The sequence below is a fragment of the Miniopterus natalensis genome, chromosome 8, assembly GCF_054644295.1.
Source record: "Miniopterus natalensis isolate mMinNat1 chromosome 8, mMinNat1.hap1, whole genome shotgun sequence".
Lineage (NCBI taxonomy): Eukaryota > Metazoa > Chordata > Mammalia > Chiroptera > Miniopteridae > Miniopterus > Miniopterus natalensis.
In genome coordinates, this window is record NC_142088.1 from 52,586,227 (window position 1) to 52,658,315 (window position 72,089).

Consider the following 72,089-nt stretch of genomic DNA (forward strand, 5'->3'; position numbering starts at 1 on the left):
GATTTTTGATTACTGCTTCAATTTCACTGGTTGTAATCTGTCTACTCAGATGCTCTGATTTTTCCTGATTTAGTTTTGGAAGATTATATCTTTCTAGGAATTTATCCATTTCATTCAGATTGTCCAATTTGCTGGCATATAGTTGTTTGTAATATTTTCTTACAACCCTTTGTATTTCTTTAGTGTCAGTTGTTAATTCCCCTTTTTCATTTCTGATTTTCTTTATTTGGGTCCTCTCTCTTTTTTTCTTGATGAGTCTGGTTAAAGATTTGTCAATCCTGTTTATCTTTTCAAAGAATCCACTCTTGGTTTCACTGATCTTTTGCATTATACTTTTATACTCTATTTTATTTATTTCTTCTTTGATCTTTAGTATTTCCTTCCTTCTCACTTTGAGCTATTTTTGTTATCTTTTTTCAAGTTCCTTTGAGTGTAAAATTAGGTTGCTTATTTGAGCTTATTCTTCTTTCTTGACATACACCTGTAATGCTATGAATTTTACTCTTAAGACTGCTTTCCTGTGTCTCACAGATTTTGGGTTGTTGTGTTCTTATTTTCATTTGTTTCAAAGTACATTTTGATTTCCTTCTGGGTCTCATTGTTAACCCGTTCATTGTTTAGTAACATGCTATTTAACCTCCATCTCTTTTTGTGTTTTGCACTTTTCTTCCTGTGGTTGTTTTCTAATTTCATAGCATTATGATCAGAGAAGAAGCTTGATATGATTTCAGTCTTCTTAAGTTCGTTGAGACTTGTCTTGTGTCCTAACATGTAGTATATCTTAGAAAACATTCCATGTGCACTTGAAAATAATGTATATTCTACTGCTTTGGGGTGAAATGCTCTGAAGATATCAATTAAATCCATTTGATCGGGTATGTCATTTAAGGCCACCATTTCCTTGTTGATTTTTTGTCTGGAAGATCTATGATGGATGTCAATGGGGTGTTAAAATTCCGTTCTACGACTGTATGATTGTCAATCTCTCCTTTTATGTCCATCAAGATTTTCTTTACATATTTAGGTGCTCCTATGTTGGATGCATAAATGTTTACAAGGGTTATATCCTCTTGTTGGATCACTCCCTTTATCATTATGTAGTGTCCTCCTCTCTCTCTTACTATAGCCTTGGTTTTAAAGTCTATTTTGTCAGATATAAGTATTGCTACCCTAGCTTTTTATTCCTTTCCATTTTCATAAAATATTTTTTTTTCTATTCTTTTAGACTTTGTGTGTCTTTTATTCTGAGGTAGGTCTCTTGAAGACAGCATATACATGGGTCTTGTTTTCTTATTCATTCAGCTACCTTATGTCTTTTGATTGGAGCATTTAAGCCATTTGCCATTTTATTTTTTTAAACCATGTTCCTTTGTTTGTTGTTGTTGTTGTCATCCTCCTCCTCATCTTCCTCCTCCTCCTCTTCTCCTCTTCTTCTTCTAGCAGGCCCTTTAACATTTCTTGTAATACTGGTTTGGTTGTAACAAACTCCTTTAGATTTGTCTGGAAAGCTCTTTATGCCTCCTTCAATTTTAAATCATAGCCTTGCTGGGTAAAGTAGCCTTGGTTCTAGGTCCTTGCTTTTCATCGCTTTGAATATTTCATGCCAATCCCTTCTGCCTGAAATATTCCTGTTGAGAAATCAGCTGACAGTCTTATGTAGGGCCCCTTGTAGATAACTAACTTCTTTTCTCTTATGGCTTTAAGATTCTCTCTTTGTCTTTAACCTTTGTCACTTAAATTATGATGTGTCCTCATGTGGGTCTCTTTGGGCCCATTTTGTTTGGGACTCTCTGTGCTTCCTGGACTTGTGTGTCTTTTTCCTTCACCAGGTTATGGAAGTTTTCAGTCATTACTTCTTGAAATAGGTTCTCTATTCCTTGCTCTCTTTTTTTCCTTCTGGTACCCCAATGATGTGAATGCTCTTACACTGCATGTAGTCCCAAAGTCCCTTAAATTATCCTCATTTTTAAAAATTCTTTTTTCTTTTTGCTGCTCTGATTGGGTCTTTTTTCATACATTGTCTTACAAATATCCAATTCCATCCTCTGCTTCATCCAACCTTTCATTTATTCCTTCCAGTGTATTCTTCATTTCAGATATTGCATTCTTAATTTCTGACTGGTACTTTTTTATGGTTTCTATGTCCTTTTTCATGCTCTTGAGCTACCTTATTATTATTTTGAGCTCTAGATCTGATAAATTGCCTCTGCTTCATTTAGCTCTTCTTCTGGAGAATTCTCTTGTTCTTTCATTTAGAGTCTGTCATTTGTCTCCCCACTTGGCTGTCTTTGTATTTGTTTCTATATATTAGGTCAATCTTCTATGCTTCCCAGTCTTGGTAGGGCATCCTTATGAAGTAGGAGTTCTCTGCGACCCAGTGGCACAGTCTCCCTGGTCACCTGAGCTGGGTGCTGTAGGAGTGTGACTTTTGTGCATTATGTGGGCCCTCCTCTTGTAATTGAGTCTTGATTGCTATTTGCCCTTTTGTGCATGGGATTGACCCTCAGGCTGGCTGACTGTGAGACTCAACCCCCAACACAGCATATAAGCTGCCATGCAGGTGAAAATCACATGAAATAAAATTCGCTTGGGCAGGGTTTGGTGCCTACCGATATCTCCCTGTGGATATACTGCTTGTGAAGCTTATTGAATCCTGCTCTGTTGTCTGAAGTGGCCACTGAGTGTATTCATTCTGGGCCTCTTCAGAGGGACTCCAGTGTAGACTTATGTCTGATGCTGCCTGTGACTGGTCCTGGACAACCTGTTTGGTGCTATTAGCTATCCACAGCTTTTGGCTCCCTCTTCTGAGCCTAGGTGTGTGCAGAAAGCACCAAGCTGTGCACCAAGGCTGACTTTTCCAGCACTGAGCAGGTCAGCAAAAGTCTCAAAATGCCCAGAGATCTGCTTTAGCCTGCAGGCTGTCTGTTAGTCTTAGTCACTGAAAAAGCCCCTGGCTATCCTCCTCAGCAGGGCATAAACTCCACAGGGTGTGGTGAGAGGTATTCTAGTGGGAGGGGCTATTGCTTTCCCCCAGACTGATGTCACATGGAGGACAATGCTCTGCCTGAGGAAGATCACTTCTGCAGGATAGGAGAATGACTCAGCGCAGGTATGCTGGTGGCTGACCCTTCAGCTCTCTTTCCATAGCCAACAACCCCAGACTTTCCTCATGAAGCTCTAATCCATTCTGCCCTCCCTCTGCCAGAGCACAGGGTGACTGTCTGTGAATGAAATTTTGTGTGTTGGCCTTTAAGATGGTACCTGGGTCTCTATGCCATCTCTCCCTGGTGGACAGAAATCCTGTAGCTTTTCAAAGCCAGGTGTTATGTGGGCTCCATTCCTGGTTCTTGTCCTCTAGGTTTGGGAACCTGGATTGGGCTATAGACCCCATACTTCTCATGGGGAATGCCCTTGCAGCTGAGATATCCCTCCAGAACTTCAGCTGCTCCGTGTGGGAGCCTTGCTGGCCTTCTGGTGCCTCCAAACTCCCAACCAGTCTCAATGTACATTCTTCTGTAAGTCAGTGGCCATAAGGCTACTCTCCAGCTAGTGTTCAATTGGTTATTCAGGAAGATATTTTTATAATTTAGTTATAATTCCAGTTTGGGCCTGGGAGGAGGTAATGTAATTTTTACTGCCCTTTTGCCACAAGCTCAGACCCACACTGGCTATCTGATGTGGTCTGTCTCACCGCTTCCTCTATGTCTTTTTTAACGCTTACTATCTGTTTAAGTTCTCACTGGTATCATCTATTCTTCCCTGAAGGGTCCTTGAGCATCTTTATGACCATTATTTTAAGCTCTGCATCTGGTATCTTGGTGGCTTCTATTTCATCCATTTAATTTAAATTTTTTTTTTTTCTGGGGATTTCTTTTGATCCTTTGGGACATTTTTCTTTGACTCCTCATTTTGTCTCTGTGTATTAGGTAGATCTTTTATGACCCCTAAACTTGTGATGGCTTTATGATGAAGGTGGCTTGTTAGGCTCAGTGGCACAATCTTCCAGATCACCTGAGCTCTGTGCTCTCGCAATGTTTCTTGTGGGTTATGTGCACCTCCTGGGAAATTGTTATTTCTGGATCCTCCTTCTTTTCTCTTTTTCTAGGCTTCTTTCTCAGGTAAGGTCAGTCTTGATAAGTCCATCCCTGGGACAGAAGGCAAAGATAGTAATTTTAACGTTCAGAGGGACCCCAGGGCATCAAGTGTGGAGAACAGGGGGATGTGGGTTTGTGAAGCCAGATGTTATACTTTCTTTATGCACATTTATTTATATTGCTTTGGAAAATATTTAGTGCTTCCCATGATTATTAATTATAGAAATTAGAACTTTGTGAAGCTTTTGAAAACAAAATATTTTATATTTATTCTAAGGAAGCTGCTGGACATTCAGAGCCTGGATTCTATTAGTCAAAGTTTGGTCAGGAAAATAGTGCTCTAGGTGTTTCAAACAGGTAGGGCTTATTTGATTATTTACTAAAATACTTTTTAGTATGGGTTTCAGGAGCTTAAAATAAGTTGAAAAAGCTGAGGATTTGGTGGAAGTCATGGAAAGCTACTGATAGGTTTCAGGACATCAGAAGTTTGTAGGAATTTCAGATACCCACTGTTATTGGACTTAGTTGCCTCCAGCATGAAAGAGGGTGAGATACAGGAGAAATCTTGGAAGCAAGTACCAAATCCCCTGTGCCTGCTGGAAGAATAATAATGGCTTGAATTCTCTTTCATCTTCCAAATTTCATGTGAGTGCCCTTCATAAAGAAAGGGTGTTTTAGTTTCCTGTGGCTGCTGTAACAAATTATTGAACATGTGGTGATTTAAAACAGCATATATTATTTTCTCATAGTTCTGGAGACCAGAAGTCTGAAATGGGTTTCAATGGGCCATAATCTCCTTGTTGGCAGGGTCACAATTCTTGTAGAGATTCTAGGGGCAAATCCAATTCTGTGATTTCCAGTTTCTGGAGAATATTCTTATTCCTTGTTTTAAGACCCTGCATCACATTATCTTTTACCTCTTCCTGTTTCCTTTTGTTAAGCTGCCCTTTTCTCCTTGTGTTTCTAATTTTCCTCTGCCTTCCTTTTATAAGGGTGCATACAATTACATTTAGGGTCAACCTGAATCATTCAGGATATATCAGTATTCTTAATTTAATAACACCTGCAAAATTTCTGTTTCCATATAAGGTAATACAAGTACCATGTATTAGGAGCTGGATATTTAGGGGGTGGGGGTAGGATAATGGTAAGGGTTAGGGGGTATTTTTCAGAAGTATAGGGGAGAACATACGAAGAAAGGAAAATGAATGCTGGTTCTCAAACAATTAATATCCAGCTCAGAGCTCAATAACAGTAAGTTGTCAATAAAGTTAATGGATTTTGATCTTTGGGCATTAATAGAAGATATGTCTCCTAAATGAAGAAGGCCATTTTGTGTTCTAGTCTGTATTGATTTGATCACATAGAAAATAGTGGGTTTAAATGTAAGTATAACTTTTTAAAAAGATTTTTTTTTCCTGAGTGGTTCTAAGGTAGGATGAAAGTAACCAGTAGTTTTAGTTTAAATGAAAGAAGGTCTTTCAATCATAGCAGTTGTTCTAAAATGGAATATGCTGCACTGTGAAATAATGACAAAAACATTAATGAAAATGAAGTTATAGGACATTTTTTACTGTCTATGAAATCCTTAATGTTCTGTCAATGCCAGTTTCACTTAATGGTCTATAATTCATAATTTAAAAACATATTTGGAATCATTTAGATTTTCAGATTTACCACTCTTGAACTTCTAATGGTTTCATTATATTTATTATTTACTAAGGTAAATGTAATTTCTTTTTAGTTTGCTTGAAATTTAATGGGCTTCAATTTCAATGGATATCTCATGCCCTATTAGTTCTAAAGTGTGCAAAGGTTGTTACTATTAAATAATCTCTCATATTAGAGTTCTTCTTTACTTCTTCCTTATGTTATAGCACACTATTTTTCAACAAAGCCTATGGTTTCTACTTATTAAATCTATATTCACTCTCTATATTTTATGAGTTAATAGATGTTATTAGTCTATTCTTTCAGCCATCACTTATTCAAGCAAAAGTGTATAATTCTTTAAGTTTTATTTTGCTAGAGACTGAATATTTGTATCCCCCTACAATTTCTTGTGCTGAAATTCTATATCTTATGTGATGGTATTTTTAAGTGGGGCCTTTGGGAGGTGATTAGGTTGAGGGGGTGGAACCCTCATGAATAAAATTGGTGACTATAAAAAGACCCCAGCGAGCTCGATTGTCCCTTCTGCCATGTGAGGACACAACAAGAAGATGGCTACCTATGAACCAGAAAGTGGGCCTCTCAATACACCTAATCTGCTAGTACCTTGATTTTGGAATTTTCAGTCTCTAAATCTGTGAGAAAAAAACTTCTGTTGTATATAAGCTACCCAGCCTATGGTATTCTGTTATAGCAGCCTGAGCAGACTAAGTCAAATTTCTTTCCTCACTTCAGTCTGTGCTTTAATTAATCTTTGAATCTATTCTGGTTTCACTACATCATTCTTAAAGTGAAAAGATAGTATTCCAGAAGAATCTTCAATATGACTTATGTTAAGTGTTTGTTTTTGTTTCAGTGCCTCTTGCTGCACACTGACCTGTTGAGGAAGGTGTACCAAAGTGAGTGTATTTCAAATTGTAGCTGCTGAGGAAGGCTTTGTCATTAGGACGTCTTTTTGCTAAAATGTCTTTCATACAAAAGAAAGCTGAAGTCCTGATTTGAATGTAAATCTGTGAAATTTTGTGGGTTGCATTGTGCATTACCATTCTAGAACTTTTCAGATAAGGGACATTCACCCTCTCCCCCCAAATCTTTTCCCCTTTCTAATACTTCCTATTTCAGTATATGTTAAAATTGATCTGATCACAGTGATTGCTTTAGTTAAGTACATAGCACCTAAGCAGAGCCAGGGAGACAATAAATCATTTTTTTGAAAATCCTAGGAAAAAGTCTGTTAGTTTTTCCCATTAAAATTAAACATCTTGTGACACTAAAAGCACAGACAACATAAGAAAAATTAGATAATTGAACCCATGACATACTTGAAATATGGGCAATGGCTTTGTTTATTGTTGACAGCAATCAGAATAAGGTTTCCAAAGACAATTTTCATTTCTACTCATTGTACAGAAACCAGCCCAAGACAGGTATCTAGAAAAGCTATGAGTAGAAAAAAATCCAAGACTTTAATAGCATTTTTGTACATTGCTGGTATTGTTTTCTATTGGTTTCCCTTCTACTCTTGCCCTCCTCTAAACTCTTTCTGGTGTGATGGTTTCATATCATAAATTTGAAAATGTGACTCATCTGATTAAAACAATTGGCTGCAAGTAGCTGCATGAGGTGGCTCTTACTTTCCTGTCCATGTTCTTTTGGAATTGTTCCCCCCACTTCTCTCTAAGCTTCGACTACTGACCTTTTAGTTCCATACATAAGCCAATCTCCCAGACACCTTCACATTTACTTTTGTCTCCTAATTTGCTAAAAAACTTCTCATTATTTTTGTGTCATCTTCAAACACTCTTCCACCTATAGACTTTTTATGACCACACAATCTGAAGTGGGCCTCCTCCCTCATGGCTCATTATAGTTTTTATTGCATCTATCAGAATTTGTAATGTGATATTTATTAGTGTATTTACTTTCCACCCTATAATACTTCAAGCTACATGAAGGTAAGGCTCACATGTGTTTAATACACTGTTATATGAACAATCATGTCTAGCATATGATATGTTCAATAATATTTTAATGAAGGAATATATATAGGGTGTCCCCAAAAATGTAGACACACATTTTGAATAATTATAAAATCAGTGTTTATTAAAATGCATTTTATTTCAAAACTGAGCTATCAAATGTTAAAGTGTGTATATATTTTTGGGGACACACATCATATTATATGGACATATAAATTTGGAATTCACAAACACTAAACTTTGCATGATTTTTGGTTTGAGTTGCTAATAAGTACAAATAATTCTTAAAATACTGAGTATATAGTACAAAAGACACTTGTTTTAAAAAGTGGAATAAACAAATGCATGTTGAACTAGCTTCCATTTGAGGCAGTAGGATGTACTGAGTCACAGCATACTATTTTCCAGATGACTACAGTTCTGTATTTCTCCATTTTTCAAATAGGAAATGTAATCCCACTTAGGAAAATATTACGAGTATATAAGCATGTGAATAATCACAGTCTGGTTGTGCTCAAAAATAATTTTCAGTTTAGCAAATAGGTAGACACCCTTTTCTCTCTCATAGAACTGAAATTTGCTTTCCAAGGAAAGCAGATTTGATTAAGGAAAGCTATGCACTGATATTTTGTAGTCTTCATTTTGCTATGGTGATGGAATTATGAAACGACTTGGCTGGGCTAGAGTTTTACTGGTGGGTTTGCTGCTTAGCATTGTTCCTTGAATCCTGTGAAATTACATCACTGGCATGTAGAATCAGTTTTTCAAGGATAGCTGCCATGGTCAAAGAGTACAATATGTATATATTTCTTGGGGGAAAACCTTATATAGGCATGTATTTGTGCTTAGGCTTAAGGTTCTAATGTCAATTGCAAAATATTTATCTTGATTAAAATTTTCCATTGATACTTGAATGCATTTAAGTGTCTTTATTTCTCAAGAAGTGGAAATTTGGAATTAGAGGATTTAAATTTAAATCTTAAATAAAAGAAAAATTAAATAAAAGGCAAGTTCTTTCACTTTGTCGCTGGTGGGTGCCATTTCATTTAATACACGCTAATGACCCTATATTTTCTCACTCATACATACACAAATATACACAGTCATACATGTAATAGTCTTTTCTTGATTGTATAACATGAAGCATTTTCAATAGAAACAAGTAATTTAAGACATTCTTTTGGGGAAGACTGTCAGAAAACTGTTTAGTGCTTCTTCCTGGTGTTTCCCATGATGACAGCATTTAAAACTAAGAATAGTACGGGGAAAATCAACCTACTTGGTGACCTCGGTTTTTGACTGCTATATTGTGGGGTTTTACTATAATAAGCCTGGTCAATAAAATACATATGTACACCATGCGAACAGTGGCTTGACTTTGTTCACTACTGCATTCTCATTGCATAGGAGAATATTTGGAACATAGATAACACTCAACATGTATTTATTAAATGGACGCATTTTTCTTCTGTTGCCCAGGCTGCCCGTATTTGTTGGTGATACTGTGCGGTGGCGATAGCGGCACAGCTGAGGAAATAGGTTCCTGTAGTGGACTCACCAGACTTTCCATAGATAATAAGATCAGGTTGAACTGGACTGAGGAACAACCCTGGGAATCTTTGGGAACATCTGGAGGGAGAGGGCTAATCTTAGCTAATGTTTGTATAGCAATTTACTATTTTTTTTAAAAAAAACTTATCTTTATTGTTCAAAGTCTCAACCTACTTGGTGACCTCGGTTTTTGACTGCTATATTGTGGGGTTTTACAGATGTCCCCTTTTCTTTCCCCATTGATCCCCTTCATATTTTGGGGTTAATGTTGCCCTTAAAACTTTTTAGTAAAAATATTTATGTAGCATATATACATTTCAACTTATATATATATAATAAACTCCCTTTTATATGAATAAAGAAATTCCAGATAATCTATTATTTAATATTAATTCTGGGAATTTTTATTGCTGTAGCACATCAACTTTTTGAATTCCACTGGGATCTGGTGGTTAACCCCCCTTTTTTGGTTATTTTAAATGGTGTATTTTGGCCTGGCCAGTGTGGTTCAGTGGTTGATTGTTGATATATGAACCAAGAGGTCACTGGTTCAATTCCTGGTCAGGGCACATGCCCAGATTGTGGGCTCGATCCCCAGGGCTGGGCACTCAGAAGGTAGCCGATCGATGTCTCCTCTCATTGATGTTTCTATCTCTCTATCCCTTTTCCTTCCTCTCCCCCTAAAAATCAATAAAAAAATATTTAAATGGTGTTTTTGAAATACTTTAGTTGTTTTCATAAATTATGAAGCCTACCATAATATTAATTTTATCTTTCTTAATTTCATGCTAGAAAGTATTTATTCTCTCAGTGTCCATGCTGTCATTGGCAGTCTTAATTTTAAGACATCAAATTAATTTTTAAAAATTGGATCTTTTGGCCTGTTGTCAATCCAAATGTATATTTTATACAGAGGCAACTAATTGGTTCTAAATAATCAAAATTATTGTAGTCCTGAAATTCTGTAATCTATTATTTACTTTCTAGGCATTTCTAAATTTTACCATAATTTCAGATTTTTCATGACATCAAATAATTTCTGTATATATTTTTCTTTTCAAATTTTTTAGTTAGAACTGAAATTTTTGACTAAAATGTTATACAATTTTAAATATTGAAAAATTTATTTGAAAAATTAAGTCAAAAATTTTCTGAAAACATTTAATGTTCAGTCAACATTTATATTTAGAAAATTAATATGAAGAAATACTTTTTTTCATATTCTATTTGGAAAAAATTATTTTAATATTATAAGATTTTAGTCATATAATTCAAATGTAATAATTAGAATCTTTATTTCTTCTCATATTAAAACACTAACAGCATGCATATTTTAAAAATACCAAAGCTACAGGACAGCTTTTTTTCACTTACAAATTAAAAAATATATGAACTAAAAGTTAAAAACTTTGTGTTACATTGTCTAGATTATTTACTGAGTGCCTACCATTGCTAATTACATTTTGATTTTTAAAAATGGTATTAAGGAACTCATATTTACAGTATTATTAAAATAAGGAAGTGAATTCTTTTGTATAAATCTACATAATTGAACTAATGACCAGTCTCATTACAGAACATCATATATATATGATTTCAGAGAGAGGAAAGGAGAGGAAGAGAGAAATAGAAACATCAATGATGAGAGTCATCGATCGGCTGCCTCCTGCACGCCCCCGACTGGGGATGGAGCACGCAACCGGGGCATGTGCCCTGACTGGGAATCGAACCCCGATCCCCTGGATCCTAGGCCAACACCGCCGAGCCACGCCTGGCCGGGCCAAAACATATTTTAAATGAACCACTGATTGTCTCATTCACTCTTTCCACAGAGATTTGCTTGTTTATCTAGTGGTTACTAAACACATGCTATATACAAGACATTGGGAATATTGACAGGGAAAAAATATTTCTTATGGAAGAAAAAAGAAATACAAATGCTTAAGATAACAATATAGTTGAGTTCAATGATAAAAGCATCCATGGGGGCCATGGAAACCAAGGACATATACAATCCAGCCTTGTGAAGAATAGTAAATATTATATGCAGACAATTGAGGGGAGAGGCATGACAGCAGATGTAATGATGTTTTGAGCCTGGAAAGATCTCTGTGGGTCCTGGAATATAGAAGGCAACTGACAAGTGTGAGGAGGAAAAAAGAAAGACACAAAGATATAGCAAAATTATCAAGTGCAAATTAAAACACTGTTTTAAAGATGGGGAAAATGCCATTCATAATTTTGGGAGCATTACCTCATATACCCTGTCATTGTTAAAAGTTTTTGCTTACATAATTGGGAGAATATTTTTTCCCTAAGAGACTAAATCTGTAGTTCTTTAATCAGCTTAGGGAAGAGATATTAGTAAGGAATGTAGGTGGCCATTTCAGTTTTGGGACTTCAGAGATCAGAAATTTTCACCTTAAATAAATTAAATGCCAAAATGTGCAGTGAGAGTTAATTAAGTTAAAGTGGGAGTGTTAGATCCAGGTAGCTTGGCCATGACGTCAAAGTTCTCAAGCTTTGAGTACACAAAATCCTGGCGCTCAGCTCTTTGTAATGTTAATTTGTTTTCAAATAAAATATTTTTTTTAATGCTTCAAGCTCCCAACTAATTCTTTTGACACCTGGGAAAACCAAAGTATTTGTAAAGATACATCTCACCTGCTGACTTTCCCCAGTAATACCCAACTACTCAGTCTAGGTGTTTGTTTGTTAGTTTGTTTTTTAATTGTCTTCCTTCAGTCAAAAGCTGACACAACTGTCGAAATACAGTCACTGTTACACTAGTCAGTCTCACTCCGATAATGTGTCTGTCATCATGTTAAAACAGTCATTTGCTGACATATTTTATGGCCATGAACATGTTTCAGAAACCAGCAAAAAGGATTGGCCTTTAAAAAATAAGCTAGAGTAGCATTTCCTTCCAGTGAAACGACATATAATTTGAAAAAATAGTGTGTCAATAGGGGCTGTAGGAAATTGCTAGAAAGTGGACATTTCCAAGTCCACTTTTATCCGGGAAAAAGTAGTTCTTTTAAAACCAGCAAATACTTTATTAAATTAACAGCATTTTGTCAGAATCTGAAAATGTTTATTGCACAAGGTTTGGAGTTCTGAAGTTCTCTAAATATGTAGAATAGCTATTTTGTAAAGAATAAATGTTAATGCTGTACAAGAGAGCATTCTATTTTCAATACCTCTTCATTTATATTAGAGCATGTCCAAATTGACTTTTGCATTTAATAACCTCTATTGGAAAATGTAAGAATAGCCAGGGAAAATGTATGAATAGAAACATAAACATCCACATAGATCATCTTGTGTCCCATGGTTTATTCTGAAAGCTCAAAATATGTCATGGATAAACTATTATTTAATAGGTAGGAAATAGTTTTGAAAAAAATAAAGCATAGACAAATCCAACAAGATTATATACAAATGCACACTAATTTTTTACATGCCATTGAAATTGGAAAAGTGAATGTTTTAGTGGATTCCTAAGTAGCTATAAGAATAGTATCTCTTTAGAGTGAAGTGTTTATTTGTTAAAAATACCTGCTAGTTCTCACTCTTCATTCAACTTTATACAAAGAAGAGCTCACATTCTCTTCATAATAACACTGTATTTTGATTCATCAGAATATTTCTAGATAATCCTAAAATCTTATTGTTGAAATATGAAAATCATTAAATAGGAAACTATGAAAATGATTTACTTACTTTCTAAATTGCTTGCTAAATTAGGAAAAAGATCTCTATCCTGAAAACTACTTAATCAGCATTGGCACACTATTGAAGTTGTGGGTAGAAAGATCATATACTTTTATGTTAAACGTGCTTGAAATTATAGTGAATTTTGTTTACAACAAGACTTGTTAGTTCTTTTTAAGCAATTTTCAAATAGCTTTTCAGTGTTTCCTATGAACACAAACATATAAATCTAGTATCATCAGCTCCCTAGAAGCATGGAAAGTCAAACTGTTTTATAGAAGCTTATGTCCAGTTTATACAGAAGAAACGTTATTTCACTTACTTGGCTTCTTTGTTCATTAAGCTAATTACTCTAGTCTACATTCATGCCTTCCATCTACCTTGTTTCTTGGGCTTGATCCTTTCCCAACCCTGAATCGACTGTTACTGAACAGTTGAAGCTGAACAGGAAGGAATTGCAGGTGTCAACTCACAGTTTACAAATATGACATCTCCTCTGGCATAGCTGGAAATATGAAATATTGATTTATGTGCAGTAAAAGGTCTTATAAAAATGATCACATACACATGAGAGATTAATGCGCAGGAGATCAATAGAAATTTCATTCTTGACGCTAGACTGTCACCTATGGTGAAATGCTAAAATACAGAAATCAATATTATCTATGAAATGTCAAATTTATTATAATTATGAGGATGAAAGCTGGCCAAGTGGCTCCCAGGAGAGAGGGAAGGATAGGTTACTGTGCTGAAGCATCCTTCATGTCCCTTGTTCACTTGCTGCCAATTTGAGAGCAATATTGGTGCAGGGGGTTTTCAGGCATTATGTACCGCTGTGTAGTAACAAATTCCTGTTGGAATATTTAACTCTTGAAACTGACAATAATGCAAGTGTCCACATAGTCAAAAAGTGCAGAACTTTCAGCTCCAAAATATGAAGAAAATTTTAACATAGATTTTAATGTGGTATGTGTACCACAGCCCGTTGCTTAGGAAAATTGAGCTTTTACAGACAGAAGATTAATAAGATCTTGGTGCAATTTTATTCAAGCTCATGCTCTGTTCTCTCCAGTGGTAGGGGGGAGAGGGGGAAATCCTAAATTATCTATTAGTAGGCTTCACATTTTCTATAGTTTAAGCCATTAGCTTGATTCTTAGAAATTGCCATTCAATTTCCACTGCTAGGCAGCAATTCTTCGAAAAGATTTTTATGAGTTTGTGGCAGCCTACCAGTCTCATGTATCAAGTTTAATAGAGTCTTTGAAAAAGTAACACAAAGCTAAAATTTTATGAGCCTATAAGAAAACAATAAAATGAGACTATTTTGCTTTTCCTTTTAAGTGGGGAGGGAGAATTTAGAAGTTGAAGGTAGAAGAGCAAAATAAAAATACTTCTTTTCACATATTCTCCATGTCTACAGAAAAGCAAAGTATTAAACCCTTATTAATAGTATTATTGTTTCTTCTACTAAGCATAGGTTTTACTAATGAATGTTAATGATATTACACTGTGATTCTTGGAGTGATTGGGACTTCATGTAGGTATAAGGGAGAATGGTTGCACCTATTAGTGAGTTAGGAATCTTGAAGGAAAATCAGCTTTTACTGTCGGTGGCATAGGAGAGGAAGAGACTGTTATTTTCTGTCAATGAAAACTATTCATAAAGCTCTTTTTAAACAAATTTTAATGAATCACAGTTTTAAATATAAGCAGTGTGCTCTGCCAGCCACACCCAGAGGACATCATGAAAAGCTTGTTCATTTTGCTACTCAGGCTCCTCCATATAGGAACTCATCAGAAATTCTTCAAATGAATGAATGAGTGAATGAAACATTAATTCACTCTGTACCACATGTGCCCTGGCATCACATGAGTTGTAGAGGATAGAATTTCTTCTCGTTTGGACTTAGTGTTCTATTGTCTTCTCGTATGATTCTCTTTTCTCTTCCTTCCCTTTTCAGATCTAGGTAGCTCTTTGGTAACCAACACTTCTGATTGGGACATGGACTTGAGGACCAATTGCTACCAATCAAAATCTCAAAACATAAAATATGCCTAGTGTAGATGCCTTTCATTATGCATCCCTCACTAAATTTTTAACTAGAATTACACAGAATGTGGGAAATTTACTTTCATTGCTAGTCACATTAATTTGTTTTATAACTATTATAAATTTGTTAGCAGTCATATTTGTTATTCTACATTTTCTCAACTCTCACTAGCTCTAAATTATTTTAGAGCTTTGTTTTTAATTCTTAGGGAGATGTATTTTGTCTAGAACTTAGATTTAGTTGAAGACATTTTGACTGAAGATATATCTAAACACTAATATCTAGCATTTATTCTAAATTTTTAGGTGTTAGTATAAAAATTGAGCAGCACCATTGAATTAATGACAATCAGGTCCCCTTCCCAGTAGTAAATTACCATTTTAGTAGAGTTTCAGTGCTATTGTGTAAAGCTATTATTCTGTTCATGGCATCTATTTTCTAAGTATTACTTCTTTATGATTTATGAAGGAGCACCTACCATAGGTGTCACAGTGCTGGTAAAATTAGTCATTGCTCAGAGAGGAACACAAAGAGAAGTTATAGGAAGGGCTTGTAAATACTGGGCAAGACTCCATGTGAAAGTCATTTAAGTCAATGAACTTTAGTTGAATGTCTACTATATGCAGGAAACTGGGATAAAAAAATAAAAAGAGCAAAGAAAGAGGTCTCCAAAATGTGCACAAAATAGTATAAATGGGATGACATTTAGTAATGGGAAATATTTAGGAAAGAAAATTTCAAGATTTGGAACCTGCACAAACTATCCTGAATTGTTGGATTGATGCATTCTCTGCTCAACTAAAAACCCATGTCCATACCCTTTAGAAAAGTCAGTCTATAGACATTCCAGAGACATAAAATATAAAGTTCTTTCTCATCTATTATTACTGAATTATTTACTCTCTCTAAATATTATCTCTTTTGACCAGAATTATAGGATTATTTACCACCATGATAGAGGATTCATAAACTTTCCTCCAGTTGGTAATAAAAACACTTTTTTTTTTTTAAATCTGGAAAAGAGATAAAGATTTATTTACTTTTTTAAAAACGCTGTAGCATTTACACAATTTATAAATACAGATTTGGGAAGATTTTCCACTCTACACAGCTTCTTAAGGCTTTTTTCCCCCTCTTCTGTACCTCAAGTACCCAAAGCAGTTAAAGTTAATACTTAATGCAACCCAGTTGAAGAGATAGGCATTTCTTGCAGTCAGGTCTCAATTAAGAGATAAAAGACAAAAAGTGCAAAGCGCTTGATAAAGCTAAGAATACAAGGCCAGGCATGGATGTGCTTGAAGCTGTCCATAGCGATAACTGGATAGTCAGCTGGAATCTTCTTGAATTGAAGTGGGTGCTCTAACTTATCAAATTCCACATATGGGGAAATTATTGGTGCCTACAGTGGTGATTAACACTAACCCACTGGGTCAGAAACAAGCTGGGATAAAGGTGAAAACTGTATCTGACTATCAACACCAAATACATCCATTTAGAGAAAGATAGCAGAGCGTTTTTTTCTTTTTTTATATCTTCAGTTGTGCAGGTTGTCAGGCCGGTCACACAGTTAACGCTGCATATAGAGTGCTCTCTATAATGTGCAAATTGCAATGCACATTAAAATGTAATCTACTTTAATAAGTCACATGAAGATTACATTTTAAGATAATTATTTGTGTGTTTATACTACACACCAAAAATATTTTCCTGCTTTGTTTACAGTATTTTCTCTTTGCCTTTAAAACATAATGATTGCAACTATTAGCACTAAAAAACTCCCTCCTTCAAATGGTTGGGGGTGAAGTTATGGAGATTCAAATTTTGGATTTCTGGAATCATGGTTTATAATATAACGTTTGAACTGCTTGATCGTATTGAATTTCCCAAGTTAAACTTGGTATGATGTTATGATCATCAAAAACCTCACTCTGCATCAATAATTAGGACACTTTACTTGAATTATGCAGAAAGTTTTTCAAAGTTGTTCACTTTCCAATTTCTGGGTAGTCAAAAATATTTGAGAGGTGACAATTTTTGAAATATAACAAACATCATAACCTGGGCTTTCTGACAAATCTATTCTCTTGGAATATGGCCAATTATCAATGCTTTATTAAAATGGGTGAGAAGGAAATTAGAGGAAAACGGAAATGACAATCTAAACATTTCACATTGTTCATTCATTTAAAAGTGCCTTTCCACTCAGCCACCAGTAAAATCATTTACAAGTGATGACATTTAATTGAAAATATTTTCATCTGTTTTCTTCCCCTCTTATCCACTTTATAAAGGAAGTACCAATAAATACTAAAATAACTGGCTGGGGTCAAGAGTCCTTATTAGTCTATGTAGATATTGTGCACTCAGCAAGAAGCAAAATAGTAACCAAAATATATGTCTTAAATGAATGAGTGAATGAACAGAGAATTGAAAATATAACTAAATAATCAGTCTACAGAACAATGCATTTTTGAAATCTGGAAATTATAATGCTCAAAACTTGCTGCATTATCTTGGTTTGTTTTGTGGAGAGCCTATTCTTGAAGAACAGGTACATAGCTTAATCATATATGACTACTTATTTAATTATATTAAAGTCACTAATATTTGTCATGTTACCCAGAAAGAGTGTAATAGCCTTCCTCTGGAGCCATGGGACACTAGGTTAATGTATTTGTTTCCTCAGTAATCTCTGGATTAACAGGTAAAGTTTCCAAAGTACTTTCTATTGAAATAACTCAGTGATCTTCATTTTTATCCACTTGAATATTATGACATGAGATTCTGACATTTCGAAAAATAAGGAAGCAATATATTGAGAGAAATCTTTCAGTTTTAAGTGACATAAAAACCAACTGAAATAGGCTGCAGAAAAAGAAATATTAGTTTAAATATGTAACAGAAAATTTGGCAAGAGGTCTTCAGGCATAAGTAGATACAGTAGCTCAAATAACATGATCGTAATTCAGATTCTCTTTATCTCTTGGCTATGGTTTCCTCTGTGTTGGCTTCCTATTTAGGTAATCCCTCCCACAGGAAGGTTAGATGCCCTCAGCAGCTCAAGGCTGCATTGTTACCAATCTCAATCCAATGGAAAGAGAATCTTCATTCCAAAACTCCTACTAAAAGCTTGCAAGTTGACCTTCATTCACTTTCTTGGGCCCTTGCCCATCCTTGACTCAAATACACTGGCCAGACACATGGACTATGCCATTTGTAATGTCCAGATCACATGCACTAACCTAATTCAATTTGTGTTTTTGACATTGAGCTGCTAGATTCTGTCTTGGGTCCTATATCTAATGCTTGGATTCAGGAGTAGGATTAGTATGAACTTAATCACAAGAACTAGATGTGAAGGAAGATGGTTCTCTAGGAAACATGAAGTTACATTTTCAGAAGAAAGAATAGATCTTAAAGTGACAGGAACCATGGATGTACATTGCAAAAAGTGTAGGTGAGAAAAAGCAAAACAAAACCGAAATATTAGAAAAAGAATTATGAAGATTAGAAGCGTATGGAAACTCTGAAATCATATCTACCAAATGACAAGTTTTTTTCAAGGCTCTATCCAGTTATTGTGTCAAACACTGTAGGGCATTACTCAAAAATCCAGATTCATCAAAATATTTTGGAATATATTGAATTCTGTAGGTGAGAAATATGGTCAATACATTATTTTTAATGGTGGTCAAACTTGGAGAAGACCCAGCATATACAGACTTTCTTGTTTTTATTTAATCTGGATTTTGGTTTTGAAAGCAACTGGGAGTCAAAGTTGGAGATGAGCAGAGTGGCACATTTCCCCATATAGGAGACTCATGAGCTGGGGGCATATACTGACTATTCACACCACATTGAATTCTGCTGCCCCTAGAGGACATTATTTTTAATGTCAGAAATAAAATTGAATCAGAATGGAAAGAGGAGAAAAATGATTGCCTTGATGAGTTTCAGTAGATTAGCTAAAATAATATTCAACTATAAGATCCATTAATAACATTAAGCAGCATTTTACTCTAGACTCCTAACATAACTTACTAGGTTAAGTAAAAGCATCAGAAAGATTTGAAGTCTAGAATAATTTAAACTTAATATAATTTGTGAATAAAATGTTTTATACTTTGTACTTCGTTCAGAACCTTATCTTATTCAACTTTGTTCTGTCCTTTGGCAACTAACTACTTCCAAAAGACAAAATTATCCTTCATATTTATTTTCTATTGTTTCCAGCAAAAGAAAATGTTCTTTTCATAACAATTTTAAACACTATTTTATGAGAATTTCTAAATTCTAGATTTTAGAACAATCGTAAAGCCTCTGTGATCTTGGTATGATTGAACAGACTCAGGATTATAAATCCATTTTGTAAATTATTCTCCACAATTTCTTCTCAATCTATTATTACAAATATGCAATATTTCTCCTCAGCAAATCATCAGATTGTACTAAATTGTGTCCATTCTGGTAGCCTATAGCATTTTAAAATCACTTTCTAAATGATCTCAGATTAAAATCTGGATGCTTTTGGAATATTTTGTATATGAAATTAAGATGATATTACAAGATTTGTGTTGAGTTTTAGATAAGGCATTACATTTTAGTTTATCATAAGCTCTTTTCACATTTTCCAAGCAGTCTAGCCTGGATTGACTTTATGAGCAGGCATCTTTGTGCTGTATTTGAGGGGCAGCCAAAAGGCCCTCTGGACAAACTAAAACTTCCTTCATCACAGAATCTCATGAAACAAGTACTGTAATTCCTATCAAGTAAGTCACCTTATCATTAACTCTATTCCTAGAAAGGCCTGTGAGGATAACATATAGGGTCATTAACAGAACCATTAACATTTGAAGCCAGCAAAGGTATGGCGGCTGGAAAGGGAATGGGTGAAGGATAGGGTCTCAAGCCCTGTGGTTTGCAGAGGAAGATTTTATTTAATTGCAGGAGCAGAAATAATTTCACAATTTTGCCTTCTTCATCATTTTGTATAGACTAGACTCTAGGCTGAGATAGTATAAAAAAGAGCAGTTGGCTTGAGATATAAAGATTTTATACAGTATTTACTACATATAATTTTGGAAGATATGGTTCTTTGTTAATAATAGGTTTCTGCTCATTCAACTGTTCATTCTTTTACGTAACAATAGGTGTTTTTCAAGTTTACTATGTGCCAGATATTGTCTTAATTGTATTACCTGTGTTATCTCATTTAAGCTTTCTAAACAACCCTCTGAAATAGGTACCATTATGATCTACAATTTACAGAATGAAACAACCAGCATAGACAAATTAGCGAGGGCATAGCTGGTAAATGTGTGTGTAAGAGTTGAGGAAGATTAAAACACAGCAAACAAGTAACATGTACATGAAAATCTGGTACATGTAAAAAAATAAAAATGGGTGCTATGATAGAGCTGTGAAGTTTGGGTGTGAGAAGGTAGGAATTATATTGCCTCAGGTGGTTAGGGAAGGCTTTGGGAGGAGGTGAAACTGAGAGAAAACCTGTAAGATGACTAACAATGAGCTATGTAAAAGCAGTGTAAACTTTCTAATGAAAAGAAGCTTGGTAAGTTTGGTGGAAAGAAAAAGGATTTCCCATTAGCTATGGCTCAAGTACAATTTTTTTTTTCCTGCAAAAGCCAGGTCTACTTAGAGATCTAGCAAAATCAGAGGAAGAGCAAATCATTGTTTTTTAAGTTCTGTTCAATTTTGCTCATTTTCTCTGGAATCAGCAAGTCTTGGGTACTGAGCGTCATTCTCACCTTTTGGATTTCATATAGAATTTCTCTCTCTAACTTTTATCATCCCAAAACTTCTCTGAGTGGTGTACACACTAAAGCTCCCAGGGTTTAACTGAGAAGTAACTTCTTTCTGGATTCAGTCTTTATTAAGATTAGAGTCTGGATGTGATTCAGAAGAACAAGTTTCTTTAATTCATAGGCTCACTCGAACACTAGTCAAGGGCCTTCTGTATATACTTTGGGTATTACCAAAATGAATTTGTCATGGGTGCTATTCTTCAGAAGTTTAAAGTCTAATATAATACATATTTTTAAAATACATATATTATTTGAAGGTTTTTTTCCTTATTTATATTTTATATCCCATCAATCTTTTTGCTTTGTGATTACACTCTTCCTGGATCCCATGAACCATTCAGAGAAAACAAGAAAGTCATTATTCAGGCTTAAGTTTCAAAAGCAATTTTAAGTTAAGGAGACAAGAATATTAAAAAAACAAGCTTGTTGGAAAAAAAATGGAATTCAAAAATTCCAAAAATTTTTCTTTACATAGCAGGAGCAAAACTTAGTGATCTTAATGTGTTATTATCAAACATAATGTATGGAGATTATAAGACATGATGTAAGAAAAGTTCTTAACCAAGTACCAGGGGAAGAATCTTTTTGTTTTATGGATATAAAAGCACAGAAACATTAAAGAACTGTCAAGGAATTCTTACGTGGGTGATTCAAAGACTCTTTTTGGCCTTGGCCCTAGAAGGTGGTTATAGAAGATGGAAGAGATGAAAACAGTATATAATTGAGCCAGAAGCCAGAAGTTTGTGCTTTCTTTCCTCTTAGGAAGTCTGGGAGGTAGCCTGTCACAATGGGTCATCATGTACCTGTGAGCACAACACAACTTTAGGAGTGTTAGTCAAATTATAGTCTATTCCCGTTGTGCCCCTGAAGTTGTGCATTGCTCAACTGAATTATGAAAATGGCATCTTTGACTATCTTCTTATCACAGAATAGAAATGGTTTCATGGGATGTTTAGACAATAAAGGGCCTGAAATAAATCTCACGAGTCTTGTTCTTTCCATGTATGATGGAAAGAACTTGAAAAATCTCTACATATCTCCAATTAAGGAATGCAGAAAGAAGATGCTAATGATGGGAATTAAGTGGGAATCATGGCCAAACCAGAGGAGATTTGCAACCCCAATGAGAAAAGAAGAGGGGTCCTAGACAGCAGGTGGGTAGATAAGTTTCCTGGGAGAGAAAAAAATAAACAAGTTAAACTACAGCCACTTCAGTACTGCAGCCAGGAGGACAGAGGCTGCTTGCTCCCTACAGGCTAGTGAGACGGGAACACCAAAACCGAAGTAGAGAGCAAGGTCCCTTCCTCAGTGCTATGAGGCACGGCCAGCTCCAGTCCCCAGATGCCATCTTGGGAGGGAAAAGAGGTGCCTTGAAAGGGAGCTAAACTTTGAATTGTCTTTATAGTTACCAGAAATGGATGATTCTGAGTCAGACGAGACATAACTGATATGATTTCGTAAAATGGAGGGTTTTATTAATTTTTTTCCTGGATCCCCATCATTATATATTTTTAAAAAACACTATTTTCCCCCATGATTCTAAATTTGTAGTTTGGAAAGTTTTTGTTTTTTCTCCCACCTCCATGTACCTGTATGGGACTAAATATAAAACAGGACTTCTGACAAAATTTCAATGAAGTGGTTTTGAGTTCAAAAGAGAACCAGATTCTTTATAGCTAAAGCAACTTAGTTTTAGTAAAATCTGTGTGCTGCTTTCTCTCTCTCTCTCTCTCTCTCTCTCTCTCTCTTTCTCTCTTTCTCTCTCCTTCCTCCCTCCCTCCCTCCCTCCCTCCCTCCCTCTCTCCCTCCTTTCTCTTTCTTTCTTTCTTTCTTTCTTTCTTTCTTTCTTTCTTTCTTTCTTTCTTTCTTTCTTTCTTTCTTTCTTTCTTTCTTTCTTTCTTTCTTTCTTTCTTTCTTTCTTTCTTTCTTCCTTCCTTCCTTCCTTCCTTCCTTCCTTCCTTCCTTCCTTCCTTCCTTCTTTCTTTCTTTCTTCTTTCTTCTTTCTTCTTCCTTCTTTTCTTTCTTTCCTAACCCAAGGATATTTTTCCCTTTGCTTTTTCAAAGAGAGTGGGAGAGAGAGAGAGAGAAAGAGAGGGAGAGAGAGAGAGATTTGGTAGCTGAAGCTCTTTATGTTTTATTGATCACTTTCAAGATTCATTTCAATTCTGAACACATAGTGCTTTCAATAATTAAATGATCAGTTTTATCGCTATGAGTTAGAGTCCATTTTGTTTTTTAAATGTATTAGATTTCTCCACTGTATACTTAAAGTAGAAGCCAAGATGTTTTTAACTGACTCAGTGAGTTAGTTACCTAGTTGTGCCAACAAAACCGCCTTGAGGTTTTCCATAGAAAATGGGGTAAATAAAATCTTTTATGGGTATCTGCACTAAACTCAATTTAAATTTCTAGCAATAATTTAAAAGTTGGATCATTTTGGTAAGGTTTTGGTTTTCATCTTTTGTTTCTTTCCAATTCTTTTGAAAACTCTCCTCTAACAATTGTGTCCTTAAGGTTAGCTGCATGGAACATTTAAAATGTTTATCAATTGCTTTGTCTTGTCCCCAATCAATCAGGGCCACAGTAGACTGAATTCAACAGTATGGCTCTCCTGACGATGAACAGCAGAATTTCAGCCTTGATTTAGGTTAAATAACTTCAGCTTGATTTATCCTTTATTAGGGTTAACACTAGCGATACTAAAAGTTGATATTATTATTATAAAAACAAGGTTTTCTGACACTCTTTCCTCACTTTTTTTGGGAAAGGGCACATATCCACCTCATTTCTGAGGTCCTTGCCCATACACAACTAAGATAATAAAGATATTTTATTTGTTTTCTGTTTACTTTGAGAATGCAGACAAAAGGGAAATATATTTTGGTAGCATAGTAATAGAGGGGTTATGCAATTGAGACAATAAATCTCAGCAGGTAAGGGTTTGGTTTGTGTTAAAAATTATTTTCATGGAGGCTGGACTGGGAAGGACATCTCTCCTTCACTTCCACCAGAATCTGGGTCTGCTCCCTTTCCTTCAACTCACTTTAGGATGGACTACATGGAAAGCATAGAGGAGGAAGACTCAGAACCCTGGTTAACGTCAGAGGAATAAAGAACGAGGAGATTTAGGAGAAGCAGAAGAGGAGAGGTCATAAAGGGAGGAGCTCCTTAATGCCCATAGGAAACAAACTCGGTGTGACTGACAGGCAACTGCTGGCACAAATAATTATTTTACACCAATTCTTGGACACTTGGCATGCTTGATTGTCGTAGTGCTTTATATAATGGACTGTGCATTTTTATTCTTTTTAACATTAAGGGCATAATTTAATATTTTTGTGTGTGTCTTTTTTTCCCTAATGTGAACCATTAGAGTTTGAGGATTATGTTACATTTTCCCCCCACCAGTACCTACCACAGTATTTGACACATTCTCAGTAATTGAACAAATTACAGTGGGGAAAATTCCAAAATTACATATTTGTTCTTTGTGACTCTAAACAACAGATTTTGATTTAGTTATTGGCCAGTTAATCTTTCTGGGGCACTTTAAGATCCAAGGTGATCAAGATGTAATTTGATGCAAGTCTTTTTAAAAGTACCAAATGTTGTATGAGTTTTTCTTCAAACTATAAAGAAAAAGAAATTTGAAAAAAAAAATTTAAACAACTTAGACTATCATAGAACAAGCATCAAATGAGCTATTGTGTTTATAGCATGTCATTATAAAACTGTGGTAAAATTCATTGAACTTTTTCATCAGATAACCTTTTCAATAGCAATATATTGATACAAGATCATCTTAACTGCCTCCCCTTTGGAACAGTCTTTGGACAATTAATTTTTTTATTTGGCAAATATTGCACCTCTACTATGGGCAAGTAACTGTTGGTCAGGGTAATGACAAAGTAGCGAACAAAGTACTTTCCTGCCCTGATAGAGATTACATTCAAGTGTTAGACACAAAAAATGATCAAGTAAATAAGTAAATTACAAAGTATGTATGTTTACCCCTATCTCACACTGTATAAAAGTTAACTCAAAATGGGACAAAGAACTAAAATGTGAGAGTTAAAACTATAAAACTGTTAGAAGAAAACATAGGAGGGGATTTAGCAGGGGATTCTTAGATATGACACCAAAAGCACAAACAACAAAAGAAAAATAGACTGGATTTCATAAAAATTAAGAATTCTCATACATTAAAGGACATTATCAAGAAAGTGAAAACACAATCTAAAGAATGGGAGAAAGTATTTGTAAATCAATTGATAAGGGTATAGCATGTAGTATACATAAAAAAAAAAAAAAAAAGCTCTTACAACTTAACAACACAAAAGACAAACATTCAGTTAAAAAATGGGAAAAGAACTTGAGTAGACATTTTTCCAGAGAAGATATACAAATGGCCAACATGTACATAAAAAGATGCTAAACATTATCAGTTATTAAGGAAATGCAAATCAAAACCACAATGACGTACTACCTTACACCTACTAAGATGGCTATACAATAGAAAACAAAAACAACCAAAAATTTAAAATTAAAAACAGATAATAGCAAGTGTTGGTGAAGATGTGGAGAAATTGATATCCTTGTATATGGCTGGTGAGAATATAAAATGTTGCAGCCACTGTGGAGAGCATTTTGGCAATTTTTCAAAAAGTTAAACATAGAGTAACCATAAAATCCATCAATTTTATTCCTAGGCGTATACCTGAAACAATTGAAAACAGATATTCAAACAAAACTTGTACATGCATGTTCACAGCATTATTCACAATAGCCGAAAGGTGAAAATAACATGAATGCCTGTTAATGGGTAAATGGGTGAAAAAAATATAATATATGGGTACAATGGAATATTATTTAGCCACAAAAAAGAACGAAGCAGTGATATAAGCTATAAGCTACGATGTAGATAGACTTTGAAAACATTACTTTAAGTAAAAGAAGACAGACAAAAAAGACCACATACTGTATGATTCAATTTATATGAAATATCCAGAAGTTATAGAATATAGGATAGAATTTGATGATGATTAGATGTGTTATGTTTAAGGTAGAAGAATGAGGCATAACTCTAATTTTCTTGGTCTGAACAACTAGAAAAATGGAGTTGCCATTTGCTGAAATGAGGAGGACTGAAAGATCAAGAACTTGGTTTTGGAGATAATTGCAAAGGACCTATTTGACACCCACAGGGTGGTGTTGAATAGGTAGCTGAATATACTAGTCTGGTATTCAGGGCAGTGGTCTGGACTCATCAAAATGATAGCACTTAAAACTGTGAGACCTGAATGAGATCACCAGCGTGTGGTTAGACGTGAGAAGAGTTACAAAGTCTGAGCCTTGGAACATTTCCGTGTTTAGAGGTTGAGGACATGAGAGGCTGCAAAGGAGCCTGAGAAGCAACCAGGGATTTCATCCCATTCTGATGGCTTTACTTATCACTTTTATTCAGGTAATTACTATATCTAAATCACCAGCCCCAACCTTTCCCTAAGTCCCAAATTGCATTTTTCACTGTCATTTTAACACCATACTTTAGTTCTGGCAGAACCTCTAAGTCAATGCACCATGTTGCCAATTTTCCTTCAACCCTTTGTCCAATTCAGTCCTCACTCCTGCTTGTTGTATTCTGACAGCGGCAGCACCATTCCCCCAGTGACCCAGGCTTGAAACATTAAAAACACATACGATTCCTTCTCACGTGATCCTTTCAATGTCATAGTTCAGACTCTCATAACCTTCACTTGGACCGTTGCAATGGGTTTCCAAACTATCTTTTTGCTTTGTCTAGCTCTCCCTTTGAACAAATCCTGTGCACCGTGGTAAATTTAATCTTCCTAAAGCAGATCTCAGCAATATTTATTCTCGAAAAGTCTTCAATGTCTCCGTTTGGCCTTCCAAGGACTATTTCAAGGCCTTTCCAAACGCTACTGCACCTTATCTTACACTCTCACGCTCATTACCTCTGTACGCACACTCCTGCAAACACCAGACTCCTCTGCTCATTGTTCCTTCACTCTCACTCTGTCTTCCTTGCTAATCTGTGCAAGTCTCAGCTATTTCGAGGCCCATTTCACATGTGGCACTCAAACCTGGACCACATAACTTTTATTAATCTCCAGTCCACATGAACTATTTCACGCCCCTGAGGTTTTACATCAACTTTTCTTATGACCCAGTGGGCTTTCGTTATTTTGTAAGTTGAGCAACCATATCTCTTTCTGGTAACAACACCTTGAGTTTTTTCTTGGGGGAGCTATTTATATTCCATATTCTTCTCCTGGATGATTTGGGTGATATTGAGGACACTCCTCTTGATACAGAGATCGTCATGTGCGACAGGCCTGCCCAAACAGTCTCTCTAGATGCTTCAACGATGGACAGGAGACACAACCTAGACAAGTAAGTTACTTTTTATCTCTTAACCTGATTTAATTTTTTAATAACTCTTATTATAAATAATTTTGCATATGTATTTCTATATTTGTGTAATGTGTATTTTCCCCATTAGCATATGAGTTTCATGAAGGCAGGAGCTTTGTCTATTTTGTTCACTTTCATGTCTTCTAAGCCCAGAACTACCTAATATTCAGTAAGTGCTTAATTTTCATTAAATGAATGAACAAATCAATGATACCAGCCCAAGTCTGTTGCAAGACCTGGGAAAAGTCTTGCTTATCTCTGGATTTGACGATGTGGTAGAATACACGTGTGGAACAAGTAGTGGTTATTTTGCCACTACAGGAGAGCCTGCCTGAAAATTAAGCCAACCCTGGGCCAAGTGGAACTAAGAGCTAACCAAAGACAGATTTCTATCAACATGGTTTGAATACCTGGACACAGCTGTTCTGGAATTACTAATAACTGTGGAATTTGTAGTTTGGAAAGCAATATGTTTCCCTTCCCAACACGTTTTCCCTCTTAAGTGAGTTTTAATAATTTGCAATGTTGAGTCTTAATATGTGGCTTTTTTCACTCTTATTGTACAGTGTTTTGTAGATTTAGAAAAGTTTAGCTACTCTGTTAGACTGTAAACTACCTGAAAGTAAAGAATATGCTTTATACTCATCTTTACATTTCATGTAGTATTGATCAACTGATTTCTTGTGGTCACTTGGTAAATATTTGATAAGCACTGTTGAATTAAAATGAAATCATCTGTCTTCATTTGAAAGTCAGGAACAGAATTTCTTGCATAAGATTTTGAAGAAAGATACTGATATTCCTGAACAAAATGTTTACAGTATGTCTACTTTTTAGTGTTTTTTAAAGGATAAACCTCAACCACTTAAAAACATATTTTCACTAACATATTATATTATATTCTATAATTATATATTAATCATGTGAGGATTTTGGATACAAGTCTGTAAAGAAGCCTGATAAAATTTGGCTCCTTATCAAAAGCCTGGGGAAAAATGTTGCAACATCTCCTTTTGAATTTACAGCTTGTTCTGAGTGCTTCTTTGGTGTGCATTGATTAAAAAATAGATGGTGGTTCTACTCATTTAACAGATGGCATGACGTGTTTTTGGAGTTGCAGATTTATCTAATCCTAATGATTTGCTATCAACATCCTCATCTTTAAGCTTGTATTTTTGCCTAGGAAACTTGGGCTAAATAAAAGGTTATAGATGTACCCTAAATCCATTCATTCTCTCTCACTCAATATTTCTAGTGATGAGCAATACCTACAGGTCTGCTGGACAGAGTTAGAAACCAAATGATATCCCTGGTCAAGGAATCAGCAGTTTTGATTTCCAGAGCTCAAGATTTTAAATTAATGGAAATGAGCAGCCAAGAATATAAGGTAGCCTATTCTGTTTCAGCAGGATTTCAGGGAGAAGAAAACAAAGACCACCTATTTTCCTTTGCATTTTTTTGAAGGAGAAATAAACTCTAAGCAATTCTCTATATACTTTTCATTTGGACATTAACACACATGTTCCTGAAACTGTATTCCAGCCAACAAGTCAGAGAAATGTTTGAGCAGAAGGAGATTAGAAATCATTGGGTATAGAGCACAGAACTGGGGTGCAAGAGACATTCTAGCTCTAGAAAGCAGCCTGAGACAGGGGACCAAGCCTTCTTCATATGCTCATACCCACAGCGTCTGACATGTAGTAGATGCTCAGCAATCTACTAATTTGGCCAATAAACAAATAGTCCTGGGACCCTCCCTGAGGCAGAATTGTAAGCTCTAAAACACAGGGAGTTGAGTTTTTGCTTTATTCTTTGAGTCTTCCTGAGTGGATTTGATACTACTTGCTGATTAACAATTCTTAGAGCCTAGATTTTGGGGGTTATGTTTCATTGATATATCCATCTATTGTTGCCTGTTCAAGATTTTTTTTTTTAGTTCAGTGCTCTATAGAATTAGAGAACAGCTGCTCAACACCTTCTTTATAATTTCAATTCATTAATGTAGAAAACTCTCAGACTTATTTTCCCCTCTAGGTTAAGTAGCCTTAACTTCTCGGAAAGCACCCAGCATTAATCCCCCCACCCGCTAATTACCTTTCTCTGGATAATCTCCAGTTTCTCCAAGTGCCTCTTTTAAGGGTGTAAAAACTCATTACTGCAGGCTTTCTTGGACAATAACAATCCTGTTCCTTGCTCTTTGGTTGACAGGGTAACATGCCCAAGGTTATGGTAATATAAGGGCTGAGGGACCTGAGAGTTGTTTTCTCCACTTACTTAGTGACCAATATAAATGCTATCAGTATTTCCAAATTTACTACACAGTGATCACACACTAACTGAGAAAATTCTTATATGGAAGCAAACATTTTTAACATCATCTACCAGTCCTTGTAATATAAGAGAGGCAATTTTCCAATTCTTGCAAACACATCTGTAGGCTGGTTCCCCAACATCAGGTGCCACAGGTCAAACTCGTTTAAACTGATGAAGCTGGTCAAGTACCAAGCACCTGTTCTAAGCATTCCATATGGTTTTCCTCCCAGAAGGAATGACCAATCTGAAGCAGCTGTGGGTAATTTTATTAGCCAAAACAAGCTGGAAGCCAAAGGGAAAAATAACATAATTAAAATCTTAAATGGAGCCCAGTACAATCTCATTAATAAGCTACAAAGCACTTAAATAACTAGTGTGCATAAGTGCTTGCCAGTTTTGCCACATCATCAAGAAAGTGAAAAATGGAATACATGTTATGCAATAAATTCTCGAAGGTAGGAAACTTGTGGACTGATTAATTTAAGCCGGTAAATGAAGCCAAGAAGTATGGATCACTTGATGGAAAATAACCAAGCCCATGACTAGCTCACCTGTCTGCTTATTGTAAGATACAGGAGAGAGATAAAGGGTGCTACCAGAAAATCATAAATGGGCACCCTCATAGAAAACTCAGAGAAAAATTGTGGGGGTTACCAAGTTAGGGGATAATTCTTGAGTTCCCACTCACTGCGGTGTTTCTGTCACACTGATTGCTGAAGGTATTCACTAAATTTTGGAGTGCTGAAAGTAAAAATAAAAATGCAAAAATAGAAAATTGCAATAATAACCAAGCCAGAAACAATGTAGATAATTAAAACCTCCCCTATTTCTATATGTACATCCATTTACAGTGTGACTCCTGGTCCTCTCAAGCAGCGAACTTTATTTCTCTACCCATTGAATCTTGCCCATGTAGCTTGCTTTGGCAAATGGAACATTAGCCAACATAACTCAAGCAGAGGCTTGGCAACTCTTCATATATTGAGGCCTGTGATAGTTAATTTTATATGCAACTTGCTAGGGCTAAGGGGTGCTCAGATAGCAGGTAAAATGTTATTTCTGGGAGTACCTGTTGAGGGTGTTTCCAGAAGAGATGAGCAGATGGCTCTCTCCAATGTGGGTGGGCAACATTCAGTCTCTTGAAGATCTGAATAGAACAAAAGGGCCTAGGAAGGGCAAATTTCCTCCCTCTCTTCTTGAGTGAGACACCCGCCCACCTCTTCCTACTTCTGGTTCTCTGGATTACTTCGAATTACACCATCATCCCTCCCCACCCCTGCTCCTCCCACTCTTTCTCACAGGCCTGCCAACTCAGGCTGAATTACCCCACCCACTTTCATGGTTCTCCAGCTTGCAGATGGCAGATCATGGGACTTCGTAGCCTCCATAACCAGGTGGGTTAAATCCTATAATAAATCTCCATATATATATATGGATATATATATATCCTATTGGATCTGTTTTTCTAGAGAATCCTAACACAGGTGCTGCTGGGAACCCTGAGCGCTCCAAGTAAAAATGCTTGGGCTTCCTTCCAGGAGAGAGACCAGAGAGAGAGGCTCTAACATTCCATCTTCTCTACACAAACAATGTGTAGAGAGAGGCTCAGATGTTCCGGTCACACCACCCATTTGATGCCCCAGGCATTTAAGTGAAGCCAAACTAGACCGGCCTGTCCTCAGCTTAACCATCCCAGATCAGAACTGCCAAGTCCCACAAAGAAATGTGAGAAATCATACATTGTTTTTGTTTTAAGGCCACTAAGTCAGCAGCAAAGGCTAGTTGATACACAATGAGCTAAATATTTATATAATTAAAATTTAGCTGTAAAATGTGATATGTGGTAGAATGATTAGAGACATTATATAAGGGTGAGGCAAAGATGAAAAAGCCTCAAAAGCCAGTGAGGTTTGGTGGTTTTGTGCAGAGTATTTGCAAGGATCTTTTTCTGCTTCATTTTCAGAACCAAACATCATCTGCAAATTTTGGTCACTTTATATTTAAGTTCTTGCAAACACCTTCTTCTGCATCTTTCCTCTTTTGTCCATAATCCAAATAAGTATGCTTAGAGCTATTTGAATTGCAAAAATTCTATGTGGACTAGAGCTATACTTAATATCAAGATTTTTTGGTTGTTCAAATAAAATATTTAAACTTGGAAGCTAAATACATAATGTGGTAGTTTAAAAAATTGTCCACAAATACCTTGACCCTTTCCTTCAAAAGGTGGAGCCCATGTTCTAACTAGTTTTCTTATCAAGTTAGTGTGTTTAATAGGCTTCTACATGAAATGTCATTCTCTTCTTATTCAAATGAAAAAAGCCAGACTCAGTGATTTGCTTCTGATGAATAGATTGTAGTGGAAGGGATTCCAGGTGACTTCTGAGGCTAGGCTGCTACAGGGATAGTTTCTACTCGGTTCTCTCTCTCGGATCATTCATTTTAGAGCTCAGCCAACATGTGAGGGTAATCAAGGAGTTCTTTGGCTAACCTGGCCTGTAAATGTGTTTCCCACCATCAACCAGCAGCAACATATCAGGCATGTGAATAAGTTACCTCAGAACATACTATAACCCCAGCCAACATTTTGACTGCAACATTATGAAGGATCCCAAGACAGAACCACCCGGCTCAGCTGCTCCAGAATTCTGAAACCTGAGAAACTGTGAGATTTAAAATATTTCTTGTTGTCTTAAGCTACTAAGTTTTATGATAGTTTGTTTCATAGCAATAGATAACTACTAGAGATAATAAGGAAAGAGTAAAATTTACATAGTATTTTAAAAAATAAAGCGAATATCAATTAAATTTTGGTCCAAATGCTAGATCAAGAAAAGTTATTTTTAATCCCTCACTTAGGACCCAAATGTGGATCTACACACATTTTTAATATTTTACAATGATATAATGTTGTTATCTAATCAGCAGACCTTATGCTGTGACAAATGTAATAATATTTATAGTAGGATATTAATTGCACATTAGGTATCATGTCTCTTTAATTCCCTTTAATTTTCTATAGTTACAAAACTTTTTTTAAATTTAAAAATATATTTATTTTATTTTTCAATTTTATTAAGGTAAATTTAATATGCAAACATTTTTACATACTTAATATGTATATTAATGTATATACCTATTTCGAGTTTGGATATATGCATACACTCATGATACAATCACTACAAAGAAAATAATAAACATATTTGTCACCTCCAAAAGATTTCTTTAATCTCCTTGCTTTATCTTCCTTTTGTGTGTGTGTGGTAAGAATATTTAGCATGAGATCTACTCTCTTAACAAGTTTTTAAGTGTGCAACACCATATTTTTAACTATAGGTGTTATGTTATACAGCAGATCTTAAAACTTCTTCATCTTGCGTAACTGTAACTAAACTTTGGGTGCCATAACACTTTTCTTTGTAAATTTTAGTTAACAAATCCAATGTTATCCAAGTCATTTAAAGAAACTATGGTATCATGGTAGTACATTTTCTTTTCTTTTATCCCTAACCAAATTGGGTTGATTTTATGCCTTTAACATTTTTATTACCCATCCTCTCTTCTGTATTTCAGTTCCTTCTGAAGTCAAGCCCTTCTGTTTTACATTTGGTGGAATATTGAGGAACTTAAGCCTTCGATCTGCAAATAGTCTTTCTAAACGGCATTATTTACAAGACACCATCTCAACTCTTTTGCTTGTCCATGTCCACAATGACCTGACTCCTGATATCTCTACAATAACAGGTTTTGTCCCTGCCAGGATCATCTTATAATATAGCTGATTACGGTTCTACAATCAAGCAGGTCGGTGTCACACTTCTAACAGGCCTCTGCTTAGAATGCTGTTTACCACTTGTTCAACATTTCTTGTGTATTTGCTGCAAATAAAACAATCACTCACACTCTTTAATTGCTAAATGTAGACTTGTTCTTGAAGGAAACTTATGATCTGCAAGGAGGAGTTCATTAAATGATCTCAAACAGAAAATCACGAGATATAACTTCCATTCAAAAAAATCCAGGATAAATCTTTGGCACAAGTGCTGTCAAATAAAGGCAGTAGAAATAAGAATCATTCAGTGACTTTTTTAATATGCAGATATCTAGGTCTTATCACTGTATATTCTGAGTTTGTTGAGCTGGGGGCCAAAATAATAGCTTTTTTTTTTTTTTAGAGTTCTATGAGGGCCTTAAAGACCTAGTGAAAGATTTGCCTTTATTGTTTAGGGTTGCTGATGAATAATCACTAATTTTAAGCGAAAATGAATGTATTCATGATCCAAAGAGAATCCTTTCTCAACAGTAAAACTAACTGAACTGTAAGAAAATTGGAGTGTCTATCCTAATGTCAGACAAAATAGGCTTAAAAATGTTATTAGTAATAAAGAATGGCATTTTATGATTAAATAATCAATCTATTAGGAACATAAAAACCATTATAAACATATAAGCACTTAACAACAGGAAACTAAAATACAAGCAGAAGCAAAAAATAGAAAGATAAGTTGTATTTAATAAAAATTTTAATTACTCGTGCATCAAATAACACTACCATGAAAGTGAAAAGACAATTAAGGCAGTGGGAAAAAATATTTATAAATCATATATCTGACAAGAGAATTTTATCTAGAATATATCAAGAGCTCTTATGACAATAATAAAAAGACAACTCAAGTAGAGAAGACATTTCTTCAAAGAAGATATGCAAATGGTCAATGTGTATGTGAAAAGGTGCTCAACATTATTAGTCATCAGGGAAATGCAAATTAAAACTCCAATGAGATAGCACTTCACACACACTAGGGTGGCTATAATCAAAATGTCAGCTAATAACAAGGGTTGACAAGCATGTAGAAAAATAAGAACCCTAATGCCCTGCTGGTGGGAGTATAAAATGGTATGGTCACTTTGTGAAACAGTTTGGAAAATTCCAAAAAAGTTAAACATAAAGATGCCATTTGATCCAACCATTTCACTCCTAGTTATGTACTAAATTGAAACATATGTCCACACAAAAATTTGTACATAAATGTTTATAGAAGCATTATTCATAATAGCCTAAAGGCAGAAACAATCCAAATGTCCATCATTTGATGAATGGAAAAACAGTGTGGTATATCTACACAGTGGAATATTATTTGCCATAAAAAGTAATTAAATACTGACACAAGCTACAGTGTGGATGATCCTTGAAAACATTATGCTAAGTGAAAGAAAGCAGCCACAGAAGAGCTCATATTGTATGACCCATTTTACATGACGTGTACAGAACAGGCAAATATATAATGGCATCAAGACAGACAAATAGATTAGTGGAACAGAATATAAATGCCAGAAACAGATCTACATATATTTAGTTCTACAATTCTTTTTGAGTTAATTTTCACATGTGATGTGAGGTATGGATTGAAGTTTTTGGGTTTTTTTGCATAAAAATCTTCAATTATTTTACCTCCATTTGTTGACAATACTGTTCTTTTTTCACTAATTTTTTTTCTCATCTTTATCAGAAACCTACTTGTCTATCTTAATGCCATATCCACATTGTCTTGGCATATGAATAACATCATATTCTAATGCAACATAATAAATAATTTTCTGATTTATGTTGTTTATTATTTGTTTCCTCCCATCCCTAGAAAGCTCCAAAAGGGAAAATATTTTTGTCACTTTTGTTCTTTGGCATTTCCCAGAATATTCTGCTGTTTCCCAGAATATTGCCTGTTACAGTGTAGTCACTTGATACGTTTCATTAAATGAATGCGTGGACAGAAAGAGAGAACTCAACAGAAGAGTCGACTAGCTGTGGTCAATTTGAAGAGATAGCAGAACCTCCAGGGAGAGCTGGCTTTTGAAAATATGAGACTTGAGAGAGGTTAGATCAGAGGTAGATATTTGGGAGACACTTGTATAGAAGAGAAAATAGTTGGGGTCTTTTCATTGTTTTAGATGGCATAAAGACAATGACGAGGCTGTCCAGAGACTGGGTGTTGATTCTCCGGGACAGCCAGTCACTGGTTTCTGCCTGGCATGAGGAGTAGCTGAGGCGGTATTGCCCCCTCTAAGGCATTTGGGATATGAGGCTAGGCATGCTTCTGGTCTCTGCTACTTGTCCCAGTTTAAAACCCACTCGACTAGCCTGACATCCGGCTGAGGCATGATCCTTTTCATTTCACTCAGCCTTGATCTTCCAATTGGCCTTTGACTGCTGACTTCTGTACTCTTCTTGGTTCCAGACTGTCTGCTTGGCCTGACCTTGTGCTTAATTCCTGACCTCTCCATGACTCTTAGGAACCAAAGCCAGAATCCTAGATTGACTGCTGTCCACAGTTCAGTCAGAAGATGGAAGCCTTTGGAATAAGTGAATTCTCAAAGGGAGGAGAATATATATTAATATAAGGGCAGGTCTCTGGGTCAAACCTTGTAAAATGCTAAAAGTAGGGGAAAGAAAGAGGAGAAGAAAAAGGGAATAAGACACAGAAAAGGTGGGAGAGTATAAAGCAGAGTAAATATTTTCTTGAAGAAAAAAATTAGTCAAGTGAATGAAACTCTACAGAAATATCCTAGAGAATAAAGAGGGAGTCAAGTCCATTGGACTGTGCCAACAGGAAGCCATTGGTGACCTTTAATTGCATCTGGAATTTACTTGCTCGATGATTTTGGTCCTGGGTTGAATGTGCTTCTTCACCAGTTAGAAATGAACATATGTTTCAGTATGTGTGAGTGTGAGCTTTTCAAAGAGATGATTTGGCTTAATCTTTACTGAAGGTAAGAAGGAGTGTGTGTGTGTGTGTGTGTGTGTGTGTGTGTGTGTGTGTGTGCGTGTGTGTGTAGGTGACTGCAGGGAGGAGAAGCAGTTAGGATTTACAATTTTTAAATCTGTCTTCTTTTTCCCCTTCTAGCAAACCCAAATGGCATGGAAGTAGGAGGTCATGGTCTGACCTGAGGACTATGCTCTGTGTCAGGCAAGTATTTTTATGTTTGCTATGAAGAAAAAAAACAACAACGCAGCTTTTGGTTCACCCATCTCAAACTCTGATTTAGTGCTCTTAAAGGCTAGTAGCATTTGGATATCTATGCTCTGTTTCATTCAGTGAGCTCAGCCTGTTCAGATGGTTTACATGACAGAACGGTCTCACACAGTTCTTTCAAAAGTTCAAATCTCAGCTTAAGAAGCTGAAGCTGGCAATGAGCTGTGATTAAGCACAGCAGAAGGACAAAGATGGGCTTGTGTTCCCACCACAGCCAGAGTTTAAAGGAGCTTAATTCAGGAATATGTATATGGTATTATACATATTTATATATTATACATATAATATATATTATATGTAATACACGTATAATATGTGCATAATTTCAGGCTCTCATTTTAAGCAAAACAATAATGCTTGATAATGTAAGAAGGTAATTTATTTAAAGCCAACAATATTTGAATAAGTATATCTTAATTTCTGTCATTGCCTACTGCTTTTGAGAAAAATTTTAATGATTCAATTTAAAGGCTGTTTTGTAGTATACACAAACACTCATACATACACACACCTAAGGTATGGGCTAAGGGAGAAAGTAGTAGTTTTGAGAACCCTGCTTGATTGCATGCCACAATTCAAGGTAAGCAGGTGGCCCTAGTGAAATATAAAGGGCTTGCTAAACAAAGAATTTTTATTTCCTGGTTGGTGCCTGCAGGGGAGGAATTATGAAAGGAAAGCAGAAACCTGACAGCCAAAGAGAGTCCAGAATTTTGAAATGAAGTGTTTTATTGATTTTAAAAGGTATGCATATTAATTATAATTTACGAATAAACCTAAGCTTTTGAATATGATAGATTATTTAAAAAATAACAGTTGAAAAAATTATTTATTATACCCTATAAGAAATCATAGCTCTAACTCAATAGAAGGATGTAACTATTTTATCATAGATGACAGATTTTGTAAGAAGTCAAATATGTATACAGTTTGAAAGAAAGAGTGGTATATTGCTTTTGAGTAAACTATTAATGAGTAGATCAAACAGAAAAAAAAAATCCTTCAGGGATTACACCATGCCAAATTCTAAGGTGTTTTTTTTGCCACAAATTCTAGCTTCAAATTATTTCTAAATAAGAAAGACTACCTTAAGCTAAATAAAATCTTCATTTTAGTAGACATGCTAAATAAACAACACTATGTGCTTCTCACATTTCTGAAATAAATAGTTACTTGGAGCTTTGAATGCCCACACTTGTTTTCTTATTTTCATAGATGATTTCACTAAGCAGAGCCCTTGTTAATCCTACATTCACATAGATAGAAGGTCAAAGTTGGTCAGTGAGCCAAGAAATACCATATCAGGGTTTCTTTCCTCTTCAATTGGAAAAGGTATAAATTGTGGAATTAGTGTATTGATTGAAGGCTACAACTTCAAGCAATCAGTTTTTCTGGCTTGACAAGATTATTTTATCCTACTTTTCTTTTATTATTATGTGTAGTATTTGAGTCATCCTTCAGGCAGATGAAGTGACAGCTTGATTTAACTCAATAAAATCCACCAGTTAGGTAACCTACTGAGCCGAACAAAAGATGAAAACGACTGCAAGGGGCAGGTGCACTGCTAGTTTAAGCGAGCAGAGGAGTCTAAAGAAGAAGAAATATTAAGGGAAATTATGCCCTAATCAATCCATTTCTATGGAAACTTGAGAAAAATTCGTAAAACCTTCTTGCTGGGCAATTGAGCAGTTAATGCCTTTCCTTTAAAAACAAAACAAAATAAACAAATCTTTAAAACTGGACTAAGTGCATGAAACCCGTAATGGTTGTCTCCGTAATGGCTGTGCTTTTGTTTAATTGCAGCAAGTCAAATAATCTTTAATTTCTTGGTGTATCTGAGATAAAAATGCTACATGATGGATTTAGAATAGTTTGGAAATTAAAATTATAGTATCATTGAACCTTTGCTTTCTTACATCAAACCCAATAGATGTTTTTCATGATTTCTTGAAATTAGGGAATTTGAACATTTACAAATAATATCAAATTAAATTTTTCTAAGAAACCTAAATGCATAAGCCATAGTGGATATTTTGTTTACCAAACTAGAAAAAGAGTCTTATAATTTTAAATGTCCTTTAAATGGTACTGAAATATTTAAATCTCTTCAAACTTATGAATGGATGCTCATTGCTCTTTGGTTACATATAAAGATTTCATTACTGACAGTGGAAATGACTGCTTAGTCAATTGGAAACAAGTTATATGAACAGAAGTTTGTTTTGAAATTAGCAGTTTCATTAATACTCACTTTTTGAGACTATGTTGTATTCTGAATTACTTAGTGTGTTGACTTAAGTAACACTGGATGAGAAATCCTGGAGGAGTATAGGTGAGATTTGTGGTGTAGTTGTGGGACAAAAATGGGGAGTGTTTCATAATTATTATAAGAAAATTTGGGAATTCCTTTCATTGGCAGCATTCTTAAGTTTCAAGTGGATCTGATCTGGTCTTTGCAGAGGGAGTCATTTCTTATGTAACTTAGATATATGAAGACGAATTCTTCAAATGTCTTCTAGACTTTTCCTCAGTGAATAATACCAGTATTTAATAACTCTCAGAAATACTTTTTGTAAAGTTAATATAAAACTCTGATGGGATGGCAACTAGATTTTCACTTGCATATGAATCGTGACCAGTTGGTAATATTTTCCTGACATTGCCAGCTGAGGATGATTCTGAGGTTCTTTCCAGGCTTAGCAGGAGCAGGATCAAAGATAATAAGGCATTAGTGACAACTGCCTTAAATGCGGGAAGGGGAAGTCACAGCACATAACTACTATTTTTTAACTACTTTTTTCCCCCCCCTCAGAGTTGGGTCATATTTATTTGTTAAATTAACTTGTTTTCTGTAGCTCTTATCTTTGATCTTCTCTGACTTTTCTCCTCCACACACATTTGTCTCACCAGAACTTTCCACAGTTAAGGGGGATTTCTGATGGGTAAATGAAATGGTATAGAGACAGTGTGATAGCGTAGGTTGCCAGGGTCTGTATTCACACCACTGGCACAATAATGATGTTGGCACCCTAAAATCACTGGGAAGGAAACAGCTTGGTGGTACTATGGGGCCGGTGCCCATTTACTTGTTGGCACTAACATTACAAAGGTTGATTATTTCCAAACTCTTTTCATTTCCTTTATGACCCAAGTAATTGGAAGTATTTTGAAAAGCTGTGGTTAACATAAGGGAAATTAAAATCTCATGCCTAAGGATGTAAGCTTTTTATATCCTTAAGTTTAGGAGGGGAGGCGAAGGAAATACTTTGTTTAGAATTCATACAGGATTGCCCTCTTAGAGCCAATTCAGTGATTTTATCCAAAATATAATTTAGAAGGTTCTATCAGATGTCCAAAACATAATTCAGCTCCAGTTAGTGCAGGATACTGAAACTAATTAAGGTTAACATTATTTTAATAAGCTACATTTAGAGAATAACTGGCCAGGGGATTCATGTCTAGTGCTGACCTTTTGACCCACATTCCCCTGCTTGTGCTTCATTTTGTTTGTGGTCATTTTGGGAATGAAGCAATTATAGTATCCCCAGTTTAATATAAAAATTGCTATAGGTTTTTAAATAAGTTTTATTTTATTTTATACTGACATATACTTCACGTGTTCAGTTTAATGAGTTTTGACAATTATATACAACAATGTTATCTTTACCCAAACAAGATATATCCCTTCCAAATTTCTCAGTATGCTTTTAAAAATAATTTTAAATTTCCCCTCATGTCCACAGGGAATCAATATTTTGATTTCTAATATCACTCACACTCACACACTCCTACATTATATATATATACGACTTTTTATAAATGGTATCCTATAGTACACATATATTCTGTTTTTTATTTGGCTTATTTTACTCAAAATAATATTTTTGAGATTCATTCATGTTTTTCTTTTTATTTCTGAGTAGTATTTTATAATATAAATGCACTACAATTTGTTTAATCATTCAATTGTAGAGTTTTTGGCCTGTTTCCAGTTTCTGGTTACTACAGGGTAATTAATACAAACCTTTTGTGGACGTGTTTTCATTTATCTTGGCAAATACATATGAGTGAGCAGAATTGCTGAGTCATAGGTTAGATGAATGCTTTGTTTTAAAAAAATTACTTAAAAATTATATACATAAATATTTATTTTATTTTTTGTAACACAGTTCTGATTTTACACACATATATTTGTGTAACCATCACAAAATTCAGGATAAAGAATAGTTCCATTGCTTAAAAAACTGTTGACAAACACTTCTCCTTACTCTACCCTCTTACAACCTTTTACAGAATGTCATACAAAAAGAATTATATAGTTTATAACCTTTGAGACTGGCTTCTTTGATTCTGCATACTGCCATTCAGACTCATCCATGTTGCGTGCAAGTATACTTTGTCATTTTTTATTGCTGAATAGTATTCCATTCTATGGCTGTACACAGTTTGTGTCTTTTTTGTTTGTTTGTTTTTTGCCCCCCACTGTTAAAACCCCAAACTAATACTACTGAAAAATTAAATAAGATGAGCGCCATGTTTAATCTTTGCAGTTAGCACAGTGGCTTTGAGAAGATTGGTTTTAGTGGAAGGTTTAGGCGACAATTTTATTAGATTGCTTTCAAGAAGGAAGAAAAAGAAATGAAGTAGCAATATCAATTATACTCTACTCTTTAGGGAGTTTTGTGGTGGAGGGAAACAGACAAGCAGAAAGGTAGTTGGCAGGTAATATGATGTTGAGAGTATTTCTGTTTTGTTTTAAAATATTTGAGAGAAATCCCAGTGTGTTTGTATGTTGATCGGACTGATCCAAGTAGAGAGGAAAAAATGATGATGTAGGAAAAAGAAGGGATAATTGCTGAACTAATGCCCTTGAGTAGTCTAAAAGGGAAGGATTTAAGTGAATATACTATCAGATAGGAGCATGGACAGTAGTCATCTATGGAAAGCAAGGAAAAAGCAGCATAAGGGCACAGATTTAAGTAATGGGGTAGATGTGGTAGAAGTATGTGAAATGCCTTTTCTGATTATTTCTGTTTTCACTCTTTTGTAAAAGGGGAAGAGGTATGTAGTTAAATTAAAAACAACAATATACAAGGTTTCAGGTGGTTACAGAAAGTCTGAAAAATGTATAAAGTAGGAATCAAGGAGAAAAATTGGTTAGGGAAATAAAATCTTTTTTTTTTTTTTTTAACTTGAAGTCTGTTTAGGTTTTGTTATTATAAAGTGAAAGAGGCACCAGTGGACATGGTTTTGTGTGTTTTTTTTGGTCATTTATATTCAAGTGCAAAGTTAGAGGCACAAAGCAGATGGGTAATTACATTTATTCAGGATTGAAATTTTTTCTATGTGAATACGTTGAAAAGAAAAAGAATATATGGAGAGAAATTATTAAAATGATGGATCATAGAATAACAGATGGATAAGGAATGAAAGAAATTAGTAAAAATGAAATGAATACTGGATCAGTAGATTGACAGTTCCAAGGAGTCATAGAACTATTGGAGTCAGGAGTCTAGAGAAAGTAAGCTGGAAAGACAGGAGGTAGAGGTCAGGAAAGTGAGATGCTTACAATTGAGATTATGGGAAAAGAGTACAATTACTCTCTGGATCATAAATATTTTAGAGATTCAGGCCATAGGGTCTCTGTCACAACTACTCAGCTCTGCTGTTGGAGTTGAGAAGCAGTTCCAGACAATAGGTAAACTAGTGGGCATGGCTGTGTTCCAGTAAAATGTACTTATTAAAAAAATACAATATACAAGGTTTCAGGATACAAGATTAATATGCAAATTAATAAAAGTCAATTGTGCCTGACCAGTGTGACTCAGTTGGCTGAGCATCGTCCTATGCACATGCTTGGGTTGGGGGCTCAATCTCCAGTAGGGGATGTGCAGGAGGAAGCTGATGGATCTCATCAACGTTTCAATAAAAACATATATATATATAATCAATTGCTTTCCTATATATCAGCAAAGAACAAGTGGAATTTGAAATTAAAAACAAATACCATTTACATTGGCACCACCAAAATGGGATACATAGATATAAATCTAATGAAATATGTTTAAGATCTATATGAGAAAGAGTAAAAAGCTCTGATAAAAGATATCAAGGAAGAATTAAATAAATGGAAAGATACCCCATGCTCATGGACAGAAAGGCAATATTGTAAAGATGTCAGTTCTTTCCAACTTGACCTGCAGATTCAATGCAATCCCAATGAAACCTCAGCAAGTTATTTTGTGACTCTCAACACTCTGATTTTAAGATTTATTTGGAGAAGCAAAAGCCTAACAATAGCCAACACAATATTAAAGGATAAATACAAATTTAGAAGACTGGCACTACACAACCTCAAGACTTACTATCAAGCTACACTAATTAAGACAGTGTGTTATTGGCAAAAAAGAAAAAATAAGAAAAAGAAAAATAGATTGATTGAACAGAACAAAGAAGCCAGAAAGAGACCCGCATAAACATAGTCAATTGACCTTTAACAAAAGGACAAAGACAATACAATAGGGCAAAGATAGTCCTGTCAACAAATGGTGCTGGAGCAACCGGACAGCCTATGCAAAAATATTAATCTAGACACAGACCTTACTCCATTCACAAAAATTAACTCAAAATGAATCATAAACCTAAATATAAAACTATAAAACTCTCAGAGGCTAACATAGGAGAAAACCTAGATGAGCCTGGATTTGGTGATGACTTTTTTAGATACTACTCCAAAGGCATGACCTGTGAAATAAATAATTGATAAGCTGGACTTTATTAAAAAGAAAACTTATTTGTGAAAGTCAATGTTGAGAGAATGAGAAGAATGCTACAGCCTGGTTGAAAATGTTCGTAAAAGACATATCTGGTAAAGGACCAGATATTTGGTATATTACCCAAAACATACACAAAACTCTTAAAACTCAACCATATTATATGAAAACAAGAAACCATATTAAAAAATGGACCTGAGTAGATATGTCACCAAAAGAAAATACACAAACAGCAAGTAAGCCCATGAAAATGTTTAACTTCATATGTTAATAGGGAATTGCAAAGTAAAACAATGAGATATCACTTTACACCTATTAGACTGGCCCGAATGCAGAACACTGACAACACCTAATGCTGACAAGGATGTGGAACAATAGGAACACTTATTTATTACTGGTGGGAGTGCAAAATGGTACAGCCACTTTAGAAGAGAGTTTGGCAGTTCTTACAAAATTAAACTTATGTGATCCAGCAATCTTACTCCTTGGCATTTACTTAAATGGATTGAAAACTTACGTCCACACAAAAACCTGCACCCAGGTGTTTATAGTATCTTTATTAATAATTGCTAAAACTTAGAAGCAACTAAGATGTCTTTCAGTAAGTGAGTGGATAAATTGCAATGCATTCAAATAATGAATATTATTCAGCACTAAAAAATGTGCCAACAAGCCATGAAAATAGAGGAAAGAAACTTAAGTGCATATTACTAACTGAAAGAAACCAATCTGAAAGGGCTACATGCTGCATGATTTCAAATATATGACATTCTGGACAAAGCAAAATTATGAAGACAATAAAAAGACTAGTGATTGCTAAAGATTAGGGGTGAAGGAGGGGTGGATAGGCAGAGCACAGAGGACTTTTAGGTCAGTGAAACTATTCTATACAATACTACAACGGTGAATGCATGTCACTATACATTTGTCAAAACTCATATAATGCACTATATCAGGAGTAAACCCTATGTAAAGTATGGACTGGATGATAATTGACTTGTCAACTTAGGTTCATTGGAACAAATGTACCCACTGGTGAGAAGTGTTGATAGTGGGGAAGGCTGAGCATATGTGTGGTGTATGTATGGTAAATCTCAGTATCTTTTGCTCATTTTTTGTGTGTGCCTAAAACTGCTCTTAAAATTAGCATATTAAAAGAAAAACAAGTGGCTGGCCCATGGGCATAATTTGCCACTTCTGATCTATGGTATGTCCATGAGCCTGAGTTGCTGGAATACTATGGAAAACAAGACTTTTGATGCCCGGCCGGGCATGGCTCAGCTGTTGAGCATCGGTCTATGATCCAGGAGATCATGATCCAGTTCCTGGTCGGGGCACATGCCCGGGTTGCGGGCTCGGTCCCCAGTTAGGGGCAGGCAGGAGGCAGCCGATCAGTGACTCTCTCATCATTGATGTTTCTATCTCTCTCCCTCTCCCTTCCTCTCTCTGAAATCAATAAAGATATATTAAAAAAAAAAAAAAAAAAAAAGGCTATTGAAGGAGAAGACAAGAAATGAAGTACGTGTCACGCAAGCTAAAGTTGGACAACTTGAGGTAGACTTCAGAGATATCACCTCCAAAGCTCATCTGTGGACAATCTTTATGCCTGCTGCAGAAAGACAAGCAGAGACATCCAAAATGCAGCACAGGAGAATCTGTCAGACTGTAACTGTGTCTTCATTCCATTTGAAGATGACTTGAGATAGACATCTAGAAATCTTGACTGCCTGTCTTCAGACTCAGAAACAGAGATTATAGTCTACTCCAATGATTAACTTTGTTTTTCTTTTGTTTCCATAGAGATGCCTCCTATTAAATATCTGATTGCTTGCACCATAGGCTTAACTTTGGGAGCCCACCAACATCACTGCCTCCTAAAATGGGACACTACTGTTTAAATGAACTGAACTTTTCTCAAGACTGATAATAGTAGAATGGTCTATCGGCACAGCTTTTGGAATATGAAGTTTTAGAGGAGGGAACTGTAGGGCCTCAGAACAAGCCATCTCAAGATATCCTCAGTGGTATGTGGATTATTTTGAGCTGAGGACAATTTTACCTTCAGGCTCAAGAGAAATTTTTGCTCCTCTCTTTAACTCCCTAGACAAACTTGAATTAGGAGCCTTGCCAATAATAAGAGATTATCTGCAGGTAATCTCTTTTTGACTCACCTGTATGGTAGGACAAACTTTTAGGTACTAAATAAACATCTGCTCTTCTTACCATCCTGCAATGATCCTTGGAAGCCCCTGAGGTGCATTACCTCATCCCCAGTTCCGAAAGTCTTATATACATTCCTCCTGCTTTCTATCTCTGAACCTCTCCTGCATGTGGGATCTCTGGCTCTCTCGTGTATGTGGGTTTTCCATACATATGTATGTATTAAATTTGGTTATTTTCTCTTGAAAGAAAAAGAAAAGAGAAGGAGGATCTGATGTTGAAAGAGCCATTGATGTGGGTAGTAACATTACTCAGACACATGAAAGTAACGCTGGAAAAAAGTGACAATAAGCCTGGAGTTCAAGTGTTTAAGAAATGAAGGGCAGCAGCTCTGGTGTTAGTGACTACACAAACGTGTGATAGAACAATTCTTTTTTTTGATAATACACAGAAAGTTCCAAGTGTCCTGAATATCTGAATTTGAGTATTATTGTTCAAATGACATGTGAAGACAAAAGGTGTTTTGTTAAGGATTAAAGGATTATGAAACTTCAACCAAGAATTCAAACTTACCTTAAAGTGGAACTCTGAATGGTTATAAATTCTTTGCTTTATACCAGATCAAACTTTCTCTGTGGCACCGATATCCATGATAACCATGTACTGATTAATCTTGGTAAACTCTGATGTCAGACTTGTTTGCAAAAACACTGTTTTGGATGCATTCAATGTTAATTCTTAATAACATACTTACATGATTATTTTTTGTCTCTGCATTTCATATTAATTTCATTTTTATTGAGTTAAATTTCAAGATCTGCTATATAAATACTTTTTTAAACCATAAACTAACCTCCTGTTTGTGTTAGTAACATGCTGCAGCTCAGTACTCCATCAGAATGTGGTTGATTGGCTGACAATGTATGTCTCTTTTTTTACAGCCTCTGATTTGCAGAAACATGGCTTTTTCCTAAGCTGATGTCAGCTACAGCTGGTTAGGTACTATGAGGGCAGGCAAAGGACAAGAGCTACTTAGAGGAGTTTTTGTTTCCAAATGATTACTCATAACCATAGATTGTAACATTAAGATGCCTGATATTGTAGATTAATCTTTTTATCAACTCATATTCTTTTGTCCACCCATCACTTCTTTACCATTTAAAGTTCTTGATATTCTTTGTCAGAATCACATCATAATGTCTGGAAATTATAGCTTTGGTAAATTACTTGTCCAGAATTTAAGTGAAAGCATTTATAAATAAATACACAGTATTTTTCTTGTATTTCTCACTTAGGTGTCCTTACTTTGACTAAATTTACCTAAACCATTTTAACCTTTGAGAGAAAGTCCAGGAGTTATTTTTTTATATATCTTTTAACACTCAGCTGACATTCTGATTTAGCAAAAGGACATCACCATTTTTTCCAAATACATCTGTTCAAAATCAGAAGAAAAGAGAGTAAAAGCTTTCACTTTTTCCTTTTCATTATTTTTTTCTTTATTTTAAGGAGTTTGGCAATTATAACATTATAGGTGATTCATAAAGGTGTTAAATTCCATAATTTTATAAGCTGAGCCCACAATGTACCAAATGCTGTCAAAAGTATTAATAAAAAGGGTCACTCAATATCCAAAATCTCATTACTTTTTCATCGTTCATATTCAAATCTACCTAATTGAGTACCTCTCCCATTAATACGATGATATACTGTCTTGTGTTTTAGAGGAAGATGCTCCTGTCCCACTGTTGGGTTGGGGGGCTCTTGGAGGAGGGTTTTCAGGACCCTTCCTGTGTATTGCCACATATAACTCTTTGGGTTCTCCTGTGGCCAGTATATTGACCAGGTGTCTGGCTAAGATTTCAAAAACGTCAAGAGTTCCTTTCTTTTTTGGAAGGTAGATTTTTTGGGGGTAGATGTTTTTAATTAAAAAAATATTTTACCTCTTAAATAATCTGTTTCTTATTACATAGTATAAGGTATTTTGTTTTTCATGTACTGTTCATTTTAGAACTAACATGACATAATAGGTGGAAATACATTTGTTCTTATTTTATACAAAGAAACATTTTTGCTGCTGTTTTATACAAAGGAACATATTCATGTCAATCTTCATGGCTGAGACAAGATATTAAGAAAGAAAATCCTACCTATATAGGGTGTGTGTGCATGCATATGTGTGTGTACAAGGACTTCACACTCACCACAAATATAAATTCATTAATTACAATGACAAGTCCTCACATCTGATCTTGAAGAATAAAATTACTGGCACACAGAAGTTTCTAAATGACTGGCTCAAAGGGTTTTAATGATATCTATAGTTATTTGAAACAAAACTACATGGACTACAAATCTATGGTAAATATGAAGTTCACATCACTTGTTGCAAGTGTGTTTTGAAAACGGCTTAAACCTAACCTATTTCACATCCTATCTTCATTCTACACTTGTTAGAAGTAGATTAATAAAACATTGATTTTGATTTGGTTGCAAGGAGGTAAGTAAACCAAAATCTCTACCTCGATCACTAGCTGTGGCTACTGGTGTGCATCTCAGCTATATCCTGCCTCATAGTGCCTCTCTCAGCCTGGACACAGGAGGTGGGAAGGCTGAGGCTTGAACTAAGGAAAACGGGCTACTCTAGTCCAACATTTCCCAAAGTCGGTTCCATCAAATAGAGTTTACCGGAGAAATTAATATTTGTTTTACAAAGGAAGAATCCTTGGGAAATGGTGTCTTCTACAAAATTAAACAAACATATTTTCCTCAGAGCTTATCAGAACTTGTAATGTGCTCATTTTTATCACAAATCTGCAAAAGTGTTATATAATTTGCTCAATTTCCTAATGTTATTTGAAACCTGCTCCAGAGTAAAGTTCTTCTCATACTTCATTGTATCTTCTTCCATCCTAGCACCTACCACGGTGCTGTGAGTAAAAACAAAAAGTAAATAAATTCATCTTCCTAATTCTCCAAATAACTTCCTGTCTAATGAAGAGGACGAAGATCCCTGGCTTTACCTCAATGTACAGGGTGGGCCAAGAGTAGGTCCATAGCTGTGAGTATGCGAAACTCAGAGTTTATTCTTGTATTATTATTTTTCCTTTCTATTGAATTTATTGGGGTGATAATGGTTAACAAAATTACACAAGTTTCAGGTGCATAATTCTACAACACATCATCTGTACACTGTATTGCGTGTTTACCACTCCAAGTCAAGTCTTCGTCTTTCACCATTTAGCCCCCCTCAGACCCACCTCCCCATCTGTCTACCGCCTTCCCCCTGGCAACCACCACACTGTTTATTAATTATTTGTATTATTTTCCATACAAACTACTGTAAACCTACTTTTGTCCCACCCTGTATAAAATATCAGAGAAATATAGCATCCCCAAATAAAAAGGAGAAATGTAGGTTGTGATTCTAATCAGTCTGCTTTTTCCTTTTCAGATACTGGACTGTGTAACATACAAAATCATTCCCAGTAGTTAGTCCATGAAAATAAATACTAAATACTAATTACTGATATAATACAAAATACTATATATATATATACACACACACTAACACACACATCACACAAACATTCTTAGAATGTAATGTACCTTTTAGAAAAGCAATCTTAAGTTCAAAGCCTGCCATATACATCATGATTGCTTTAGTATACTCTTTTTCTGAATAACAGGTAATTGAAACAATGAGCCTGCTTGTCCTCTGTCATCCAGTATGCAAGGCAAATTGAGCCAGAATTTAACACAATGAGTACTCTTTTCTTATAAAACAACTATTAATGTCTCCAGCAACTTCTATTTGATGGAACAGACATTAGAAAATGTGGGAAAAGTCTGACAAATCTCAGAGGGAAGAAAGGAATGGGGTGGTGGGAAGAGATTAACTAAAGAATTTATATGCATATATGCATGACCCATGGACACAGACAATAGAGTGGTGAAGGCCTGGGGTGGAGCAAGAGGAGGTTGGAGGGGGCAATGGGGGAAAGAAAAAAGGACATCTGTAATATTTTCAACAATAAAGATATGTTTTAAAAAATATGCTATTATTACTATTTGTTATTATTGTTAATATTTTCTTATTTCAAGCTATTCTCTAAACTTGTGGACCACTAATTTATTTTGTATTTCTACTTCTAGCTTTTTATGACATTTCCACCTTTCTCTTTTAGCGTTCTTTTAATTTTGAAATACTATTATATTTCCTTATACACTAATATACAATAAAGTTAATTACTGCCAAAAATTCAGAAAATTGGTAAATTCATAAACTTACAAATTCAGAAAATATATAAAATATAATGTAGAAAAGAAAATTTCTATAATTTCCCAACCCTAAGATGACCATAATTTATATTTTTCTATACGTACTAGAATTTTCTCCAAATATTTACTGTATAATTGTGTATAGACACATCCCCATACATAGACACATTAGAAAATAATGGGGACATAATTTGCCTACTGTTTTGTGATCTATTTTTAAAATATATAGTGTGCACAGCCATTGAATAAATAAGAGTACCAGAAATTACTTAACTTATTATTGATGAATATTAATTATCTTCAATTGTTCATTGCAATGGACATCCTTCTACACACACCTTTTATACTTGTATAGTAATTCCTAGAGTTTGATATTGAAATTTGAACAAATACATAGTATAGAGAAATCTCATAAGTTTATATAGTTTTTTACGTTTTCTCCCATAAAAATAAAATATTTAATGATTTCCTTTTCATATTCAAAATGTACTGTATTTATATATGTGAATAATGGTCCAGCTGGAAGGAATCAGGATTATCAGATTAATTATAGGTCTAATTCAATGTTAAGCACTCCACTGCATCTTCCTGGTGCTTAGTTTGCAGTGATCAGAGAAAGAAATTAGGTATAGTTAAATTCCATTGCTATGTGCCATGCCATCCTTTGCAGAATTCATTATTGGTCAAGTTATTTTTGTTCCCAGAACATACATTATTTTGTGCATCTTTCAGAAAGCTTATAGTCTGGTTGTTTTCCTCTCCAGAAATTTAAACTATTTCCTGTCATTTTGCAGTAAAATGTAAGCAGAAATGCAATAAATTACTGTGAGGAAAACAAAAAAGAAACTCATAGCATATATTCCAACATTGCCTAGAACATGTTATGAAAAAAAGGAAATAGGAGCTAAGATCTGCAACAAATTAGCCATCAAGGAGGGACTAGTATCTGTCTGGAACTCAGTTTCCTCATTTGCTAAGTGGGTGTAGCCATTGCTAAAAAGAGACATAAAAACAGAGACCTCCACACTCCTCCTGTGTCTGCACAGATCAGTCTACTGCAGTACAGAATAAGGCAGAAAAGTGTAGAGTCTAGATCTGGGGTGGTGGTAATTACCAGTTCACATGTTATTATCATCAGTGGCTTTTGGTTTACATGCTGTTTAGTTGTCTGCATCCCTTTGCCCCTTCTTTAGTCTGAGGATGTGAGAATTGACTGTGCATGAAAGTTTGTACTTTTATATTTATATCCCACTTTATAAAGGCTTGATGTCCTGTTGAGCTAATTATAATTCTAATTATCTTGAGTTTGATCAGTGTTTATTTCTTAATTACCATAGCTTGGTACCATTGTCATCAATGTCAGACAACTTTGCCTCAATAAATTTGGATGAAAATGATTAGGAGACAGTGCACAATTCCTAAAGTAAAGATAGCCTCTCTAAGTAATGACAAAATAAAGAATGGTGAAGTGAAAATGTCTTCAAATGAAAGTAGGGGACCTTAATTCTTACCCTGGGTTTGCTGTAGGCAGGCTTTAGAATTGTGGGAAAAACTCAGTTTATGCACAAATAAAAATAAATTTAGTTAAGATATCCTCTAGAGCTCCTTTTAGTAACAGAATACAATGTTTTAATGTCACATTTGCCTTACTATTGGGTGGATATTAACGAAAGGGGGAAACAAGATAGTGTTGGCTGCCACAAATCACCATTTTTCAGCAACAAAGCCTATGTCATACAATGACTAGTGTTAATTTATCTTTAAAAGTTTCAATACCAGAAGACTTAGTAGATATATTGTTAGTTTCAAGCCGATATTTGTTGCTTTGTAGATTGGCAGTAGGATTCTCTTGGAAACTGCAAGATAGGATAAACCACAATAACCCTATGAGGTTTGTTTTTAATCTCTTTAATAAAGAACATAAAAGAGTGTTAGAGAAATTAGGTATATTGAATTAGTTTGTATAGCTCGTGTGAAGCAACATCAGGATTTGTGTGGTCTTGGCCTCAGTTTACTTATCTTTAAAACCAGAACTATAATACAAATAGCAGAGTGATTTTGAAACAAGTAGGAGAGATGTAATATGCATGCTCCTCAGTGAAGCATCTGACATAGAGCAGGTTTCTTATAAATATTATTAGTTCCTCTTACCTCCTTCTGTTTATCCAAAGCACCGACTCCAATGCTTTGGGTATAACAGGTGCTTAATATATAAATGATGCTTGCTGGATGGGACCCAGAACATCTGAGTTGGCTACAGCCAGTTATTTGTCTCCATAGATGAACATCCTGATTGAGTTATTTGTGACAGTCCTAGTCACTTTGATTTCTGTTTTCCATGCCAGTTAAGAACTTGACTGTTGCCTGGCCAGGCGTGGCTCAGCGGTTGAGCATCGACCTAGGATCTAGGCGATCGGGGTTCTATTCTGGGTCAGGGCACATGCCCGGTTGCGGGCTTGATCAATGACCCTCTCATCATTGATGTTTCTCTCTCTCTCTCTCCCTCTCCTTTCCTCTCTCTGAAATCAATAAAGATATATTTAAAAAAAAAGAAAAAAAGAACTTGACTGTTTGGAGTCCAGGTTTGAATCTTGACTTTGGCAGTTATTAGTATGGTCTTAGTTCCCTCATAAGTAAAACAAGTAGGTAAATTGATGATGATGACAGTGGTAACTTTCTCATAGACCTGTGTGTGTGAAGATTGAGGAAATGAATACCTGTGAACATTTAAAATAATGCCTGGCACATAGTTAACACTAAAAAATCGTTAGCTTTGATTACTTTTCTGTCTTACGACAGATACATTGTTCGATAAATGCCTACACACACACCCCCACACCCACACACACATTCTCTGAAGAACTCAAAAGATATTCCTCCTAAGAGTAACTCCCGGAAGAACAGTCTTGATATGTGTAGGTTTCCAAACGACACTTTATAAATGGGCACCAAAAATTCTCTTAAGCAAAAGAGGGAATCAAATGCCAAAAACCAATTAAATCATATGAAGGCTAAAACACTAACTGACATAATCAGGTGACAGAGAATGAAGGCCAAGATAGCTTTTCCAGCTGTACACTCTGGTGCCCTTTTCCCCCTCATAACGGGGTGAGTTAAGGTGGAGTGTCATCCTTAACTTTGAATTTTGCTTCTTTTGTCAGTTTGTGTCACAACCTTAACATTATTTAAATGTACATTTTTATATTTAATATTCATATTCAGGTGTTCAAGCCATAATTTCTGTTAGTAAAAGTGACATTTCTTAAAGTTCATTATTTTTTCCACATAGAAATCTCAGACATTAAAAAAAAACAGACTTTAAATAATAGAACAGAAGTGTCTTCAGGCTAACAGCCACCCCTTTCATTTGTCATTTTAGTACTTGAGTACTTGGAAGAAACAAGTTTGATAACACCCGAGTCACTTAGCTCTGAGATTAGCAACCCAGCAGTCAGAGCTGCATGTCTCAGGCAGCCCTTCACATTCAGTGGAGAGCTTATACAAACTCTGTTGCTTTGACTTTTTTTTGCTTGACATTTTCAAGCCAGGATGCACTGTATAAAATGTCCATTAAATTTGCCGAGGATTTCAAGTTATCACGGCAATGCATCTTGATGACAATCAAGAATGTGGCAACAATTATATGGAGTCCATCTGTGGGGTTTAGGTAAAGCACTCAACTGAACTCTTCAAATTAATTCACTTACACAAAGCAAAACGAGTAATTCTTATTGCAGAGGGAGAGAGAACAGAAATGAGACTTGCTGAAATGTACCATGAGAAGAAATACAAAAAAACAATCCACCAACTTATTATGAGGCCAAGGAGAGGGTCTTTCTGGTCAGATTTCATTGCATACATATGACATCAATTTTGTCTCTTAACATGGTGATAGTTATGAAAGTCTTTCTGAAGAGTACGAAGTATTTCACATATATCCATTGACATTAAAAGTAGGAGCCTATTTCAAAAGGCATGGCATCTTTCTGTCATTAGAGTTTGATAAATATAATTTATCATTAATGCTGTTTGTTTACAATAATGGAGAGAGAAAGAGAAAAAGAAATAAATCATCCAAGCTTTTATGTTATATCATACTAGAAACATACCAACATCCTCACCTTCAAATCCCCACTCTCTGCTTTAACAGCTTATTGAGCATATTCATACCTCATTCTTACTGAAGGGTTTGTGTTCTTTTCTTGGTTAAAGATAATACTGTGTCACATTCAACATTTTAAAAAGTTGGCATTATCTAAAACTCTAAACAATAAATTAACCTATGCATTAAGCATTTAAGTCATAAAAAGAAAAAATAATTCTTTGTTTTATTTAAAGATTTACTGCAAACAACAAAAACTGATAGAAATTTACTATATACAACTCGTCAGGAACATCTAAAGCATCTGCAGCATAATTCCAACAAGCTAGGACTTTCATAAGTCTTATACAAACTGTACAAAATTAATGAAAAATAAATTGTTGAAAGAAGTACTGTAGAAGATTCATTTTTAAAAATAACTAAAGGATATTTATTCATTGTTTGGCATTTTTAAAACATGTTATTTTGTATTGCTGCTTTCTCTGTTGGCTTACACATATAATGATACCTGTGGACTGGAAAGTTTAACCTTTTCATAGAAGTAAATTGTTGTTCAACACTTGTTTCAAACAGAGTAAACATGTATTGGATCCATGCTTGATTATGCTTTTGATAGAGACATGTTTTTTTACTTTTATTTTTAATAAAATTCATTTAATCTTCCTTTCTTGCTAAGTAGGGTATAAAAAGTCACAGTTCCTTTCTGGAAGAAAAATTCCTCAGCAGAGGATATCATTTTCTTACCTTCTTAGAGCACATTAGGGCTTCTTGGTGAGGTTTTGACTGTATTCTAGACAGTAAGTAGGGATTGTGAAGACCTATTCTTCTTCTTTTCTCTCAGTTCAAGTTTAACAGAAACTACAAAAGATCAAAGGTGATGTCCCACTACCGCACAAGTCAGTGGGCCTCCTCTGTAATAAGTTCCGACCATTTCCTCCGGAGGAAGAAAGGTTGACCAACCCAAACCTTACAAAAAAGGTTACATCTGGGCTAAGTCTAAGATCATGTGTTTTAAGCATGATAGTAGTAAAAGACAGGCTTTGTTCTCATGGCTATATACTGCCACATGGCCCTATAATGGCTCAGTGGTCACTTCTGCTAAGAAAAATATTCTTAGCTCTTCTGGACATCAGGCTTGATGGTATTGCTGCCAGGTTTCTAGCCAGCTGGGCACACTTCCCCAGTTTGTCACTGTTTGTCAGTGCACTGGAAAGCCTGAACTAGTCTCAGAGTCTCACCCGCAGAGCGGCCAACAGGAAGGTGGTGTACAGTGATCTGGCGAAGGATACCTTTATCACCAATGATAAAGAGGCTCCTGAATGAGATGCCCTCATTAGCCTTGAAGGCTCCACAGTCCTGAGCAATGGTGCTCTTGGGGTCTGACATCAAGGGAATGTGCATGGGTCTCACTCCTCCTTGTTTTGTGGGTGTGTTGATCCATGCCAGGTGACAAAAGTGAGAATCTACAGAAGCACCAATCACTTGGCGGTTGAGTTTCTTAAATTCTTCTGCCCTCTCGGAGAAAGCAACAATCTCCGTGGGACACACGAAGGTGAAGTTGATCTAAAAGAAGAACACATATTTTCCTTTGTAGTCAGATAGGCTGATATCTTTGAACTGACCATCTGGCAGAAGAGCTGTGGCTTTGAAGTTGGAGGCAGGGTGCCCAAATTTAGCATTTCCTGAAGACATCTTGCAGCACTAAGGCAAAAATAGTAAGACCAGTCAATTAGGAAGAAGAGTCTCAAAGTCAAGACCTATTCTTCTTAATGAGAGTGTTCTTCCAAATTTCCTTTACCTACTCAAGTCTTACCCAATTTTTTGTGGCTCAGGTTAAATTCTTCCTCCTCCTTAAATTCTTCTTTGTCTGTGCCAGTTCTCTTTTACCTCCAGTCAGGATTCCAAAGGCATTTGTAGAATTTTTCATCCACTTTTGCACATAGTTGTGTATTTAAAATATTATTTACCTTTGTTAAAACTGAAGGGAAGTACCAAGATCTCAATACGCAATGCTGATTACTAGGCCCTCCAAAAGTATTATGGGCTAATAATTTCATTATGATGTGATATTAATTTACATAAAATTGTTATTTCTATGTGAAGTCTTAGAAAATTACAAGCATCCTTTCAAAGATACACAGTTTCTAAAACTTGTGTGTCCTTTATCTTCCTCAAAATTCCTTTAGAACCTTTAAGAAATACAGAAATACTGTCTTTTTCTAAACATAGGATGGTATAATTTTCTAAAAGAGATATAGTTGCTTTTTAAAAAAATTTTTATTTTATTTTTATTTTTTTATAATTTTTATTTTTGTTTAAAGTATTACAGATGTCCCTTTTACTCCCCAATGACCCCTCCCCCCCGTTCCTTCCCCCTCCCCAGTCACTCTCCCCACCATTGTCCGTGTCCTGGGTTGTGCATATATGCATATAAATTCTTTGGTTACTCTCTCCCCCTCCACCCCCTCTCCCCCTTCCCTCTGACATTTCATCAGTCTCAACTATGCTTCCATGTCATTAAATCTATTCTGTTCATCAGTTTATTAAGTTCTTTAGATTCCATGTATAAGCGAGATCATGTGATATTTTTCTTTCGCTGCCTGGCTTATTTCACTTAGCATAATATTCTCCAGGACCATCCATACTGTCCCAAAGGGTACGAGATTCTTCTTCTTTACAGCTGTGTAGTATTCCACGGTGTAAATGTCCCACAGCTTTTTATCCACTCATCTACTGATGGGCACTTGGGCTGTTTCCAGATCTTAGCTATTGTAAATTGTGCTGCTATGAACATCGGGGTACATATATCCTTTCTGATGAATGTTTCAGGATTCTTAGGATACATTCCTAGGAGTGGAATCACTGGGTCAAATCGCAGTTCCATTTTTAATTTTTTGAGGAACCTCCACACTGCTTTCCATAGTGGCTGCACCAGTCTGCATTCCCACCAGCAGTGTACTAGGGTTCCCCTTTCTCCACACCCTCGCCAGCACATGTCGTTTGTTGATATATAGTTGCTTTTTATAGGAGTTCCATGCAATAACTGAAGGGAGCAATGTAATTTTAATTATTATAATTGGCTAATAATATTGGGTCCCAGTTTAATTCTTGTAGTGAAAGATGGATAACAGATTTTAAAATTTATTTAATTTTTTTATAAAATTTATTGGGATGACATTGATTAATAAAATTATGTAGGTTGCAAGTGTACAATTCTATGATACATCATCTATATATTGCATTGTGTGTCCACCACTCAAAGTCAAATCTTCTGTCACCATATATTTTAACTCTTTACCCTTTACTACCCTCCATTCCCTCTGGTAACCAACATACTGTTGTCTGTATCTATGAGTTTTTGTTTGTTTTTCTTATTTGCTCATTTGTTGCTTTCAGTTTTAGATCCCACATGAGTGAAATCATATGTTTCTTAACTTTTTCTGTCTGACTTATTTTACTTAGCATGACATGATATTCTCAACTGTCATAAATGGCAGTATTTTATCTTTTCTTATGGCTGAGTAGTATTCCACTGTATATATGTACCACATCTTCTTTATTCAATAATCTATTGAAGGACACTTTGGTTGTTTCTATGTTTTTGCCACCACAAATAATGCTACAATGAACATAGGTGTGCATGTATCTTTATGAATAAATGTTTTCAATTTAGGGGGGCTAATACCAGAAGAGGGGTTTCTGGGTCATATGGTAACTCTGTTCTTTATTTTTTGAGGAAACTTTATTCTGTTTTCCATAGTGACTGTACCAGTTTACATTCCTCCCAACAGTGAATGACGGTTCTTTTTTCTCCACCACCTCTATAACACTTGTTATTACTAATCTTGTTGATAGTAGCCATTCTAACAGGTATGGGGTGGTATTTCATTGTAATTTTGATTTGCATTTCCCTAATAACTAGTGAAGTTGAGCATCTTTTCATATATCTGTTGGCCATTTGTATTTTTTCTCGGGAGAAGTGCCTGTTCAGATCCTCTGCCCATTTTTTAATTAGATTGTTTGTTTATTTGGTGTTGTGTTTTATGAGTTTTTTATACAATTTGAACATTTACCCCTTGTTGGAGCTGTTTTTTGCAAATATCCTCTCCCATTCGGGTTGTTGCCTTTTTGTTTCGTTGGTGGTTTCTTTTGCTGTGCTGAAGTATTTTAGTTTGATATAGTCCCATTCATTTATTTTTGCTTTTACTTCTTTTGCTTTTGGGGTCAAATTCATAAAATCCTCTCTAAGACCAAAGGGATATTTACTTAACATTCAAAACCATTTAACTCTTCATATCACTAACATAGTTTTGGTCGTATTATTTGATGCAAGGTTGGTTTTTAGACTATTCAGGTTCTAATCCTACAGGAATCTACAAGCAGAGTGAACTTCCAAGCTATGAAACTCAGATGACTCAACTCTTTGAAACAGGTTTATGTGTTATCCTTCTCAGTGACAGCCAGTGGTGGATAACCCCATTAACCATGGAACTGACCAGGAAAGTAATCCCTTTACTCTTACAAACCATAATGGAGTTGGTTTTAACACATTCCCTGAGGCAAAGAAATTAAAGCTCTTTGGTAAGCTATAGCCCCCTGCAGTATGTATTCAAACAGTCCATGAATGAAATGTCTTTATTAGCTTGAGTCCAATACTCTTTTGGGAGCTTGTTTTTGACCCCATTTAATGTTAATATGACCAAGTTTTCCATATTTGGTTAGAATTTTCTCATTGTGACTTATAGATTTGTTGTGATAAGATATTACTGGGTAAAATAACTGGGCTCCAATGGAAAATAAAGGTGATCAAGGTCATGAAAAGTTATTTTCCCACAAAATTTAATTGGCTGAACAATACCTCACTTTTGGAAATGTATGTGATAAATTATATTTGGTTTCTAATAAAGCCTCAAAAAACAAACATTTTTGTGACCAGTGAGCTCCTATGTCATAAAATAATGTGCTTTTTTAATGAATTAGAATAGTAAATTAAATTATCACCCAAATCCTGTTAAGACATAGAACAGAATTATGTGTTGATAAGCACCTCCTAAGGGTGATTTAGCGTTGTTAATTTCTTATGCCTTTGTTATAGATGAATGACTTCATACAAATTCAAATATTCATAACATGTACAAAAACAATAGTTACAAAGATATTTTCTTAGAAACAACTGTCCATGCTTCCTTCTTTTCTCCTTAATAATGTAAGATGTGGTAAAGAAGTTGGCGGAATTATTTCCCCTGTGAGGAAAAGGCACAGATCTATCAGAATTAGAAGCCCCAGAAGGATGGTGGGAAAAATGAGAATCCTCATTTTCATTGTTTCTACTACTCTCTGCAATCCATTAGATCTCTTCCCACTATGGTTTGTGTGTTAGTGTGTGTGTGTGTGTGTGTGTGTGTGTGACAACTAGAATATATCTCTTCTATATCTGTGGCTTCTACATTTTTTTCCTATAGGACATTTTTATAAAATATATCTGGCTTGTTGGGTGTACAAGAACTCAAGTAGATTGTAATATATGTATAAAAAGTGTGGATGTCACCCTTTCATTTCTATTAAACATCTGCGCAGCATTAGAATGACTGTTGGCTGGTGGAAGAAGATAGTAGTAATTGTGTTTTATCAGAGATTTAAGTTATTCCTAAAATACTATAGGATAACACTCTAATGTTCTGAGGAACAGAAGAACTAGATTCTAGATGGGAAGGCTTAATTGTGTTAAGCATTCTGGAGCAGTGCAACATATTAAATACATTGAGGGTAAGCAATAAGTAAATTCAGATTGAAGTTGTGTTAAAGGATTTAATTACTGGGTTAGATCAGAGGTACTATCCGAAAACTACACTTTACTTAGGGAGTTTTTATTCAATAATTGATTAATTTTCAAAGTTTTCAAAGAACACTGTGACTATTCTCACTTCTAAAAACAGTAATTAGTTTCTTCAGTGTTATTCGCACCTAGAAAGCTAATTTTACTTAATAATAAACTGAAAGACACATTTAGCTTCATTGTTTGGTAGCATGGACAGCATATCAGAAGGGAAAAAACACACCTTTGTTATTATGAAATAGGATTCTATTTCCATGTTAGTTACTTATATAGTAATTACTTTAACCACTTGGCATTTAACCTTTATGTGATAGTACCTGCCACATATAGTCGCCATGAGTTGGCTTCACTATCAGTTTTTACTTTTGATGTTAAGTTTTCATTTAATCTACTTTAAATTTTGTTAGGAATATTATCACCTCTCCTTGGTTTCATCACCTTTGGTTGTAGGTTGTATCTGGTACTTGTGATACAAAAATGATTGTGTTGCCTAGAAAAACAAAATCAGATATATACCATAAGCTTCATAAAACTAATAACACTGTTCAATGAATGAATTAATTCTTTAAACATTTTTACTGAGAACCCAATAAGTTTGAAGGACTATTCAAAAAGCCATTTATAAGACATGGGGGAATTAAGAAGTACAATCAAAAGAGAGAGTGAAAAGCAATTCAAGAAAATAAATTCGAGATAGGACACACAGCTGGAATAAACATAACTGTTCAGGTGTGGAAGATGATTGCATCCTTGTTTCAAATCATCTCTAGTTTTATTCTGCAATCCCATCCAGCCTGGCTGGCATGACATTTTATCTTAGTCATTAGCAGGGCTCCTATTTTCTATCAAAACTTTGGGAGTTGGGGGCACTGTATAGTACCCAGAACTGGCAGGCTTCTATAGGATTGATCATGGACCGAGGTACAATTGTGGGTGGTTTCTTTTTTTGTTTTTATAATTTTATTCTTATTTATTTATTTATTTATTTATTTATTTATTTATTTATTTATTTATTTATTTATATCTTTTTGTTGGAAGTATTACAGATGTCCTCCTTTATCCCCCATTGGTCCCCTCCACCCCGCATCCACCCCACCCCAGGCCTTCCTCATACCAATGTCTGTGTTCCTGGGATATGCTTATACACATATCTTCACCTTCCCCCATCCTCACCTTCCTTCTGAGATCCCTCAGTCTCTTCCATGCTTCTATGTCTCTGGATCTATTTTGTTCATCAGTTTATTTTGTTTATTACATTCCACATAAGAGTGAGATCATGTGGTACTTGTCTTCCTCTGACTGGCTTATTTCACTTAGCATAATACTCTCCAGTTCCCTCCATGATGTCCCAAAGGATAAGAGATCCTTCTTTTCTACAGCTGCGTAGTATTCCATGGTGTAAATGTCCCACAGCTTTTTTATCCACTCATCTACTGATGGGCACTTGGGCTGTTTCCAGATCTTAGCTATTGTAAATTGCTCTGCTATGAACATAGAGGTGCATAAGTTCTTTCTGACTGGTGTTTCGGGTTTCTTAGGATATATTCCTAGAAGTGGGATCACTGGATCAAATGGCAGTTCCATTTTTAATTTTTTGAGGAAACTCCACACTGCTTTCCATAGTGGCTGCACCAGTCTGCATTCCCACCAGCAGTGTACTAGAGTTCCCTTTTCTCCACACACTCACCAGCACTTGTCATTTGTTGATTTGCTGATTTGTTGATGGTAGCCAAAAAAGACCCTGAATAGCCATGGCAATCTTGAAAAAGAAGCACAAAGTTGGAGGGATCACAATACCAGATATCAAGTTATACTACAAAGCCATTGTAATCAAAACAGTCTGGTATTGGCACAAGAACAGACATATAGATCAGTGGAACAGAACAGAGAACCCAGAAATTGACCCAAACCATTATGGTCAATTAATATTTGACAAAGGAGGCAAGAACATACAATGGAGTAAAGACAGCCTCTTCAATAAATGGTGTTGGGAAAATTGGACAGGTACAGGCAAAAAAATAAAACTAGACCACCAACTTACACCATACACAAAAATAAACTCAAAATGGATAAAAGACTTAAATGTAAGACATGAAACCATAAAAATCCTAGAAGAAAATGTAGGCAGCAAAATCTCAGACATCTCTTGTAGCATTATGTTTGCTGATACATCTCCTAGGCAAGAGAAATGAAGGAGAAAATAAACAAATGGGACTGTATCAAAATAAAAAGCTTCTGCACAACAAAAGAAACCATCCACAAAATGGAAAGGGAGCCCACTGTATGGGAGAACATATTTGCCAAGGACACATCTGATAAAGGGTTAATATCCAAAATATATAAGGAACTCATAAACTTAACAAAAGGAAGACAAATAATCCAATTTAAAAATGGGCAAAGGACCTGAATAGACACTTCTCCAAAAAGGACATAGAGATGGCCAAGAGACATATGAAAAAATGCTCAAAGCCCATAATCATCAGAGAGATGCAAATTAAAACCACAGTGGGTGGTTTCTTGAAATCCCAAAGTTCTCTGCCTCTATGAGACCCAAGGGTTAGGAGGATTCTTTTCAAATTTGTAAACACTGTTTTCACTATCAGGCACCCTTTCTGAAGCCTGTGTCATTAAAGTTTGAGAAGTACTAGTATAGATAACAAAGCAAATGTCTCCATACAGGTGAAATAGTTTTTTGGCATTTGCACTGTTTCTACTAGTAAATGTTTCAAACACCTGCTTCAGTGAGAACTTCTCCTTGTTATCCACAAAAATTCAAAGACAAAAAAGATAGTTTCTCATCAGCTCTCCATTGTGTAAAAGAAAATAATTTATTATGTTTAATTCAGTAATTAGCTAATTTAAAATTAATGTTTACCCAATTTAACAGCACAATATCCCAACCCAAAGATTACAAATTAGATATAAACTATGGGCAGATTGGCTGACTATTAAATATTTGGTTCTTCCAGCATTTGTAAATGATTTATATGGAAAGTTATAAATCATATTTAGAGTTTCATGTTATCTCTTTATGGGAAGCAGAACATGAACAATTTTAAAAAGTGCCCACAAAGAGGTGGCCCTAGAGTTTGTTTTCCTAAATTGTGATGTACTGCCCCATGTCTGCAATACTCATCAGGGTGTTGTTTTGTTTTTCTTTTTTACATCAAGTTTTAAAAAAATATTTATAAAGTTGGTGGTGTTTTGTATAAACTCACTGCACTTTTATAAATTTTAAATGACAAGTATGTTCTGCCATTAATCGAGTTTTCGGAGCCATTCATACAAATGTGCCAGCACATGCAAAAGCCACACATTCTTCGTTAAACTAAACAGTCCCAAGCATTGTGTGGACTCCTGGCATAGTATGGCTAAATATTCAGACACATGCCTATATAGGACTGTGTGTTCTGCCAAATAAAGGAAAAACAAAAGAAAAAAATTCATGTAAATATACTAGTAAACATTGACTTTGTAAGGAACAGCATAAGCTGCTTTGGAGAAAAAACTGTAGAGCAAGATTCAAAGAATACATTTAACTCATTTTCCTTAGGAAAATGTATCTAATTTGTTTTTCATGAAAACATGTATTTAGTGGTAGGGAGTTTTTCATTGGCTAAGATACTGTGGCATATTTATGGTGTAAAGGTGATTGGAATAATATTTGCATTCATTTTTCACTGAAATTTGAAATAAGTGTAAGATATACACTTTGTAACATAAAATCATTGCCAGTCAGGATATACTCCCTTTTAGGAAAGCATAATTCAGGACATGAAAATTCAAAGTGACTAACTTATAAATATGGGGGAATTATTCATGTTACCAAAGGATCCTTCCTTTACCAAGCATCTATCACAGGATATCTTTAAATAACTAGTTTCCTTTTAGGGCATTTGAAAATACTAGATTTAAATTTTTTGATGTTCAAGGAATATCTAAAAACATATCTATTATATAAGGCATTAGCCTAAATAGATGATTTTAAAAGTCCTTAGTGATCTTGATTTATGCTACATTATGCACCATTACCAGCCAAAGAAAAGATTAAAAGGCTAATGACAAAATCAATGTGATGTTTCCTCAAATACTTTCTTTGCACACAAAAGAATACACACGGGTTTCTTTTTCCCCCTTCTCATATGGTGACTTTTTAAATGCTTATAATTATTTATTCCAGAGCATGTGCCAACTTTTTAGGGGCTATTTGAAAGCCCAATCTCTTTTCATAAAAATCAATGCTTTGTTCACCTTTCTCTTCAAACACTTTCCTCAAAATAGCACATATAAATCTCGTTCTGACCAGACTAACTCAGCTTCCTCTAGGTCCTCTCACATGCTATGCCGTCTCCTGGTAGGTGCAGTGAAGGACGTGGTTCCAACTGACGGAGCAACTTGTATTGGCTGAGGCTAGTTCTGTTGGTTTTTCCATTCTCATTGGCTTTGGATAAACTATTAGCACGAATCAGTTATTAATTTCTCATTCATGATTTCGCTCCATGTACAAACCATAATCTGTCATGTTAATTTTCATTCACTCTCTATGCATCATAGAGTCTAGTGGTTCTCTCCATTCTAGACCTTTCATTAAATTGTCACCAGTGTTTACCTTCCAAGACACCAGTCTGGCCACCCTATCCTCTTTCTTAAAGGTCTTTAATGATGTCTCATTTTAGTATCGGGATTTCCCACCTGCAGAGAAAGGACCCAATGACTGGGCCAAATTGAGTGAATGGTCCAAGTAGTCTTAGAATCAAATCTTTGGAGTCTATTATATGTATTATATGGTTTTATATGAGCTCCCCCAAATAGTGGGAAAAAACAGTCAATAGCCTTTTTGTCAAGGGCCAAGATACATAAGAAACTTGTCATTTATATTCTTATTCCTCCCTTTTCAAATGCTGGTTCTTGTGTCTGTTCCCTTTTCTGCACAGACACAGTTGCATGAACTCAATATAGCTCACCCAGTGCTAATTCCAGGTAATAATGTTTCCTCCTATATCTAAATTTTTTTCTGTACTGTTAATTTTTTGTGGATGTAAGATTTATCTTCTCATTCCATTTACAGAATTTTCCTTCCTATTCCTTTCTAACTTCAGTGTCTCTGCTCAATTTTATTTGTTAATTCAGCCAGCAAGTTCACGCAACATATATTTTGTGCCATTCTGAGCAAGATCGTATGGCAAAGTGGAGCTAGGCACATCCAGAATCACCTTAAAAATGGGGGTTTTCACAATGCTGTTATTTGGAGACTAGATTCATGTTGGCTTGTAATTATGCTGGCCCCAGCCCATCAGTTCCCCTCATGTATTCTATCCCATAGATGGTCGGAAAGGCTTGTTATTTCCTGATTACACCGGTCTCTTGTGGGACCACGTGTGTTTGCACATGCTGTCCCTCAAATTTGAAATTCTTTTGCTGTTTTGTTTTACCCCTCAAATTCCTATGCATGCTTCAGAGCTCAAATGTCCTCTCTATAGTGATGTCTTCTAAATCTCTTTGGGCAGAATTATGCTTTCTCTTCTGCGCTATGGTATTTTAAAATTCACATTAATATTCATGAAACATTTTTAGTATGACAATATTAAGTTTACACCGGTATACATAGCAATGGGTTACAGAAAAGCTGAGGGCTCTGTCATACTACAATCAGAATAAAAATAAAGAATCAGAAGGAAATTTTGAACGTTTTGTTTGTCTCCTGCAAGGAGTTCTCTTACCTTTGGAGAAAGACCAAGAAACATACAATGACACCAGATGTATAATTTAGAGAACTTTATGTGCTAAAATTATTTTAGTTGTTCAGTTATCAAGAAAAATCCAGAAAAAGACATAAGCTATTGCAGTAAATGAACTAGCTCTTATTCTTACTTGGATTGACAAGCTACAAACTTCAGACATCACCTTTAACATTTCAACCACTATATTAGATGTTCCTGAGCTAATTTCCTTGCCTAGGTAACTCTTTCATTGAGTTACACACAGCTTGGGAACTTGTCTTATTAATATTTCACACAGATGTACTATATAAAGCTTCCTGGTATTTAGTATTTGCAGACAAACAAAAAATGCACTTTTTCAAGGAATGAGGCACATGTTTTCTCTTAATCTGCTTCCAGGCAGCTCCATCTAACTTATTTTGGGGATAATTCCATTATCTCTGGAAGAAGTATTGTGAAATTTTCAAAAGGAACTGATGGCCTTTAAGATAACAAAAGATTAGCCCATTGAAATTGTATATTGGGATTTTTATCTAATAAAAGGAATTAAAACCCACTTGACTTAAAACTTAAGGGAATCTTTCTCTGTATAAGAGATATTTTTAAGTCTTGGGAAATATTTGACTACTTCAACCAGTAAATATTTATATTGGTCTGAGACCATTTGTACCTGATTTGCTTAAGTTATAGCAACTAAAGCAGATTCCATATTATGTAAGCATTTGAATCACCTATAATTTGTTCATACAGGTCTGACTGATATTTCTTAGTTTGTTAAACATATTTCCCAAAATATTGTGTTTGGACAGGCAGCCCACAATCTATATTTTCAGGACAAGTCTGTAAGGAATATATTATTTAATTATTTTTATAATTTTTTTTCAGGTGGTCTGTGCAATTCTTTTATTCTTGTGTCGGGTGCCAAAATATTTCAAAAGGAAGCTTACTTCTGCCATGTGTGATTTCTGATGTATGATTTCTTTGGATGTCATTTTTTATTGCTTGTGAGACAGCTATTTCTTAATTTCTTGATGTCTGTTGCACCCAAAGGAAATCTGTATTTTGCTTTCTGTAAGAAAAGAGCAACTGGATGGCATCGGAAAAACTTCTACCCACTAACATGGAAAAATATTCATTCTATCCCATTACATTGAAGTAGGAGACTTTAAAGGGCAGAATACCCAGTTAAAGAAGATATATTTCCATCTGTGACCAATAGCACGTAAAGAACAGCTCCTTTCTGAGCTCTACCCGAAGCAAAATTACCTTGGTAGTTCCTGGACCGTGGACACTCCACAAGTTTCTAAGGCTGAGCAGCCATGGGGAGCCATACCTGATTCCAAGGGGGAGATTGTTCTGTCTGTGAGGTCCATGGAATATGACTTTTCACTATTCCCCAGAGCTGCAGGACAGCTTTTAGAGACTGTATCTTCTCTATCGGCTACGTAATAAGTAAGAGATAAATAGGCCCCAGAAAGCATTAGAGGAGGGCTAGCATGACAAATGTTTTCTCATTCCCTTCTGTCTTCCCATTCCTTTTTACATAGAAATAATTTGGTTTCCTGATTGGTTTGGGGGATTTGAATGTGTTTCCCATAAAAGAACCAAAGCATCTAGTTCTCTTTAGTCAAATGGAATCTGTTTTATTCTCGACCAGGTACTCACACCTCATCTTTTTATCTGAATATTTTTATTCTCCGAGACATTTAAGGGTATATAAAAAATTAAAATGCAATAAAAGTCTAATAATGAGGTTTCTTTGTAAAGCTATATATAATCTCCCACTTTTTAATAGTGAAGTCCCTATAAATTCTGAGATCTCTATTTGGTATCATCTATCAGTTTTTTTCCCTCTTCCTTCCTTCCTTCCTTCCTTCCTTCCTTCCTTCCTTCCTTCCTTCCTTCCTTCCTTCCTTCCTTCCTTCCTTCCTTCCTTCCTTCCTTCCTTCCTTCCTTCCTTCCTTCCTTCCTTCCTTCCTTCCTTCCTTTCTTTCCATCCTTCCTTATTTCTTTTCTTCTTTCTCTCATCCTTCCTTCTTACCTTCTCCTTTCCTCCTCCTCCTGTTTTTCTCCTCATGAGGAGAACAGAGTTAAACCATAAAACATAAAAAGTTTTTACTCATTTGAACATAATAATTTCTTTCTATGGTGTATGAACTAATAGGTCAGATCTTAGTGGGCACACATAATGTAATCTGAATTTCTCCATTTGGTCTAGGAAAATGCAAATCAACAAATGGCACAAAAAGGAAAAATGATTTTTGTTACCTCTGTCTTATGCCGATTTTTAGTTAATTTCAACTTCTTAAGAAAACACTTTCCTTCTTGGCGCGCTGGTCTTTGGGACTGATGACAGTGTCATCTCCCTTAAAAAAGTGGACCTATTGGTCTTAGAAGGTATTAAAATTGTTTCCTCAAGAAATGAGAAATTAGGATTGGTTACTGGTGTTCCTTTTGGTATAACATTAATTCTCTTAAAGGTTCCCTTTGAGGGGCATTATCATGGAAAACAACAAATTGGAAAGATGTGGAGAACCAGGTAGAAGGTAGAAAAAGAATTAGTTGAGGGAAACTTTGGATCCAGGGAATGCTCAGAACCCAGAGTTAAAAATGGAGTGGTGTTGAAGACAGACGACATAGTACAAGCAAAACGACATTGAACAAGGCTCTAAGGGCAAGTCTGAATCCAGTCTTGCCACTAATTAGCTGTGACCTTAGTCAAGGATGAGCATTTAAGTGAAATAAGGCATTTCCTTTTCTAAAGCATGGGATGCACTAGTGACTGAGGATGTGTGAAATTCCCTGCCTAGGCAGGTAAATAATCTTATTAAGAAATACCACAAATTTATTATTCCAAAAAAATTTTGAATTGGCCTTTTCTTTTCTTTAGGGGGGCATAAGTAGAATAAATATTTTACATTAACTTATTTGTTAAATCACAGACATGCCTTAATTTTAAAAGTATAATAAGGTAATTATTTAATTCTAAAATGACATTTACTTTGACAAAACATGAACATTACACAATTTCTTTAGACAAGATAATTTAAAAAAAATATTTGATTTATACACATTTCACAGAACATATTTATTGGAAAAATGGGGGAGCCTCCTGTATTTACCAAGCAAAATAACTTCTATCTTTTTGGATAGACTTGCCCATTGTGAGTCTAAAAATACAAGTGTTGTTCTGTCAAGACACAGAAGAATGGATTAAATGACCCTTTCCCCACCCTTTCCAAATTTATTTCTATTTATATTACTGTTAGAAGATGCCTGAAAGAACTTTATTTTTACCCTTTATGCCTTAAGTGTAGACCCTGCACTTTTCTACTCCATAATTATAGCAAAGGTGTGGTTTTTTCTCTTTCCCTTGTAAGAACATCAGTAGTCTATCTAGTCAGAATGATGTTAATATTTGGGGACATTTTCCATGTTACTCTATGTATCAAGAATTAGTCAGGTGAGATTAATTAGTGTGTTGATTATTTAAACCCTTTAACCTCTCTTCTTTCACCTTCTCCGTCTCACCTTTCGGTTATGACATTACTCATTAACAAGCTTATCAAAGAGTGGGCAGAGAGAGGAGGTGAAACGTAACATTTTTTTACCATTTTCCAGTACTGGTTAAAAGTTTTAGGGGGGTAGAGGGAGAATGAATATTTTACATTAACTTATTTGTTAAATCACAGACATGCCTTAATATAAAAAGTATCATAAGATAATTATTTAATCCAAAAATGACAGGGGTAGGTAGAAAAAGGTAAAGGTAGGATAAATGGTGATAGAAGGAGATTTGACTTGGGGTGGTGAACACACAAAACATACAGATGATGTGTTATAGAATTGTACACCTGAAATCTATGTAATTTTATTAAGCAATGTCACCTCCATAAATTCAATCAAAATGTTAAACTCATTAAAAAAAAAGAAAAAGAAATGGTACATTCCTTTAAGGGACAGTGTCTCTGTTTGGGAATAATCCAATAGGAAAGACTGGCAATGAGATCAATAACTGTATCTGTGCTAAAAAGTTAGGCATTTACTTAGAGGTGATAAAAAAAGTTTTACATGTAGGAGTGAGGGTGGTTGGGAAGAGAAGAAAAGGAAACTATTGGCTGAAATAAGATTTTTCTTTATTACTCAGGGATTTCATCTTCTCAAAAGCAAAGAAAATATGAATGTACTGTTATCTTTGCTTTTTAAAAACACATTTTTGTGGGAACAACGTACATTAGCTTATTTATCAGTGATAACTCAAATGCTATACAGAAAACAGAATACAAAGTATAAAAACTTCTAAGTGCACATAACTGAAATATCTGTTGTTTGCTCTGTATTATGAGTAATAATGGGACCTTGACCCCCAAATTTCTATTCTCCTTAGATATCTTTCTCCGTGTGGAAGTGATGAGAAACAGCTTCCCCAATAATCTCCAGTAAAGTTCTTCCTACTCTTAATTTTACTCTCGTGATCACGATCTCCTGTTTGCTTTGCTCTCCATCATCTTCTGCATTTCTGAAAAAACTGACTTCCTTTGGAAAGATTTTGTTGTTGAAATTCAACCTTTGGAAGAAGAATAAGAATTCTGTTTTCTTAACTCTTTGGTCCCAAACATGGACATAGGCTCTGCTCCTAATTCTACAAAACACAGATGAGACCAGCATTTAACAAATTGCTCCTTAATTCTTTAAAATTGAATTTATTGGAGTGACATTGGTTAATAAAATTATATAGGTTTCAAGTGTGCTATTTATTCTATGATTCATCATTTGTATATTGTGTTGTGTGTTCACCACCCCAAGTCAAGTCTCTTATCATCATTTATTCCCCCTTTACCCTCTTCTACCTTCCCTACCCTCCTTTCCATCTGGTAATAACCATAATGTGTGTGTCTTTAAGTATTTTTATTTTTATGCTTAATCCCTTCACCTTATAGGTGAATTTTAACAAACAACCCAAGAAGAACTAACATTCTTCTCAAGCTATTCAAAAAAATTCAAGATGAGGGAATAGTCCCAAACTCATTTTGCAAGGCCAACATTATTTTAATTCCAAAACCAGATAAAGACACTACAAAGGAAAAAAATTATAGGCCAATATCCCTGATGAACATAGAATTAAAATCATCAAGAAAATATTAGCAAAACAGATCCAACAATACATTAAAAAGATCATACATTATGATACATGGGATTTATTCCAGAGATGTAAGGCTGGTACAATATTCACAAACAATAAATACGATACATCATATAAACAAAATGAAGGGCAAAAATCTAAGTCTAAGATCAAGTGCTCAATTTCTCACCCCAAATCATCTCCATTTCAGAATACCTACCCACTACCCTTCCCTATCTATAGAAGTTGCCCTCATCTTTAATCTGCAACAGTGCACTCATATGAGGATGCATAAGCAGGTATCAGTCTATCAGCTTATGTTATGAGTTATTCTGCTAGGCATAAGCCTCATTAAACCACAAACTCTCCAGGTTAAGTTGAGAATCATCAAGTACAGACTTACTTCTTCTTATAAGTTGTCCTCTAGCTTGAGGTGAATATGAGATTCTGTACTGTTCAGGGTCTTAGTTCCCCATCTCCCACTGTCAAATGCTTGAACAAGAGCGCTCGCGCCTGCACGCGCGCGCGCACACACACACACACACACACACACACACACACACACACACACACACACCATAACCAGCAATAATTTCCAGAGTTATTGCACTGTAAATAATTATTCCAAAAATTTCTCAGAAGGATACATGGACCGAGATATATTTCCTACCACACTTCCAAAGACTCATAGAGAGCAGGTTACTTTCTTAGAGCACAGCAAAATCCTTCATTTCAGAAGAAGAACACTGTTTTGCATTTCCTTATCTGGAAATACTACTATGGTGGCTTTTAAAATCAAAGAAAGTATGTGTCCCAAAGGTGAATTTAAGTCCCCCTTAAATTCACTGTAATAAAATTTTTCCTAATTTCCAGTATCTCCATTCAAAATTCAAAGGTTTGGGGGACAAATTTAGTCAGTCAATAAATTTGTACTTTTTCTCCACAAACTGTCCCCCCCTCGAAAGCACCTATACCATAAACATATTTGCATTAAGATGAAGGTGGTAGACCACCAACTGTAGCCTTCCCATATATATGCCAGTGTTTTCATTGTTTCAAGCAAAATGCAATATAAATTTAAAATAATTTATTCTGATGACTTTGCTTTTGATGTCTCTATATAAGTTCATTTTCACTTGGTCTTAAGCTCTATTTCTATGTTATAAACATTTTATATCTTTGAACTTCTTAGGCTGTCTTAAGCAATAATATTTTAGTGTGATTCTTTCTTAGATGCAAGGCATGAGTTTCAGTTTATTTCTGTCTTGTTTTCTCCCCCTGATATAGTGTCTCCTCTTTTTGTAACAGCTCATAACAAATCTCTCCTTTCTTTGGCTCCACTATGCCTTTTATAGTGGTGGCATGTAATGCCAATCTGTCTCACTTGATTCTAATTAATATGCCTCCAGAACCTCTCTCAGTGACCTGACTTTTTAA

The 72,089-nt window shown here is 35.3% G+C and overlaps 1 pseudogene; it reads right to left on the minus strand.

Annotated features, from left to right (window-relative positions):
- Positions 1-55,063: 55,063 nt before the first annotated feature.
- Positions 55,064-55,666, minus strand: LOC107523896 (peroxiredoxin-1 pseudogene; annotated as a pseudogene).
- Positions 55,667-72,089: the final 16,423 nt, after the last annotated feature.